Genomic DNA, 72,089 nt, shown 5'->3' with positions numbered 1-72,089 from the left:
AATCAATAGAGAACTTATTCTCACGGTGAGGTGGCAAACTAGTGAGATCCTCGGGAAAGACATATGTGTATTCACAAACTGCCCTCGGCAACTCTACTCGGACCACATCACTCTCAACTCCCAAGAATGTAGCAAGACGAAGACTAAGCTCACCCAACCATATGGATCACGCACTAGCAATAAATCTTTACCAATTCGATCCCCCAAGAAATAAAAACAGTCACTACTAGATGTACATACAGTAACCTTCTGATGGTAACAGTCTATAACAGCCCAATAAGATAACAACCAATCTATGCCTAATATAACATCAAAACTCAACATATTAATCAATGTAAATGTAAAATGAAGTCGGCACCCGACAACCTCTTTCTCACAACCCCGACACCCCTGGTCCAACACAGCGTCTCCACCAATCGGTGACTCTACCCTGAGTGGAGATGCTAATTGAGCCACTTCTAATCCCAATGCCGATGCAAATGCAGATGAAATAAAAGAATGAGATACACCCATATTAATCAACACATTGGCAATAGAATTACACAATAAGAAGTTTCTCTCACTACCGAAGGCGCTGGCACTAAATCTAGCATGGTAATAGCATACACACGCCCTATAGGTCTCTACTTTACCTGTTCACCCCTCGGAGCATAAGTTTGATGCACGGATTAAGCCAAAGAGGCCCCCTAATTGGCCTTGGGGGCCTGTACTGATTGGGTAGGCTGATGGCTCTATGTCTGCCTCGAACCAGACGCACCAGGTGTGGCACCCAACTGAGGGCAAAACCTCCTCACATGCCTTGACTATGAGACCCCTAACTTTTGTAAACCCTATTACGTACTTAAATTTTGAGTTATTATAATAAAGCCGTTAGTTCTTTGTTTATTCACAAATTTAACCCTAGAATCGAAGAAGCATCGCGAATAAACTCATACAAAACCAAATCGACCCCGATAGCTTAGAAATCATTTTTACATGCTAATATTAATTATTTAACTATGAGGCCCATGACCTTTATAATTTTATTTAGACCCTTACTTTTGACCTATTTCAATATAGCCCCTCGATCCCTTATTTATTTTCAATTTTCGCTATAGAGCCGAAACGCGCGCCAACCAAAAACTCGCAAATCTTGATTGAACCTGGGAACTCACGGATCATTCCAAAGCCCTAATAATAATTAAATTAATTCGATAACTATATTTGTCGATCAAAAAACCCTAGGTTTTTTATTCTCATTATGACTCGCCGTTTAATTCGAAATAAAGAAACTTTAACCGAATTTGAAGTTCCAAATCCTAATTAAATCAAATACTACACTTAAATAAATGTTCCAATACATGAATTAAACCCAAAGCCCTCACATTTTCATTAAATCGCAAATTGACCCCAAACTAGTACTAATATATATATATATATACACTTCTACCTTTAAACCTATATTGTACACTATATTTTCCAATTTCCAACAATTGTACACAAGAAAAAAATAAACTAATTCCCTCAAATCAGTCCACATGGCCAGCCACCCTAGGGAATAGAAAATTATACAACTTTTTCAAACCATATCTATGAAATCAAGGAAAAGCGTTGGCAAGTACCCCCAAAGCATGGAACCATGACTCCACCCTAAGTCCATTTCTAACCAAATCTTTACTAGATCATGATTAATTGTATAATTAAGGCCCCTAATCATTCACCATTCAGATTCCAAGTAAATCTAAAATATCTAATCCAATTCCAACCAATAGGCACTTTAGACCTTTTGCACCAAGTTTCCTACAAAAGAAACCTCACCCTTAGCATTTTACATACAAGAACACATATACAAACACTTCATTCGGTTGAGAGGAAGAGAGGGGAAGATGGTGAGCTTGATGGAAGAAAGGAAACAAATAGAAGGTCTTGTTAACCAACCAAGCCTCAAGTAAGCCACAACACAACTGTCTCTTTTATTTTCCTTTTTCAAATACATGTTATTAGACATTTAAAATCATATTTTCAGATGTGTTGTAATGGTTTTCATGTGTTCAAAGTTCATGAATTGGGCTTTAATCCTTCTTCCATTTGTATTTCTGCTTAATAGATGCAAAACTACCTTTTTCTTCCCATATCTCACATTATTTCTAAAGGCATATCATCACTCTAAAAATTTGAGCTATTGACACATTATTTAGTATGTTTTAATCACAAAAGAAGTGGAAAATTTCCTTTAGTTGGTCTATTTTCTCACCAATCTTCTTATTTTGAGTATTGTGCATGAAAAACCTGTTTTATAGCCAGCTTTCGAAAATTCTAAAAAAATGTAGAAAAATCTCATAGACTTTAGTTTTATGTCAAAATCTTCCTTAAACAATTATCTTTCAATTAAAATTGGTTTCATCAAAAAAAAGAGTGAGCGGTTTGGGAGAAAATTTAATTTTTGTAATGGTTGACGAATTTGGACAGTGCTAGAATGTTTCTTAACTAACTAAAAATATAGAAAATCTATTCCATTTCCGAAACATGTTCTGAAAACTAGATTAAATTCTTTACGAACCATAGGAAGGTCAGGTTCGGGAAAAATCTGAAGTGGTCCTTTTGATTTTAATCTTTAAATAGTACTGAATCTGGAAATTTAGTTTTGCATGGGTGTTTTATGCTCTTGTGTTCATGAATATGCTTATTAGTACATGATCATATCTTGGTATGATATTGCATGTGTTATGGTTATGTTCTTTATCTTCTTCAATTGATAATGTTCATGCTTATGTGGATATTACTATTTTGTTAAGTTGTTCTAACTTTATTTTAAGACATCTAACTTAATGGAAAACTTAAGTGGGGTGGTATTGAGTTTTCGATCACTTGGATGATGAAGAGATGATAATGTGTTATGCATGGATTGATGGGATGTGCTCTCTAATTAAAGGTTAAGTCTTGCGCAAGCGGTTATCGCATAACCTTAGAATGGAACGAACGTATTCAGACTCTTTGCAATGGTTTGATTGGTGAGATAAGGTTAGGTCCAGATGGGACATTCAGGAGTATAAACTATTTTGGAAGGATAAGGTGGGATTCAGGATGACAAAGTCTTTTTCTTTTCATCATCCCTTTTGAGGCCTTGCAATTGGTGCTATGCAGTATATAACCATTGGTTGGCATCCGAGATAAGTTCTGCAACAAAGCAACAAAATGGGGAGTTCTGAATAGTCTGATGTCCAATTCTTCCGGTTAGGAGAATGAAATCTCTTTGCGGGATATCTAGATTACTAACATCTAATCTTGTAACCCTTTATTATCAAATGATTATCATGCTTTATTACTTGTCTATTATAATTGTAATGGTGTATTGGATTGGAAAAAAGGGACAGGGTGTGTGTGTGTTTACTGGACATTCAAAACTCATGGCATTTCATGCCAGGTATTGAAGACTATTAGACTGGTCAAAGACAAAGCTGAAGCATTTGAGGACGTACGACTACCCTAGGAGGATTAGAAACTAGTTTGTAAATGTGTTTTGAGATTGTAAGTGATAGATCCCATGTTTTATTTAAAACATGATTTTGTAATTATTATATATCTATACATATATTTTATATTTCCTATTCCATATTTTCTCATCGACTCATGTAGACCTTATGTTAATATCTTGTTAAGATCTGTCAAAATGGTAGTTATGCTATCTAAGGAGATTGGACTTTGAAGGGAGGCTATATTGACTACTCCGACCTTCTTGGGATCTTGCTTGGTTATTAACCAAAGGACTCATTAGTGACGTTTCTTATTTTGTAATCTTAGATAAACCTTGTATTTATTTGTTAATATATTATCTGATATTCCTGATTTTTGGGGCATCACAACTTGGTATCAGAGCTTAGGTTCAACCCTTACCCACGCATTTCGACCTACGATTAACAACTATCTTACCCCGATTATGTTATATTATTACAACATTACCTACTCTATTAATTAAAAGACATCAAATAGAAATTTTCTTGACTTACCTTATGGTGTTTCTTCGAATTCCGGGCATAGCAACATCAATTCATGAGGACTTATTTCAGGATCGGGAGGTGGTTTTAACTCTGGACAAGGCCTCACATCGCGTAGAAGGGGTACTATTAGTTCTATGCTTCTTCTATCGATCATCATACCCTCATCCTGTATTCGTAACCTTTATTCGATGTCATCCTTTTCCAAGATTAAGTCATGTCCATCTAGTCCTATTTTATATGCTACTATTTGTAAAATTGACCTCCTTTGAGCCTTGATTATTTTATTTAGCCCAAGGCTTCTTGTAAATAATTTCATTTTCTTTACTCGGTGACGAATCTTGGATATTCAGTTTGAAACGTGGATGGCCAACCCAGTTTCAAGTTAAATATCTAGTTTAGTCACTACCTCTATAACCTTGATCACATTGAAGTTCGAAACCATAACATAATACCATTCATCCATATTTCAGTTAATCTTGATGTTATCACCATAACCGTTTCGTATTCTTCATCTCCACTTTAATCCAATTTTAAGAATCATGTAATTATTGTTTTGCCTATATATATATATATATATATGAAGTTGTGTTGTGTGAACACCCTAGGATAATTAAACTCTAACTTAAGATTAGTTGATTTCCCATAAGGAATTGCCTCTGGACGCCTCACCCTATTCAAAGAATGGCAAATGATGGACCATACCCTGAGACAAGTAATAACACGAGCTCGCAAGCAACAATAGGAATGTTGTTCCAGGAAATTGAAACCTTAAGAATGGACTAGTAACCGTGGCCAAAATCCTGAACCCTATCAAGAATCAAATTCTGGAGGAGTCTTGCCATATTTGTGGAAATAGTTAACACAACATTGACTTCAAAATGAGAGGATGTAGAATCCAAGAGGATTTGGAGCTTGCAGAAAGGAAACCAACTTCATAAGGGACAAAAAAGGAGCAACTGGAAGAATACAACACCATAATCCAAGATAGAAAGGGGCAGGAATTATACGGAAAGAAGTCAAGGATAACTATTTAAAGGGAAAAGGACCAAAGAACACTAGAAACCAGACCACATTAGCATCTTATGTGAGGCATAAACAAGAATGGATGGATATGATTAATGACTAACTTAGGGAAGATGTAACTAGGAAATGTTTGTATGATTAATTTTCAATTCTCGAGACGTGAAGATACCCTGCTCCGACCTCATCTTAGAAATGGAATTGTTACTTGTACCTTAGTTATTATCGATAGTTACCAATATTACAAGATGACTTACCCATCCAACGAAATACTTTTATTATTTGAAGGGGATAGATTAATTTCCATGATTTAAAAAATCAACAAGACTAATGGCAACTCTAGATAGAATGAATAAGAACTTAAGAGGAGAAAATGATATGAATGATTAAGAATACGTTGGCAGCACTAGAATGGAATTGCCTACAACATTTCGAGGCATGAACAATGGCTGAAATTTTGAGGATGAAATTTCTTTATGGGGGATAGGTTGTCAGACCCCTAACTTTTGTAAACCCTATTGCGTCCCTAAATTTTGAGTTATTATAATAAAGCCCTTAGTTTTTCATTTATTCACAAATTTAACTCTAGAATTGAAGACGCATCGCGAATAAACCCATACAAAATCAAATTGACCCCGATGGCTTAGAAATCATTTTTACATGCTAATATTAATTATTTAATTATGAGGCCCCTGACCTTTGTAATTTTATTTAGAGCCTTTTGAACTATTCCAATATAGACCATCTATCCCTTATTTATTTTCAATTCTAGCTATAGAGCCGAAATGCGCACCAACCGAAAACTTGCAAATCTTGATTGAACTTGGGAACTCAGGGATCATTCCAAAGCCCTAATAATAATTAAATTAATTCCCTAACTATATTTGTCAATCAAAAAACCCTAGGCTTTCGGTTCTCATTACGACTCGCAGTTTAATTCAAAATAAAGAAACTTTAATCGAATTAAAGTTCCAAATCCTAATTAAATTAAATATTACAATTAAATAAATGTTCCAATACATGAATTAAACCCAAAGCCCACATATTTTTATTAAATTGAAAATTGACCCCAAACTAGTACTAATATATATATACACTTGTACCTTTAAACCTATATTATACACTATATTTTCCAATTTCCAACAATTGTACACAAGAAAAAAAAAATTAATTCCCTCAAATCAGACCACATGGCCAACCACCCTAGGGAATAGAAAATTATATAACTTTTTCAAACCATATCTATGAAATCAAGGAAAGGTGTTAGCAAGTACCCCCCAAAACAAGGAACCATGCCTCCACCCTAACTCCACTCCTAACCAAATCTTAACTAGATCATAATTAATTGTATAATTAAGGCCTTTAATCATTCACCATTCCATTAGATTCCAAGTAAATCTAAAATATCCAATCCAATTCCAACCAATGGGCACTTAAGACCTTTTGCACCAATTTTCCTATCAAAGTGTAGACAACCCATTTTTTACCGTCCTCAAGACTTGAACGTCATCGCTTGTGCACTCAACGTTTATGACTGCACACGCTCGTTTTAATGCCCAAAGTCCTCGACAAAATGCCCTGTCTTTGAGCCTTTAAATCCTGTTTATTTTATGCCTTGTTTTGGACCAAAACTTTAAAGCTTCAAACCTCAAGACCTCGAGACCTGCAGGCCTCCTCTGGTGGACTATCAACCACCAATTGTACCCTGCCGGCCACCTTTGTGCCTTGCCGACCAATGGTGTGGCCTGCTGGCCATCAATGTCTTTTTTTAGATATTTTGTTGATAGCTGTTCCAACTGTTGGCACAATTGGCTACATCTCCCTACACGTGTATGGAGGGATATATCTCAGCCAAATGCATGTTTTTCTATATATAGGGGGTCTCCTGCCCCATTTTTGAGGGTTAGAATTTTTGGAGCAAAAATTATCTCTCTCTCTTTCTCTTTCTCTACATTTCTCTCGCTCTCTCTTGCAAATTTGTGCACATTAGCCTACATACACCACACTTTTGCCTACACACACCACACTTTTGCCTACACCTCCTTAACTAAAGTTGTTCATCTTTGAGATGAGGTTCCTTGAGGCCTTCTTAGAGCTCTAGAAGGTGGTTTTGGCTTGAATTTTTGCCTAAAGTTGATCTTTGCTTCAAGAGGTATAATACTTCCCTTTTTAACTTGTTTTGCATACTTGTTTTTCTATCTTTTGCCATGGATTTTGGGTTGTTTTTGGGCTATAAAAAACTCTATTTTTGTGGGCTGAAATTTTTGGTTTGAGGCCATTTAAGGTTAGGGGGTGGTTCACTTTTCTTTATTCCTTGTTTGTAAGGCCTTTCCACCTTTGTTTCCCACTTTCAAGCCATCTTTTTTTGGGCTTTTGAACTCTAAATTTTAGAGTATTTTTAGTGGTGAAAATCATGTTTTGAGGTCTAAATTTGGAGGCATTAGCCTCCCCTCCTTGTGCCTTGTTTGCAAGCCTAGATAGCTCTTTATATTAGCTTATATTTCTAGCCATTTGTAGCTTAATTCCAGCATGTTTTAGACTCTATTTTAGACTTTTTTTTTAACTTTATTTTTGGCTGGTTAAGTCATTTGAGTCTTGTATTGCATGCTTGTAGAGTAAGTGTCCTCACAAGCTTAGTGTTTTAGGCCTTTAGACACCACTTGTTTGAGTTGATTGCATGTTTTTAGTGCTTTTCTCACCTAATTCCAACAAGCATAATCTCTACAACCTCTCTCATCTCTTCACTTTTTGTTTGCTTTGAGGGTTGTTTCAACCTTAGGATTGTTTAAGCTTGAGATTGAGGTCCGTGCTTAATGGTTTAATCCTCTTTCGGGGGTTCATTATCAATGGCAGGACACCTCTCTCTTACCTTAAACTACCCCTTGTTTGACACTTCCTTCACTTTTGGAGGACTCAACTCACCAATGGACTTAATTGGTTAAAGAATGGTTGGTAAATTAAAATGAATAACTAAAACTTGGGACTAAAAGTGAGCAAGATAACAACTTGTTGTGTTCAATCGGATGTTAATTGAACACATGGAACTTGGACCATTTCATACTTGCTAGTGATGAAATGATCTAAGTCTCCAAGGTCAACTTCTTCCCTTGATCATTTATGAAAGGGAGGAGGTATGTGTCATGTTTTTGCATTTATTAAAATTGCTCATCTTGAGTCCCAAGCCATCATGCAATGAAATTGCTTGAGTTAGTGGTTTGTGGCTTAACTTTCATTTATTAAAATAACTCATTGGATTTGCTCACAAAAAGGAGGGGTAGGTTGTGCAAACAAACCCTTGAAATACCCTGTCTATGCCTTATTTATCCTTTATTGCAGCAAGATGAACCTGTGCATCAGTGGCCGGTAGGCCACTTTCCATGGTCGGTAGACCACCATCCATGGCCGACAACCTTCAACCATGGCCAGCTGGTGGCCGGAAACCTTCACCAGTGGCCGACTAGCCACTGATGCAAAATTCAGCAAAGTGTTGGTAATGCAGAGCAGTGTGAGCAGCAGTGCTGGTGTTTAACTATGCAAACAAAGGCATTCGGAAGCAAAACGGTGGTCTTTTCGGGTGAAAACCGAGCATGCACATGAACATCTTTCATTTCCTGGGGCGGAGCAGTTAATTGCTTAGTTTAATTATTAATTGCAATTGTGTTGTAATTCTTTGATTAGTTAAGAAGTTAACTTGTTATTATGTAATTATTTTAGTTAGCTAGATTAGTTAATTAATTCAAATGTTGTAATAATTAGTTAAATTAGTTTAACTATTTATTTGGTCTGTAATAATTAGCTTAGCTTAATTAGCTTAATATCTTAGCTTAGTTAGCTAGTTAGCTTTATTCATTTAGACTCTCCTTCATGAGAGCGTAATGTAATAATGTGTATGTTTTCCAACCCCACGTCTTTCTCCCTCTTATTTACCAGCTTTTGATGGTTAGATTAGGGGCATCATGTTTCAATTAGCATATCGTATGCTTGCATCCATTCATCTTGTATTGCATGTACCAAAGCTCGGTTCATCATTCTAACTGCATCATCGTTTCAATACTTCTTGGAATATGTGCTTAGACCGCATGTTATTTCATTGATTCATATATCATGCTTAGTAGTCGAGCCTAGTAATTGCATTATTGCATTTGCCATCTTGTATAGTTGGGATCATGCATTTTTCTATCTCGTTTGTTTTATCTTAGCTTGGAGTACTAGATGAGTTTTTAGTGCTTTAGCATACTTGCATGAGTGTGAGTGACTGCCATGACTAGCATGCTTGCCATGAGGCTAAGTGCTTACTTGTTAAACTGCTTGAGTGCCTGTGGATGAAGGCTTGTTGCTTGAATTGGAATAATTCGATGAATGTACATTTTAAGCCCACTTTATCAAGTGGCAAATTCACAAACTTTAAGCCCACTTTGCTAAGTGGCAAAATCAAACTCTTTTCAAATAACAAACATAAAATTGAATTGTTCCAATCCTTGCAATTTTAGTCTATACTTGCTTGTGCACATCACATAGTAATGTTGATAAAAATCATATCATGATTAGTAGAGGCCGATCTTTGATCGGGCGAGTGGGGGTGCTCGAATGTGTCCATGGCCTTCCCCCCTCGTGCCTAAGTTCCCGAGCCGAGACAGTCTTGGTGATGATGGACACGTGGCCTTGGTCACAAGTCATGGGTTTCTTAAATTTTTCAAAAATAAAATATTTAGGTGACGACTTTGTATCTGGCAAAAGAGTCCAATTTTCGCAATTTGATTCAAAATCGATTTTCCAAAAGATATGTCGGATTTGGACTCTTTGGTGTTTATCAATTTCACATTGCACTTGTGAGATTAGATTCAGAATTGCGGGAGTCCGAACTGTAGGGCTTATTCCGAGCTTCCAAAAGGGGAGTGAAAAAGTCGAGCTACAGTTTCTGGCGACTCTGCTGGGAAAATTAGAGAACTTGACTTGAAATTTTATGTACACTTATATGTTTCTTTGCATTGCATTTGCATTGGTGTGCCTAAGTCACTGTGTTTGCCATTTACTATTCCTGGATGGTTTGCCAGAGGCTTGCTTAAAAGCTTGTCAAAAGGCTGACTGGTTGGGGGCTCTGTCACGATGGGAACACAACCCTTGGATCTGGACTACCACTGTACCGTTTGATCCTTCTTTCACTTCTTGATGTTAGGTGTGAGAGGTATATTAGACAGTTTTACTGAGGTACCCTTTTTGACCAATTGGCCTAGTTGCATATCGAAAGCCATAGAGACTGTTCCAAACTATGACAGGCAGCTCACCCGAATCCAGGATTGCGTGAAACTGCATTGTTTGAATAGTGAACCCTAGTTCCTGATGAAACTAGGACAGGGTAACCCTACCCCCTCATAGGGGTGTTTTGGTTCTCATTTAACTGGTATATGCTTTACAGTGAAACTGTATAGGAACATGTGTATCAGTTGCAAGTTTGGGTATCATATTTGAGGGCAGAAATTAGTGCTGAGTATAGTTTTGCAGCTTTTGATTACAATTGTATGTTGTTAACATTTGAGCTGAAGTGTTGTGCGGTTTCTAATTATTGCTTTCCTTTTCTATTTTATTTCTTTTTGCAAGGTAGTTTATCACAATTGCTTTAGACAGTTTGGATACCCCCCAAGCACTCTAGACCCGTGTAAGGAGACTTTACAGATCCGGGGATCTTGTTAGGGGATAACCTGCGTTTGTTTCACTCACACGGGTTACTAGACAGAGGAGAGTTAGGCACAATTCACCAGTTCAGTAATCACCTGCATCTAGTCAGGTTCAATCTTCTAGATCTAGGCCAACAAGAGATCACTCACCTATTCAGATGACTCAGTACCCTGCAGTCAGTGTGGGAGACTTGATTCATCATCTCCAACAAACAGTGGAAACCATGCAGCAAGATGCTGCTCGCCAAGCTGAAGTGATAAACAAGCTGCAGCGATAAACAAGCTGCAGCAACAGCAACCATAGCCAGCAGTGGTTTCTGCTTCCTATGCACCTCTTGCGGGTATCCTAGCACCCGGAATCACTGCTAATGTCCAAGAGAATCTGGGCAATCTGGTAGACCCGATCCCACCACAAGTCTCCAAGTCATCAATGTACCAAACTGAGTCTCCGTTTGAATTTGAAGTTGATTATACTGTACTAAAGGTCAACAAGCTGGAGAAACTTCTCAAGCGAGCACAGGGTGTGAACTCAATCCCTGACATCGAAGATGGATATACCAACTCTGCAGTAACTTTCTCGGACCGGTTCAAAATTCCACATATCGACCAGTTCGATGGCTTTGGGGATCCCAAGGTTCATTTGCGATTGTTCTTTAATATCCTGCGGATGGGCCTCACTAGACTTCAAAAGTTGTCCCTTTTTGGTCGGACCTTGTCAGGAATAGCGACTATCTAGTATGCAAAGCTGGACGATTTAGTAAAGCAGAGCTAGGAGGAAATGGCTGAGGCCTTCATCGCACAATACTCATATAACACACAGATTGAGGTCACAACCCGTGACCTTGAGGCAACCCGTCAGGAGCCGAAGGAGGGCTTCTTAGACTTTGTAACGAGGTGGAGGGCCAAGGCTTTGATGATGACTACCAGGCCATCCAAGAAGGATTAAATCAGGATGGTGGTCTGCAATCTGCAAGGAAAATTATTGCAGAAGATGATCGTCTTATCGTTGTTCACATTCACTAAGCTCTACGAGATAGGGGTTAAGATCGAAGATGCAATGAAACAAGGGTTGATAACCAATGAGAAAGAGTAGGCCAAGGGGCCTTTTGCACGCAGTTCCAATGCAACCACTAGTGGAAGCACAACTGCGCGGCCATCTGATGTGAATGTCGTCACCACTATAGCCAAGATTGCCAACCCTTTCGCCAGCACAACTCCATAAACCTCAAACAACCAAGCCAAATCCCAAAGGGTCTTCACCTCACTTTACATGCCTTTATCCCAAGCCATGAAGGTGTTGATAAAAAAGGGGCATCTTAAGCCACTAGAGCCTCGCCCACTACTCGATCCTCTCTCACCTAAACACAACCCTGCTAAATACTGTGCTTTTCACCAACAGCACGGTCACGACACCAACCAATGTTTCAGGCTGCGTCATGAGATTCAAGATCTCATTGACAACAAGGTGATAGCACTACCTCAAAAGCCAAATGTAACCACCAACCCTCTCCCAGCCCACAATCAAGTCCCTTCACCCCGCCACTTAAATCTAATACATACCCTGGCTATCCCCTATGACCCTAGCGTATATATTACCCCTTCTCACCTATCCAAACCAGCCGTGTTCATTCCTAAAAGCACGGACTTGTGCATGATGGACATGCCCACACTTCAACCTAAACCGATAGTGGTGACAATAGCAGAAGGAGGGAGGTTGGCCTTGGAGGAAAATGTCAGTCCATTGCTTGAGAGCTCTACGGACTTATTTGAGGGGGTGTATGATCCATGTTGTTACATTGTGCCGACCAATCAAGCCAAACCAAAAGTGGTATTGCCGACAGCAGCGGAGGTCAATGTGGTTAGAGAGGATAGCCCAAGTCAGGGACTGGATGATGTAGTGGAGCTAGAGGAGGACTTAGACAATCTGCAGTTCTACGATGAGCAAGATCAAGGAGATGTGCATATTGACTAGTTTGATCTGAATGGGTTGATAGACAACTTTGGGTGGCTTAGTGATGAGCCTGACAAAGAGGAAGAAACTAAAACATAGCCAGAGGAACAAGGAGCAAGAATCGCTGAAATGGCCGGAGACAAACTACCGGAGGATACCGGTGTGAAACAATCAGATCAGGAATTGAGCATTGTCAGTACCATGGATACAGAGCAAGAAGCTGCACTGAAGCAACTTGAACAAGAAATGAGTGAAAACAACCGGAAAGCTAGAACAGCTCAACTCCTTGCAGGGAATACTTGTGATAAGAAAATGATCAGAACGGAGCCGGACAACTGTTTGTCGGTTGCCAGAGGTGTATGGTGGGAGGATGATGATCTACTTTTGGCTCACACCAGCGAAGATTAGGGTGAAGACCTGCCAGACAATACCTGGTACACTGAAGAGATTGACCACATGACAAGAAGTGGACGGTACTTCAAGCCACCGCACTTGAACAAAGTTGAAGCCTCCGGGAAAGATAAAAAAGTTGAGAAGAAGAAGGAAAAACAGTTGAAAGAAGAGGCAGTGATTAAACAGTTAAAGAAAATTCAAGTTGATATTTCAATCTGAGGTCTGCTCATGGCTTCTCAAGTGCATCGACAGGTTGTACTATTAGCCATGGACAGGGTCAAATTGTCCATTGACACCACCCTTGAACAACTTGTGGGATTAGTTTTCCCAGGTGGTACCAGTCCAACTCTAACCTTCTCAGACAAGGAATTGCCGCCAGAAGGCTCAGCACACAACAAACCTCTGTACATATTAGTGGAGAGCAGAGAAAAGTGGGTACCAATGGTGTTGGTCGATACTGGGTTAGCAGTCAACATCTGTCCATCTCGTACAGCTTATGCCATCGACCTGAAAGCAACAGATTTTGTGCTTACAACCCAGGTTATTCGGGCGTACAATAATACAAGCAGAGAGGTTATGGATACCATATAGATCAGAGTTCAAGTGGGCCCAGCTTAACAAGATATTGAGTTCCATGTCTTGGATGTGTCAGCCACTTTTAATCTACTGCTAGGGAGACCTTGGTTGCACCAGATGAAAACTGTCTCCTCTACCCTCTACCAAATACTGAAATACCCCTATAGGAAGGGAGTGGCGATCATCTTTGGGAATTCATCCATCCATCCTCCGCCAGAGGTAACTACACTTGTGTTGGAAATTTTTCATGGCGATGAGGATGTTTTCCTTTCAGGGTTTACTCTAGTTGAGGCTCGGGCAACACAGAACATCTTGGCAGCTTATGAGGGCTTGTATGTTAGCGCCCAATCAATCTATTTCATGAACAAGCTACAACATGTGCCAAGAATGGGGCTTCCCCAAACCCTGGTTCAATTTTGAGAAGCAGTGTGTTCCTAGCTTTGAAATTTTCTTTCACTTGCAGAGCAAGATAATGATACAGAGGAAAAGGCTGAGCCAACTGCTGAAGCTAAACGGAGCATAGAAAGTGATTCGGACAACGGCGAGCTTGGAATAGGGGCAGCAATAGCATGTCTCTTTTCAGATCCTCCGGCCGACTCAGAGTACTTGGGGGATAACCTGACTATCTCCATGATTTTGGACCAACCGGGTGTGAACCCTTCTAGCAGCACTTTGGATGCATCTAAAGCACTATCTCTCGTTTGGCAGCTGGAGGAGGGTTACCTATCTAGTAGCTCTAAGTCGGATAGTGAGCTAGAATCTGATTCCATAGAGTCTGTGGAGTCGGAATCAGATTCTGATTCTTCTGAGCCTGAGTCCGGTATTCCTGGGGGTGATAACCCGGATGCCAAGGTCTTGTCCAGGTCATCATTTTCTTTTGCTTTTGAGTCGGTTGTAACCGAAGAGTTGGGTGAGCTGAACTTTATGAATGAGAATGCCGCTGCTAATTCTGAGTATTTCTCTGTGCTTCTTGTTTATTGCATTGATCAAGACTTTCAAAATTTTAATCAAAATGAAGAGGAAAGAATTCCTTTAGTTTTGAAAATTTTGATTAATCGAGAGAATGAGAGGTTTGCAAAACCCCTTGCTGATGAAATCATTGCGATTAATGTAGGTGCTGAGAAGGATCCGCGTCTGGTCCAGATCGAGTCCATATTGTCTTTGGAGGAGCACGAGCGCTTAGTCGTTTTATTAAAAGATTTCAAAGATGTTTTCGCATGGTCCTAAGAAGATATGCCTGGAATCGATCCGGAGATTGTACAGCATCGAATCCCTCTTGCCCCTGAGGCCCAACCCATTAAGCTGAAGTTGCGGAGAATACATCCGGATTGGGCTTTTAAGATTAAGGAAGAAGTTACCAAACAGATTGAGGCAGGGTTCTTGCTTGTGTTTGAATATCTGACTTGGTTAGCCAACATTGTTCCATTCCGGAAGAAGGATGGCAGAATCAGAATCTGTGTTGACTTCAGGGATCTAAATAAGGCTAGTCCTAAGGATGATTTTCCCCTGCCACATATTGATGAATTGGTAGACTTCACCATGGGTCATGCGTTGCTCTCTTTCATGGATGGATTTTCCGGGTATAACCAGATTCTAATGGAGCCTGAAGATAAAGAGAAAACTGCGTTCACTATGCCATGGGGAACTTACTGCTACAAGGTGATGTCGTTTGGGCTGAAGAATGTCGGGGCTCTTTATCAAAGGGCTGCAACCATAATTCTGCATGATATGATCCATAAAAAGGTCGAGGTGTACGTGGACGACATGATTGTCAAGTCCAAAGAAAGAGAGGGCCACTACACCGCCTTGAAGAAATTCTTTCAGAGGATCAGACAATAAAGACTGAGGTTGAATCCGTAGAAATATACTTTCGGCATGACAGCAGGGAAAATGCTGGGCTTCTTGATCACACAAGAGGGCACCGAGGTAGATCCTTCCAAAATCAAGGCCATCCTAGAAATGCCACCACCAAGGACTGAAAAGGAGATGCGAGACTTTCTAGGTAAAGTGCAATTCATAAGACGGTTTATCTCCAGATTAACCTTGACTTGTGAACGACTATTTGGTCTTCTGAAGAAAGGAAAGAAATTCTGATGGGATGATTGATGTCAATTCGCTTTTAAGCAAATTAAGTAGTATCTTTAGAATTTGCCTGTGTTGTCGCCGCCAGAGCAGGGGAAGCCTTTGATTTTATATCTGTCAGTAACAAACACAACAATGGGATGCATGCTTGCTCAGGAATCTGAGGATAAGGTGGAGAAAGCCATTTATTATTTGAGCAAGAAAATGCTGGATTATGAGACCCGCTACACTCCGTTGGAGAAAGCTTGCTTAGCCTTGGTATAGGCTACTAGGAAGTTGAGGCACTATTTGTTAGTTCACTCCGTAATTTTGGTTTCAAGATTAGATCCCATCAAATATCTCTTTGAGAAACTAGCGCTTATGGGTAGGCTAGCCCGTTGGTTGCTTTTCCTATCCGAATTTGATCTCAAGTATGTTACTTGCAAGTCGGTCAAGAGAAGAGCTGTAACGGAGTTTTTGACAGATCACCCAGTAGAAGGGGATTGTAGCTCGGCTTTTTCACGCCCCCTTTCGGAAGCTCAAAAAGAAAGCCCTACAGTTCAAACTCCCGCGGTTCAGAATCTAATCTCACAAGTGCAATGTGAAACTGATAAACACCAAAGAGTCCAAATCCGGCAAATCGTTTTGGAAAACTGATTTTGAATCAAAAATGTCAAAATTAGACTGCTTTGCCAGATACAAAGTTGCAACCTAAATATTTTATTTTGGGAAAATTTAGGAAACTCATGACTCGTGCCAAAGGCCACGTGTCTGTCATCACTAAAGTTGTTTCGGCTCGGGAACTTAGGTACGAGAGAGGAAGGTCATGAATTGAGTACCCCTGCTCGCCCGATCAAAGATCGGCCTCTACTAATCATGATATGATATTTTATAAACATTATATGCTCTTATTTTGATTATTAAGCTAGCTTTACTATGTGATGTGCACAATTAACTATTCAACTCATGTTTGTTTGTGAAAATGGTTTGAATTTGCCACCTCAAGTAAGCTTAAAGTTTGCGGATTTGCCACCAAACATAGTGGGCTTAAAACATGATTTTCCACTTAAGAAAGTGGGCTTAAAACATACATTCATTGAATTGTTCCAATTCAAACAACAAACCTTCATCCACAAGCATTCATGCAGTTTATAAAATAAGTATTTAGCCTCATGGCAAGCATGCTAGACATGGTGATCACTCATACTCATGCAAGTATGCTAAAGCATAAAAACTCACATAGTACTCCAAGCCAAGAAGATATGAGTTAGAAAAATATGCATGCTTCCTAACTATACAAGATGTCTAATGCAACACATGCAATACACGATTAATAGGCTCGGCTACTAATATGGCATATGAAGCAATTTAAACAACATGCGATTAAACACATGTTCAAATAAGGTATTGAAATGGCAATGCAGTTTGAATGATGCGTTGAGCCCCGGTGCATGCAATACGAATGAATTGATGGAAGCATAAGGTATGCTAATTGAAATATGTCCCTAATCTAACCATCAAAAGCGGATAAATAAAAGAGAGAAAGATGTGGGATTAGAAGACATACACACAGGCACGCACACTTATGATAACATTACGCCCTCGCGAAGAAGGGTCCAAATGAATAAAAGCTAACTAGCTAGCTAAATTAAGCTAATTAAGCTAATTATTACAAAACTTGAATTAATTAACTAAACTAATTTAACTAATTATTAAAACACAAATTAATTAGCTACAACTAACTAATTAAATAATTACAACACAAACTAATTGAATTACAACATAGGCTAATTAAATTAAGCTAATTAACAAGATAACTTGTCTCGGGAAGCGAGGAAGGCCCATGCATGCATGGTTTCGACCCAAAGAACATCCTCTATCTGCCCCCAAATGCCTCTATTTGCACAACCCTTGCACTCTTTCCTTCTCCAGATCAACTCTGTCATGCTTCACAAGCACATTGCTCAAAATTAATTGGTGGCCGGCAGGCCAGAAGTGGTGGCCAATCGACCACCATTGAGGGGTTGCCGTCCAACACTGGTGGCCGGCAGGCCACTGATGATACACCATTTTTTGCTGCAACAGAGAGCACACATGGCAAAGAAAGGGTATTCTCACAAGTTGTTTGTACTATGTATCACCCTTTATCATCAACACAAGCTCAAAGGAGTGATACATTTGGCCCTCAAACCATCAATCAAGCAATTTCCATGCATGATGGCTAAGGGACCAATTTGTACAAGTTCAATGAGTGCAAAAACAAGACTCAAATACCATCACCCTATCATCATGATCAAGGGCAACAAAGACCTAGGAAAGTGGCACATTTCATCACTTTTGAGTTTGAAATGTCCCATTTTCCTTGTGTTCAAATTAACGTTCGATTTGAACACGTACAATGCAACACAAAGAATGCTTATCTTTCCACTTTTACATTGTCAATTTTGTTTACACATTTTAGTTACCAAATCATTCTTTAATCAATTTGTCCATTGTTGAGTGTCATCTAAGATAAAAGAAGTGTCAACCAAGAGATAATGTAAGGCAAGAGAGAGATCATGTCGTTGATAATTGTAGACACCCCATTTTTGACCGTCCTCAAGACTTGGACGTCACCGTTTGAACACTCGGTGATCATCCTTGTTCGTGTTCGTCTTGAGTTCCCGGAGGCCTCGGCTGCGCGCCTTGCCTCAGAATCTCTCGACTCGACTGCTTTGTGTCTGGTTTTGCACCAAGAGCTTGTGGATGTGTTCCTGAGGGAAGGGGGTAGCCTGTCGACCAAGTCTCCTGCCCACCGGCCACCTTGATTTTCAATCGACCAAATGTGATGGCCGGCCGGCTAATTTTACTGCCGTTCGACCACTTTGATGGCCGGCCGGCCAAGTGTGGTTTTCAACAGATATCTTTGTAGACAGCTAGCAGCTATCATTCCAGGCCATATCCCAGCCCATGCCTGGACGTGGGAGTTCTGAGGAGCTGCAGATTGATATATTTCTATATCAATCAAGCTCTCTCACAAGGAAGGGAAGAGAGATACAACTTGAAAGAAGAAAAACATTTCCACTCTCTCTAAAATTCTCAACTCTCTCCCTATCTCTCTCTTCGAAACCCTTCAAACCTTAAGGTTCTTGCCCCCCTTTACACTACCACTCATAGCCTACAACCTCCATACTCCATTCCAGCAACTTGAGGCTGATTTCCAGAGGCTAGAAGCTCATTTCCTTGGACCAAAAGCTGCTGTGTTGTTGTTCTACAACGGTAAGCTCCTATGTTCCCCTTTTTTGCACTATTTTGCTCTATATTTTAGCTCCTTTTGCTTATATTTTTGGGCTCCGACCCGAACTAGAAATAGTCATATTTTGAGCTCATCTTCATGTTTGATCAAGGGTTTTTCTCTGTTTGAAGCCACCTGCTACCCCTTTCCCTTTATCTCTCTTTTAGGGCTATTTCTTGCATGATATGTTAGCCCTATTTGTAAGCATTTTTGGGCTTCGGGCTAAACTATAAAGTGACTTATTTTGAGCCCCTCTTAAACTTTGTTAAAGGGCTCTTCACTGTTTGAGGCCAGATTCTGTCCCTTGTCTCTATTCTCTCTTTTAGGGCCATCTTTGCATGATAGTTTAGCCCTATTTGTGTTTGTTTTTGAGATTTGTTATAAACTGGAAAAAGTTTTGTTTTGAGGCCCTCTTGATTTTTTATTAAGGGCCTTGTTTTATTTGAGACCACATGCTTCCTTGTATGCTTGATTGTCCCTTGTTTTGAGCCTTACACCTAAGCCCCAATTGCATGCTTTGTTTGGCCTTCTAGCCACTGAAATCCAGTGGATTTTCAGTGGCTGGAACACTGTTTTGAGAGCCAATATTAGAGGGGGGTGACCCCCTCTCTCCTTCTCTTGTTTGGTGGCCTTTTTGGCCTTCCAAAGAGACCCATCTTGCATGCTTCGAAGTCACTTTCCGGGGTCAATTTGGTGAGTTTTAGGACTACCATATTTGATTTTCATAGTTGCAAAGAAAATGCAGTGATATGTGATCAATGTATGAGCAGATACAGAAAGTGCGAAGCAGAAAGCACAAGTGTTGAACAGATGTAAAGTAGAAAACGTAAAGTGCTAAGAGGAAACTGAGATGCATACCTCCCAGGCTCACCAGTGGTCGGCACATGACCGACACCCTCCTCCTGTGGCCGGCCAGTGGCCGGTGGCCTCCCTTGGAGTCCTGATGCTGTTTTGTGTCCTTGGTTTCCAAGAAGTGTAAGGATGGCTCACTATTGGGTTCAGATTGTCTCTACGGAAGCTCAAAACTGTGTTTTCAGTGCACGATGTTCGTCACTTGTCAACATGAATGAGGTGTATCCTTTAAACATATTGTAACTCTTCCGAGAGGTAAATCGGAAGTTGCTACTAAATTTGTTTTTGTCGAATTATGCTTTTGTACCTTGCATAGAATATGCATTTCACTTTGTTGCATTGAATATGCATTTCACATACGTTGTTGCATAAGATATGCATTTCACGAATATTGCATGCGTGTCTAGCGTCCGTTATAGATCGCACATAGAATATGCTTTCATTTTTGTTTCACGTAGAAAATATGCTTTTGTGTCTCGCATGGAACATGCCTTCAATTAACATTGTATCTCGGTTGTTTGTCTTGCATAGAACATGCATTCTTACCGTATCGCACTTGTTAATGTTCTTTCTTATACAGGCAAACGATATTGTATGTACGGTTCATTCAGAGAAGTTCCAGTTGAAGTCTTTGTGCATCTATTGCACTCATTTACTTTGTGCATCTATCGCACTCATTCACTTTGTGCATCTATCGCACACCCCTCTCTTTTACCTCGGGACGTACGAAGTATGCGCCCGAGTGGTTTTTTCTTAGGACGGGTGAAACGTGGCCCTGGGCGGGTTTTACCTCGGGACGTACAAAGTACGTGCCCGAGTGGTTGCTTCTCAGGATGCGTGAAACGTAGCCCTGGGCGGGTTTTACCTTGGGACGTACAAAGTACGTGCCTGAGTGGTTGATTCTCAGGATGCGTGAAACGTGGCCCTGGGCCGGTTTTACCTCGGAGCGTATGAAGTATGCGCCCGAGTGGTTGTTTCTTAGGACACGTGAAACGCGGCCCTGGGTGGGTTTTACCTCGGGACGTACGAAGTACGCGCTCGAGTGTTTGTTTCTCAAGACGTGTGAAATGCAGCCCTGGGTAGGTTTTATCTCAGGACGTGCAAAGCACGCGCCTAATCAATTTTTTTCTCAAGACGTGGAAAGCGCAGACCAAAGCAGTTTTTTATCTTGAGACGCATGAAACGCGGACCCAAGCGATCTTCCTTGTTTCTTGGGACATGGGAAACACGACCTCGAGCGGTTTTCTCATTTTCTCAGGGTACGTGAAACGCAACCTTGAGCAGTGTCTTCTTTCCTCACCTTTTTCTAACAACGTTAGAGTGTGCTTTTTATCTCTTGTATGAAAACCTATGTTGGTTTTAAGCTTGAAGCTGCTCATTCATATGTTGTTATCTTACTTATTGTATTCATTCTTGCTTATCGCATTTGTTGTTGCTACATGCATCATCTCGTATGATCATGAGTTTTCAACATGGTCGGCAAGCATGTAAGTCCAATCTTTAAATTGCTTTGCATGCATATCATTTGCATCGACCCAAAACTATGCTGGTTTGATTCCTTGCAAAAGGATACGTAGGTAGCCTGCGAGCGCAACCATTTATTTTCTGTCTTGCTTGTTTGTCCAACTCTTTCGGTCTTGTCAAAATGGATCATCTTCGGGCTTTGACATTCATTTACGTCATTTCATGACTTTTGAGTTCTGTCAAAGAGGGGCAACTGTAGACACCCAATTTTTTATCGTCCTCAAGACTTGAATGTCATCGCTTGTGCACTCGATGTTTATGACTGCATATGCTCGTTTTAATGCCCGAAGTCATCAGCGGAATGCCCTGTCTTTGAGCCTTTAAATCCTGTTCATTCTATGCCTTCTTTTGGACCAAAACTTTAATGCTTCAAACCTTAAGACCTCGAGACCTACCGGCCACCCTTGTGCCTTACCGGCCAATGGTGTGGCCTGCCGGCCATCAATGTCTTTTTTTAGATATTTTATTAACAGTTGTTCTAGCTGTTGGCAAAATTGGCTGCATCTCCCTACACGTGTATGGAGGGATATATCTCAGCCACGTGCATGTTTTTCTATATATAGGGGTCTGCTCCCCCATTTTTTAGGGTTGGAATTTTTGGAGCAAAAATTATCTCTTTCTCTCTCTCTACATTTCTCTCCCTCTCTCTTGCAAATTTGTGCACATTAGCCTAGATACACCACACTTTTGCCTACACCTCCTTAACCAAAGTTGTTCATCTTTGAGCTGAGGTTCCTTGAGGCCTTCTTGGAGCTTTAGATGGTGGTTTTGGCTTGAATTGTTGCCTAAAGTTGATCTTTGCTTCAAGAGGTATAATACTTCCCTTTGTAACTTGTTTTAGGCCATTTAAGGTTAGGGAGTGGTTCACCTTTCTTTATTCCTTGTTTGTAAGGCCTTTCCACCTTTGTTTCCCACTTTCAAATCATCTTTTTTTGGGCTTTTGAACACTGAATTTTAGAGTATTTTTAGTGATGAAAATCACATTTTGAGGTTTAAATTTGGAGGGATTAGCCTGCCCTCCTTGTGCCTTGTTTGCAAGCCTAGATAGCTCTTTGTGTTAGCTTATATTTCTAGCTATTTATAGCTTAATTCTAGCATGTTTTAGGCTTTATTTTAGGCTATTTTAACTCTGTTTTTGGCTGGTTAAGCCATTTGAGTCTTGTATTGCATGCTTGTAGAATAAGTGTCCTCACAAGCTTGGTTTTTAGGCCTTTAGACACCATTTGTTTTAGTTGATTGCATGCTTTTAGTGCTTTTCTCACCTAATTCTAGCAAGCATAATCTCTGCAACCTCCCTTATTTCTTCACTTTTTGTTTGCTTTGAGAGTTGTTTCAACCTTAGGATTGTTTAAGCTTGAGATTGAGGTCCGTGCTTAATGGTTTAATCCTCTTTTGGGGGTTCATTATCAACGGCATGACACCTCTCTCTTGCCTTAAACTACCCCTTGTTTGACACTTCCTTCTCTTTTAGAGGACTCAACTCACCAATGGACTTAATTGGTTAAAGAATGGTTACTAAATTAAAATCAGTAACTAAAACTTGAGACTAAAAGTGAGTAAGATAACAACTTGTTGTGTTCAATCGGGCGTTAATTGAACACATGGAACTTGGACCATTTCATACTTGCTAGTGATGAAACGATCTAAGTCTCCAAGGTCAACTTTTTCCCTTGATCATTCATGAAACGGAGGAGGTATGTGTCTTGTTTTTGCATTTATTGAAATTGGACATCTTGAGTCCCAAGCCATCATGCAATGAAATTGCTTGAGTTGGTGGTTTATGGCTTAAGTTTCATCACTCATTGGATTTGCTCATGAAAATGAGGGGTAGGTTGTGCAAACAAACCCTTGAAATACCCTGTATATGCCTTGTTTGTTCTTTGTTGCAGCAAGATGAACTTGTGCATCAGTGGCCGACAGGCCACTTTCTATGGCTAGTAGACCACGATCCATGGTTGGCAACCTTCAACCATGGCTGACTGGTGGCCGGCAATCTTTACCAGTGGCCAGCCAGCCACTAATGCAAAATTTAGCAGAGTGTTGGTAATGTAGAGTAGAATGAGCAGCAGTGCTGGTGTTCAACTGTGCAAACAGAGACATTCGGAAGCAAAACGGTGGTCTTTTCAAGTGGAAACCGATCATGCGTATGCACATCTTTCATTTCCCGGGGCGGAGTTGTTAATTGCTTAGTTTAATTATTAATTGCAATTATGTTGTAATTCTTTAATTAGTTAAGAAATTAACTAGTTATTATGTAATTATTTTAGTTATCTAGATTAGTTAATTATTTCAAATGTTGAAATAATTAGTTAAATTAGTTTAACTATTTATTCGGTTTGTAATAGTTAGCTTAGCTTAATTAGCTTAATTGCTTAGCTTAGTTAGCTAGTTAGCTTTATTCATTCGGACTCTCTTTCGTGAAAGCGTAATATAATAATGTGTATATTTTTCAACCCCACGTCTTTCTCTCTTTTATTTACCAACTTTTGATGGTTAGATTAGGGGCATCACGTTTCAATTAGCATATCGCATGTTTGCATCCATCCATCTTATATTGCATGTATTGAGGCTCGATTCATCATTCTAATTACATCATCGTTTCAATACTTCTTTGAATATATGCTTAGACCGCATGCTATTTCATTGATTCATATATCATGCTTAGTAGTCGAGCCTAGTAATTGCATTATTGCATTTGTTGCATTAGCCATCTTGTACAGTTAGGATCATGCATTTTTCTAACTCTTTTGTTTTATATTGGCTTGGAGTACTAGGTGAGTTTTTTGTGCTTTAGCATACTTGCATGAATGTGAGTGACTGTCATGACTAGCATGCTTGCCATGAGGCTAAGTGCTTACTTGTTAAACTACTTGAGTGCCTGTGGATGAAAACTTGTTGCTTGAATTGGAATGATTCGATAAATGTACATTTTAAGCCCACTTTATCAAGTGGCAAATTCACAAACTTTAAGCCCACTTTGCTAAGTGGCAAAATCAAACTATTTTCAAAAAACAAACATGAAATTGAATTGTTCCAATTCTTGCAATCTATACTTGCTTGTGCGCATTACAAAATAATGCTAGTTGTCACGACACCATTCTGCCCCTAGTAGAATGGTGCCGTGATGGCCAGTAATCCGAGATTACCAAAAGCCAGTCTTACAAAGATTCACACAACAGAGTATACATATGGGGCCTACATGTGCGGAAGCAATAAATTTAAATCTAAGTGGTCCATAAAAGCTGTGCATAAATCAAATGAAATGGCATACATCTTAACATGGTTTTACAACTTGAATACAACATAAAGTAAAGTACAAATATTATATCTTGATCAAAAGGCTTCTCAAGCCGAAATATATATAAGTCATGAACCACAAAGCTAAGAAGCATAATCTTCAAAATGCTAGCAAAACATGAATCCAAAAACATCTTCCAAACAAAGCTTAGGAGACATCGCCTTCTTGCTCATCACCTACATATATATAAAGGGGATGGTGAGCTTGGATACTCAGTGAATGATATAAGTAATAAAGGTTTGAATGAATGATATCCAAGATCTTTATCAAAACAGTACATATCATAGCTTATACAAAATCAATGGATGAACCAAGTTCATCTATCAAAGTCTTTCAAAGCTTCAAGGGATGCTTACTAGCATCAACATAATACAAGGGATGACATTCCTGACAAAACAAGGGAATAATCAACTCGGAATTGATTAGACAAACCCACCCGTACAAGACCGTCAGTGGCAAGGGAGATATCTCAAACAAGGGTACTAGTTGCATTATAGTCCCCTAGCACTAAGGACTTTCCAAGAATGTTATCAAAACAAAGATAATACTTGATATGGAAGCTAATGGATAATCATTCATACTTGATCAAATACTTTTCCAAAGCGAAGCAAAGCTTTATCAAAACATTATAACATAGTTTTATTAAAAATATCACTCACAATAGTTCTTCAGATATAGGGATTAAGGCAAGAATCTAAGACCTACAATCATATAGCAAAGTCTACTAAATGTATTTCTAGAAGACAATAAGGAATGCTCAAAGATATTTGTGCAAAGTATTCTTAAAACAAGCTTTACATGAATGAAAATGATCCCAACATTTCTTTCCAAAACCAAGTCAAGACAAAGCAAAACATGTGTTGGGAGTCAAAACACTGTTTTTCTTCTAGGGAAAACATGCTGGGTACCAACCAGGTCTTGGAATGGATGCACAGAGATGATCTAAGCCAAAATGTCCTAGCGGGGTGAACTCAGGAAGTCTTGGCCGAGGTTCGACACCTCTTGGCCTAGGTGTGCGGCTGCCTGCCGAGATGTTACAAGGTGCCAGCAAGGGTGTACCAAGGTCGGCCTAGCTGTGCATGCAAGATAGGCTAAGGTGCAAGTGATCATGCAAGGTAGGCCAAGGTGAGATACGGTGCTTGGCCTAGGTGTGAGGTCTAGGCAAGAGTGGGTCTCAATGACCACACTTAGGCAAATGAAGTCTGGAAATCTGGGTTTCCTCTTGAAGAACATAAAGAACATGAACATGAAGAACATGAATGCTAAAATCATAACTTCTTATTCAAAATCTGAGATTTCATGTTATGAGTTCAAAAACATGGACCTGGGTACCCATACTTGAAGATTCCATGAAAACAAACACAAAAACATGGAACTTGTTACAAACTTTTGGATCAAAACAAGGCTTTTCTTCAAGAACACAAGAACATCATTTTCTCTGTCTAAAACAAAACTTTAAATCAATGCATGGCTCATGAATCATGCCAGATCATGCAATGTGATCAGATCAACATAAAGAACAATAAGAGTGGATCAAGAATCTAACCTCAAAACGCAGATCAAATGGTTCAAACTCTAAGGATCAAGCTTGGAAATCTAGTTCTCTCTCTAAGAACTCCTTCTTCTTCTTCCTAGAGCTTCTCTCACTTCTAAGGCAAAGATATTGCAAAATGATATGGGTTCCTCACTGCTAGCTGGCTAATACCCACTACTGGGACACATGGCATCATCTGATTAGCTCTCCTCAAAAAAAGGTGCAAGAGTGAAAAGACAAGAGTATGACAAAGTGTGTACAACAAGTAAAATGACATGGGGCACTCTGACAAGGCAATGATCCCAGATCAAGACATAGGCTTCGATCAAGAAGGTTTCTATGATCTCGGCCAGGAAGGACAACACTTGACCTAGCTATGCCACACCTTGGCCTAGATGTGTCACACCTCGGTCTAGGTCATACCAATCCAGGAATAAGATCGCTAGGTGCAAGGATCAAGGATCTCGAATGCCTAGATGATAACATCTTGGCCTAGATGATACACATCTCGGCCAATATGCCAGGGCGAAGGTGGAGGTCAACCAAAGTGGTTCCAAGATGGTCCTAGGTGTTGACACACAACGGCCTAGGTGTAAGAGGTTCAAAGGTGTGACCTAGGCTTGAGATAGCAAAGGTAGGCAGCCTAGGTTCAACACAGAAGCAAGGAACAAAGCATGCAAGCAACACTTAGGCAAAACACATAAGCACAAAACAAGGCATGGACCTTCACTTAGGCAAAACAAGTCAAAGTCTACAAATGCAAGCTTCACAAGACAAAATCATGCGAATGCTCATGAATGTGACTAAAACAAGATGAGGGTTATTACACTAGTATAATAACTGGAACAAGAGCATATAATGTTGATAAAAATCATATCATGATTAGTAGAGGCCGATCTTTGATCAGGCGAGCGGGGGTGCTCGAATGTCTTCATGACCTTCCCCCCTCATACCTCAGTTCCCGAGCTGAGACAATCTTGGTGATGACGGACTCATGGCCTTTGGCACAAGTCATGGGTTTCCTAAATTTTTCAAAAATAAAATATTTAGGTGGCGACTCTATATCTGGCAAAGTAGTCCATTTTTGGCAATTTGATTCAAAATCGATTTTCCCAAAGATTTGTCGGATTTGGACTCTTTGGTGTTTATCAATTTCACATTGCACTTGTGAGTTAGATTCAGAACCGTGGGAGTCCGAACTGTAGGGTTTATTCCGAGCTTCCGAAAGGGGGGGCATGACAAAGTTGAGCTACACAAAGAAACCTCACCCTTAGCATTTTACATACAAGAACACACATACAAACACTTCATTTGGCTGAGAGGAAGAGAGAGGAAGAGGGTGAGCTTGGTGGAAGAAAGGAAAGAAAGAGAATATCTTGTTAACCAACCAAGCCTCAAGTAAGCCACAACACAACTCTCTCTTTTATTTTCCTTTTTCAAATACATGTTATTAGAGGTTTAAAATCACATTTTTAGATGTGTTGTAATGGTGTTCATGTGTTCAAAGTTGATGAATTGGGCTTTAATCCTTCTTCCATTCGTATTTCCGCTTAATAGATACAAACCTTCCTTTTTTTCTGATATCTCACATTATCTCTAAAGGCATACCATCACTCTAAAAATATGAGTTATTGATACATTATTTAGTACGTTTTAATCACAAAAGAAGTGAAAAATTTCCTTTAGTTGGCCTCTTTTCTCACCAATCTTCTTATTTTGAGTATTGTGAATGAAAAACCTATTTTACAACCAGCTTTCAAAAATTCTAGAAAAATGTAAAAAAATCTCATAGACTTTAATTTTATGTCAAAATCTTCCTTAAAGAGTTATCTTTCAATTAAAATTAGTTTCAGCAAAAAAAGAGTGAGCGGTTTGGGAGAGAATCCGATTTTCGTAACGGTCGGCGAATCTAGACAGCGCTGGAGTGTTTCTTAAATAACTAAAAATCTAGAAAATCTATTACATTTCCGAAACATGTTCTGAAAACAAGATTAAATTCTCTACGAACCACAAAAAGTCCAGGTTTAGGAAAAATTTGAAATTGTCCTTTTGATTTTAATCTTTAAATGGTAATGAATCTGGAAATTTAGTTTTGCATGGGTTTTTTATGCTCTTGTGTTCATGAATATGCTTATTAGTATATGATCATGTCTCGGTATGATATTGCATGTGTTATGGTTATGTTGTTTATCTTCTTCAATTGATAATGTTCATGCTTATATGGATATTACTATTTTGTTAAGTTGTTCTAACTTTATTTTAAGACATCTAACTCATCGGGAAACTTAAGTGGGGTGGTATTGGGTTTTTGATCACTTGGATAAGGAAGAGATGATAATGTGTTGTGTATGGATGGATGGGATGTGCTCCATAAATAAAGGTTAAGTCTTGCACAAGTGGTTATCGCGTAATCCTTAGAATGGAACAGACGTATTCAGACTCTTTGCGATGGTTTGATTAGTGAGATAAGGTATGGTCCAAATGGGACATTCAAGAGGATAAAACCTTTTTTGGAAGGATAAGATGGGATTTGGGGTGATAAAACCTTTTTCTTTTCGCCGTCCCTTTTGAGGCATTGCAGTTGGTGCTACGCGGTATATAACCATTGGTAGGCATCCGAGATAAGTTCTATAACAAAGCCGCAAAATAGGGAGTTCCGAATAGTCTGGTGTCCAATTCTTACGGTTGGGAGGATGGAATCTCTTTGGGGGATTTCTAGATTACTAACATCTAACCTTGTAATCCTTTATTATTGAATGATTATCATGCTTCATTACTTGCTTGTTGTAATTGTGATGGTGTATTGAATTGGGAAAAAGTGACTGGGTGTGTGTGTGTTTACTAGGCATTCAAAACTTATGGTGTTTCATGCGAGGTATTGAAGATTATTAGACCGGTTGAAGACAAAGCTAAAGCATTTGAGGATGTACAGCTATCCTAGGAGGATTAGAAACTAGTTTGTAAATGTGTTTTGAGATTGTAAGTGGTAGATCCTATGTTGTATTTAAGACATGATTTTGTAATTATTATATATCTATACATATCTTTTATATTACCGATTCCTTATTTTCTCGTCAACTCATGTAGACCTTGTGTTAATATCTTGTTAAGATCTGTCAACTGGGTAGCTTTGCTATCTAAGGTAGTTGGACTTTGAAGAGGCTCTATATTGAGTCCTCCGACCTTTTTGTGATCTTGTTTGGTTATTAACTAAAGGACTCATTAGTGACGTTTCCTATTTTGTAATCTTAGATAAACCTTGTATTTGTTTGTTAATATCTTATCTGATGTTCTCGATTTTTGGGGCGTCACACTGACTGCCCACACTGATAATAGGTTGGCGACTGCCTTTCCCTTGACTCTGGCTCTGAGAATGAGCCAAAGACGGTGCAGACTGTTGCCCTCATCCTCTTTGCGGGCAAGCTGGAGACTTGTGACCCAACTGGCCACACTTAGAACAAGTGAAACCTTCCTGATTATTTCTCCCTGAACCCAAACTAAGCATAGGAAAGGTGGATCTCGACTGTGCTCCTTGGGACTGTTGTGGGTTAGAACCCATCTGCCTCTTACTATCTCGATTCTCTCCTTAAACCTCCTAGCTCTTTTGCCTGGAGCCTTCTTCATCTCCTCCTCAATCTGAATCACGGTCTTTAAGTGAGCCGCCTCCTCCACAAGACAATTGTAATCCCTAATCATAGACACGACCATCTTGAAAAGGAGTCTGGTCATCAACCTCTTCTCAAACTCCAAGCAACAGCATTCCTCTGTCGTTACCAACTCCGGTGCAAACCTCGACAAATTAGTGAAGGTAACCTCAAACTCGGCCACCGGTGTGTTAACTTGCTTGAGCTTCAAGAACTATTCCACCAACATCTCCTTTACAATGGGAGGCAAAAACTTGTCCTACAAGGCGTTGACAAAGGCCTCTCAAGTTACCCCGATATGCCCCTGCACAAATTTCCACCACTAACCCGCATCTCCCTTCAGCTGGAAAGATACCAAGGTCACTCTCAACCCATCGTCCTCCATGTCAAGCATCTTGAACGTTTTCACCATCTGCTCGAGCTATTCATCCGCTTTTAAAGACTCTTTAGGATCCCCTAAAAACTCATCCAAATTCGATCGAAAGAACTCCCTCTTTAAGAAATATGGCCCTGTCTTCGCTACTTAGGCCTGGACTTGATTCTCAACTCTGAGAATGTCTATGGATTCCCACAAGGCTCCAGCCATTTCACGGGCCAAAGTGTCCATGACTTGCTGACCAACTGGTTCGGCCACATTCGCCTGACCAACTCCTTCCTCCTGTGCCAAAATTTCATCCGATAATGGCACCTCATACCGTCTAGGCCTGCTATGCTTACCACTACCACGTCCACGTCCTAACATCCTAATGAAGGTAACATAAGAGATTAGCATATTTACATATGTACCGTAACTAACTCACTCGCGTCCTAATGCAATGGACAACAAATAATTCACTCCAAATAAATACATAATCACATAAATTCATGCGAATTTCTTTTCTAGATAATGGTCATCCCACAACGTTGCCAGAGTTATAGCTAGAAATAACGGTGATCAAATGCCCTTCTAACAAGACTTCTAGAAACTCGTTGACTCAATCAATATTTTAGAAATTAAATTTCATACCCACTTCGTCACATAAACATATTATCACATAGCATATCAAATATACAAACATCTCTATCAAGCAAGATAAAACCATTGTGGTAAGAACCACTTCCCACGTATCCAAAGTATTCAAACTCGGTACGCTCTAATACCAAGTTGTGACGTCCCGATATAATAATCATAATAGAATCTGAGACAGTTAGTAAGCAACCATACATTTCTAAATAAAATACCCTTTCATTCATTTAATTTCATTATATAAAAGGTAACACATGCAATTATACGTTCATAAGCCCTAACCCTGAACCTATAGCATGTGTCACAACTAAAGACATGAAGTAAAAGAATAAATAGATAGGTTAATGCCCTATTGGCTATAACTTTCCAAGATGATGCGTGGTTACATCAAAAGTGAGTTTGAAACCCAATACAAATAAAGCCATTGGATTTTATAAAAAAAATTACAGTATCTAATAAAAAGAAGCCCTCAGCTCCAAGTTTTCTTCCAAGCTACTGCCTTGGAGGAGGCATATCATTAGCACCTAGAAATGGTTTTCCTACATAGGGTGAGCCAAAGCCCAGTAGAAATAATCCAACACAATATCTGAATCTTAACAAAGATATAAGGGGATATACATACGCAATGTTCGTGCCAAAACATTTTATATCATTTTCCCAAAACCGTGCAATGCCAGGTTTATCACAACTATTAAATCATTTCCTTTACAATAGAAAACAGGGCAGTGAATCATAATCTACGAGAATGTCAAAACAAATGCAATCTTTCACGAAAATTCCATCCGTAGAAAAGCATAGACCGGCGCCCATGTAAACGTAGGCTATATAAGCACTACTATTGCCATTTCACAGAAATTTCGTTCGATGGATCGACACCCATGTAAATGCGCGGTTTTTAGGACTTTTATCATGGACACACAAGTCAACTTATTTCAACGAGACAACACTTACTTCCCAGATTCACCCATTTTCTCAAAACAATGCACATTTTCAACGTAGTAAATATGCAACAATGTTCAATGCTAAAAGATGAGAAATTAGTTTTAATTCTCCTAATTCTCATGCAATTTCTATAACAATCATAGCTATTCTCCACTGATAGCCCAAAACAGGCATCTCTAAACTGATAAATGATTTCCGTAAAGATAAACTTTTCAAATTTCAAGATGTGAGTGGTAATAAATACCCAATTCCACCATTCTCATCAATATCAACCCAATTTTGCATTTCTAACATCAATTCCAATTATTTATACGAAATCAACATTTGAGATAGGTAGAGAAAAAAAACCTCATTTTCTTCCAAAATCAATTCCAAATATCAAAACCAACCATTTTATCACATCTCCGCCTCATTTCCAATCCCACAACCATTTTCAAGAAACCATTTGAAAACCTCTTTTTTGATTTTTAAACCAAAACCCTAGGTTTGTTAAAAAATCCACAAATCAGATTATTATTTTAGAAATAGCAAATAACTAAGTTACAAAATCATAAAAGAGTGCAAAGAATTCTTACCTCAAGTTTAGAAGACGAGAGAGAGAATGGAGAAACTTAAATAACACCGAAACCCAACTTTGTTCTGATTAGAACGAAACTCTAGATGAGCTCTACTTTTTTAACAATAGGACTAGGGTTGAGAAATCAATGGATGATGGTGTATTTGTAGAGATAATGTGAGTTTTAGAGAGAGAGACTCTAGATCTAAGGTTTTTAGAATGTTTAGAGAGAAAGATATGAAAATGTGATCTAAATAGTGACTTTTATGGACTGATATACTCACAGACTGCTCGAGTGACCCGACACAATTAGTGTGTCCACTCAAGCGTACAAAATGACCGTTCGAGTGAAGAATACAAACTCCTAGAAGTTTTACAAACAGAAGACCATCGCTCGAGCTCAAGAATGACCGCTCGAGCCAACACTGCTCGAGCGCAAGAAGTACTACTCGAGCGTAGAATGCCAACTCCTAGTATCTTTGCAGGCCTGCAAAAGTACTGAGAGTTCCCAAAGACCGCTCGAGCACAAAAAGTGTCACTTGAGCAAAGAAGCCAAACTCTGGGTAGAAACCATTTTGAAAAATTAACTCCCGACCTGTTCCAAACGCAACCAAGACACTCCAATGACCAAACTCAATGAGGAATAATGAGAAATAAGACATGAGCAATCGTATAAAACAATAAACTCAAATGGGTCGGGTTTAAACCCGAATCGCTATACTGAACTTGTGGGAAATATGTTTCACCGCTCGAGTAGTGGATGTTGCACTCAAGCAGTTGGCCTATATGTTTGCACCGCCTTTTAGTCATACTGCTTGAGCAATGAAGTGTGTGCTTAAGCGGTCTTCGTGGCTCTGTTTATTATAAAGTGTGTTGTTTGCTATTATTAAGGTTTAACCCGTCCATATTATTAGAGATGAGTAAAATAGAAAGTGTTCTATATTAGAGAGTGTTTTTATATGAGTTTCCTTGATGTACAGAAGGTGATCGATTGATCAACGAACTACATAGTGTCAACTATCAAAGGTTTTTTTCATTCACCTATTCACATAAAGAGAGGTGTTCTTCAGTGGATTTTGGAAAATTTGGGACTGAAGTTTTGGTGAATTCCGAAGTGGCTTATCGTCGTTAATTCAACATTGGCGTTGTTGATTCAACGTTGAGTAAAGCAATCCAAGGTGAAGGTGGTGGAAGAGGTACATCGGGCTTGGTTCAATTCGGGTATGGATTCGCTAGGTAATTTAGGATACTCATGTGTAATTTCTTTTTGTCTTCTTAGTAGATTGTTTTGTGGCTTTGACCCGTATTTTTTTTTATCACAATTGGAGGTACTCCAATTATGATTTTATCCACATTAAATCGTTATGTCTATTTGTTATTGATTGTTCAATTGAGATTGATATTCACTGTTTAAAATTGAAACATAATCACGAATCAATATCTTGAGGGTTTTTAGATTTTTCAATAAGTATAATTTAACCTATATATATATATATATTTAAAAATTGGAGACCTGATTTTATTTATTTATTTATTGTGTAAATTACCCATACACTTCTTGAAACTTTGCTTAAAATACGAATTATCTTCTGTGATTAGAAAAATTACAAATATCTCATTGTCAATTTTTTTTATTTAATAGAATTAACTAAAAAATAAAATTCCTAACTATTCTCCTACACAATAACAAAAATATCTGAATTATTAATAGGGGTGAGCGTCGTGTCGTGTTAGGTCGTGGTCGTGGTCGTGTTCGTGTTCGTGTCATTTCATCTTGAGTTCGTGTTAGAATTACCTCAACACTAACTCAACCCATTTATTATTTCGTGTTATCATTTTGTTTCATTTTCAGTCGGTATCCAGTTCATGTCATGTTAACGTGTCATGTCAAAAAATTTCACTATTAACTAAAAATATCAAATGCATGAAAAAAAATTAAAAATTTATTCACAAGTTAAATTTCATGAAACTAATCTCTATTAAATGAAATTATTTATAAAAATATTTTATTTCAACTTAATTTGATTTTGTTAATTTATAAATATTATATTTTTTTATTATATTTTTTTACTAGATTAGCTTAAATAATAGGCAAAACAATAAATTAAGTTTAATTAAAAGCAAAAATAAAACCTATATTAAACTTAAAATTGTATTTTACGAACTTTTTAATAAATTAGATATACTTACAGAAGAGATTAAAAAATGTCATGATACTCTTTTGTGGAAATAATATTAAAATATGTAACTAATTCTTCATTATATGGATTATCCGTGTCAATTTTGTGTTATATAGACTTGAAACTAACCCGACTTGTTTACTATTTGTGTTATCGGGTTATATCATATACGTGTTCATGTTAAGAAATGATCAACCCGAACTCTCTAACTTTCGTGTACGGTTTGAGTTGTATTATCATGTCGTGTCACAAATTCCACCATTAGTTATTAATTGACTTGATGACTTATTGATAAAAATTATCATTTGTATGAAATTATAAATTTCAAGAAACAGGATGCAATTTTTAGAATTAAGAGATAGTTTGTGTTAGGAAATGATCAACAATATCCAAGGTGTATTTTTTAAACATAATGAAACCTATTTTTTAAACATAATGAAAAAAAAGGTTTCTATTAAAAAAACTTAAGCATGCTGCTTTTGCTTTTGTTTATTAATATTTAAATTTTAATTAATCCTATTTATTATTAAAAAAATTAACAAATAATTTTATATATTTATATATATAATTGTTCTTTGATAGCTCAGATTATTTGGTATTTTTACCCAAGTCTACTCAAATTTATTTGAATTTTATATAGTTCCCCAACGAATTAAAAATTATGTTACCAAATCTTTAAAAAAATTTCAAACTTGGCTTAAATTGTTTGGGTTGAACTCGTCCAAATTTACAACTCTAGCAAGTGGGTTGAAAGTTACATAATTGAAGTTGTGACAAATTAAAAATTGATAAATAAATTGTGATAAAATTATTAAACTTAAATTGTAAATTGTAAATTTTAATATTTTTTTGTTTTCATAATTTACATACAAAAATCTAACTATTTATCAGTTTGTTTGGTTCTGATTTTCAGAAAATTTTACTTTTTTATTTTTCGTATTTTAATGTTTTCAATGAATTTTTCTAATATTTTAAGATTTTTTTAAAAAAAAAATTTATGCACACCTAACATAAATACACTAAAAAAGTATAACATTTGTGAAAAAAAAAATCTTTAAAAATACACTAAATACCAAAAAATACAAAAATAGAAATAAAAATTCAGTACATTTTTCGTATTTTGTGTATTTATTAATTTTTTACAATATTTTATTATTTAGATACATCTAAGTAAGATACATCTAAAAAAAGTAAAAAAAATTACTTAAAATTAAAAACTATTCATTAAAAACAAAAAAAATAAAAAATAAAAAACTTAATTTTCAAAAAATTAAATTCAAAATGCTGAAACCAAACATATTGTATATTATTTTATATAAAAATATTCTATTAATTTTTTTTACATCGTTTCCACTAATTTGAAACAATGTATTTACATTTATTTATTTTAAGGGGCGGAGGCAAATTTGAATTTTAAGCGGAGGAAATTCAAAACCATAAACGGGACCCGTGGATTGTTTTTTCAGTTTGTTCAAACTCTAATTTTTTTTTTTTTAATTATTTCAAAATTTTACTTTTTTAAAGTGTTGCATCGACTTTCCTTTAGCACCTCTTTTGACCATTTTTAAATTTTTTAAGTCACATCATTATTCTATATTTTTTTATATTTTTTTTAAAAAAAATTAAAAATTAATTTTTAATTTATTTCTAAAAATACTGTTCCTACAAAGCAACCAGAAGCTGATCTTCCTCTTCTCCTCTGTTTTCAATTTCTCTCTTTGTTTATTTTTAAAATCAAGAAAAGGCTAAGCCTCTGTTTGGCAAGTTAGTTTTCAGGCTTTTTTGGCTATTTTAGCCACAAAAAACAAAATAGGCTATTTTAGCCATAACAAACAAAACATCACATCCAACCCATAATCATTACATTCTTCTCTCACAAAAAAAGTCAAAAAAGCCAAAAAGCCAAAAAGCCCTTCCCAAACCAAGCTTTTTAGCCCAGGCTAAAATAGCCAAAAAAGCCAAAAAGCCAAAAAGCCAACCCACTTCCCAAACCAAGCCTAAAAGTGATAATTGACTATAAACTAGAAAAGATATGAATGAGATAATTTATTTTAATATTTTAATAGACTGTCATTTAAAATGTGGGTTAACTCTAATTCAAATTCACCCTATGAATATAGAATAAAGGTTGAGAATTTTAAAGAGGGTTTTAATGATGTGGTAAGGAGTAGGGTGCACATGTAATGTGTCTATATATATAGATATATTTTTTTTTATCACATTATTATAACTCTCTTTAAAATTTTAGAGTTAAAACTCTATCATTGTTGTAAATATAAGGAAAATTTCATGCAAAAAAAAAAAAAAAAAAAATTTACCGACTCATAGAGATACAAATACATCTATAATAAAATACAAGTGAAAGATTATCATGATGATATATTAGTAATGAGTTATGCTAGAGATTCTAAATGAATTACTAAATATTTTACCAAACCTCTTATATGGGTGTGAGACCCATACAAATCACATGTGTATGATCTCACACCCATATAAAAGATTTGATAGAATATTTGATAATTCATTTGAGAGCTATAACATTTTCCATTAGGGGTTGTTTGGGATGACCTAAATAAGTGTACTTTTATCTTTTTACGAAAAGATGTACAAAAAAGTAGAGAATGATGTGATGAAAAAAAAGATAAAAAGAAAAAAAATGTGTACTTATTTAGAATAGCCAACCTTGACCTTAGTAATTCTTTTCCTCTTCACCAGACCTATGGAGTTCCCCCATAAATGCACTACTAGTAGTATCATCTAAACACTTAAACAACACTTGAACAAGACCACCTGAAAGCCAAATTGCAAATCTGCGACAACATGGGAGCAGAAGTTTTTGGAGCTCTTAGAGATGGGTTGAAGTTGAACTCTGTCCAACAAATTAAAACCAACATATTGGAATCTATATTGGTAGCATCTTTCACAATTGTCATAGTTCTCCTCATACTTCCATGTGAATACATAGATGACAGTCCAGTTCCAACTGTCATATTCAAGGGACTACCCTCCACCTTCCACGCATTCGTAATGTGCTTGATCTTCTCCTTTACTGGCTCGTTGAGCGCGGTGTTAATCCATGACACCTCATTTCCTGCCAAGCTCTGTGAGTACTCTTCCATGGCTTTCATGGCATCTGCTCTGTCTTTGTTGCTTTTTGACATGTTTCAGCAACCATGGATCTCCCAGGTGCTAATGGTCTTGACTTAAGAAAATGTTTGGTTTTGTAAACTTAGATAATGTTGTTGATTTTTTATTTTATTTTATTTTATTTTTTACTGTCTTTGCTTTAATCCTTCAAGGTTTGTTTTCCATACTTGAAAGTGGATTCAGCCTAGCTGTAATATGTTTGATGGGTTAGTACAGGCTTAGTTCTCTTGCCTTTAGTTAGTTTTTTTTTTTTTTGAAAAAAAGGGGATATGAGGTGTCATCACGCCCCTCCTAACTCCGGATAACCGGTTGCCAGTTAGGAATTAACCCTCACTATGTAGGGGACCCACGACTAGGGCACTGTGTGGAGCTCACCTACGCACTGTAGGCCGCCGAGGGATCGAACCAGAGTATAGGGGGTCTCCGAAGAGTACACTTCCATACTCCTCCCAGGATTCGACCCTGGGTCCCCCTCTGTACTTCCATATAGTTTGGTGTTGGCTACTTGGTTGTCTTGTTTGGGACAATTTTTTTTTTTACTTTTTTATTTTTTATTTTGATATGTAGATAGGTTATTCTACGTATTTGGCAAAAAATGTTGTTCCTTAGGATCCACAATTTAGGGAACCACCACACCTTCAATGGGGTCAAAGCTTAAGGCTCTCGCGTGTTCTAAAGGCTAAGAAATGTGCTCTACTCCTACTAAGAAGTTACGGGGATTAGAATTTAGGCTTTGAGATTAATATTGTGTTTGGTTAAGAGATTTGAGAAGGAATTTGAAAAGAAAAATGAAAAATGTAAGTAAAATGTAAAAAAATATACTTACATTTCACATAATTTCACATACCTTTTTCTTTTTACTTTTTAAATTTTTTATTAAATTCCCCAACCAAAGACAGCATAAACCAATCTCATTTGAGACTTTGGTTCAGTATATGATTAGCTTGGAAGCATTTGTAAACTTTAGTAGCGATATGTTCTTTTTAAGTAATGATGACCTTGATCTTTTGTCTTTATTAATGTAATCTGATTATTGTAGTTGTTGGATTCACATCAATAATATATATATATATATATATTTAATTTATGCTCAAAAATAAATAAATCTTGAATGAGCTTCTGATTTTATTGAAAAGGATTATGCAAATTCAGGGCCTTAATGCCTCATCTCCCATAATTCAAATAATCTAATCTCTTCCTTTGTATTATTGTAAAGTCTTTTTTTGCATAAACATTTTTTTATTGATATGTTTGATTTGAATTAAAGTCAACGGAATGGAAAGAATGACTATTCATTTATATATAGTGTTGAATAATAATCACATTTGCAATGTATTTTGCATAATTTTTTTAGTAATCGAATAACTAACCGAACACTACCTAACTGAGTAATATATTGTCTCTGTAAAATCTGATTTGGTTGAATTTTCTAAATATATTTCTGAAAATTTCTCAATAATTAATTTGATAAAAAAAAAAACTCATTATTTTTTAGATGAAATAATTTTTAACAATTTAAAAATATATTTTAGTATTTATTTTTGTCAATCTAATTTTTAATTTTTTTAAAGTTTAGTAATTGGGGCATTTTTTCATAAATTCATTTTCATCTACTTGTGTTCTAATTAATCTACATAATTTTGTTATATTTCAATAAGTTTTACGAGTAACATAGTCATCAAAATATCTGTAATAATATTCACATTTACAGTGTGAATATTCACGCCGTTAATGTGAATGTTTACATTATTAATGTGAATTTTAACATGTCAATAGTGTGAACATTCACACGTCTATGTGAATATTCACATTGTAAAATATGAATATTTATATCACCAAATTATTAACCGTTCAAAAAATATTTGTAAAGGTATAAATATTTATAAAATACTTTAAATATGAGAATTAGCATTTAGTAGATTAAATTTTCAAATAATAGGATTTATTAAAATACAAAAATATTTTATGAACTAATTGAAATACAAACACTTTGAAAAAGGATTTTCTAGTAAATCTTCCATTGAAATTTTAATTGATGATGAAAGAAAGAATTTGTTGCAAAATGGAGGATGGCGTGGATTGATTATTGAAAGACGATTTGAAGTTTCAAGGTTATTTTGTGTTAGCTGTCTTCAAATTATGTTTAGATGATGAATTTTAAAAATAAAAAAAAAATGGAGATGAAATGTGCCTTAATAAATTTATAATCCAAATACATTCTAATTCAATTATCAAATACCATAACCAGAACAAGAACCAAGAGAAGAGATGTAAGCATTTTGCAGCCATTTGGTGAGGCTTAAATTTCCCCCCCTGCTTGATTATGTTAATGGGTCTAGCCTGTCTCATGTTGAGATCAAGATTGAACCGTTCAATCTGGCCCATGAGTTTATTTTTGTGTCTCATTTTGATGATTCAAACGGTTCAATGAGTAGAACTTCTCGAGTATTATATCTCTGTAAAATATCACGTTGATTAGATATCGATAGCTATTTAATTGGATCAGATTTTTGTCAATCGTTTATTTTTTTCACCGTCAATTTTTTTTAATATAAATCTGATCTGATCAAATAGCTATCGATATCCAATCAACATGATTGTTTACATGGATATAGTACTCGATAAGTTTTATACATTGAAAACAATTTGAATTATCAAAATGAAACCCAAAAATGAGCTCATGGGCCAAACTAAACGGTACAATCTTGATCTCAAACATCAAATAAGTCGGACCTATGTTAATATGATTGAAATACAAATCAAACATTTATCTCACGTGCTTTATGTTGGTTTGGTTCTAAATCGTCACGGCGGAATACGTTGTGATAATGGTCATGATTTACGGGTATTGAAAGTATCGAGTGATACATACAAAAAAAATTATATATATAATATAATTATTTTAAAATAATCTCATTTATTTACAATTTCTCGAACTTTAAACGGTACTAGTACTTGCATATAATTTACATATATCCACTTGTTAAGTTGAGAGATGTTGCTGTTCTAGACCTTGATATTTTTGTTTATGCAACTTCGTTCTATCATATGAATCACGTTAATAAAATTTCTCTTATTTGTTGCTAAAAAAAATTATTAAAAATAAAACAAAAAAGATTGATGTTATTTCATCAGTGCTTTCTGCTAAGCAAAACATTGGCCCTATTTTTTGTTTTTATTTTTTATGATGTTTTCTCTTTTTTGTTTTTTTGTTTTTTTTTTCTTCTCTCTTTTGTTGGTTTTAGTTGGACACTCTTAAAATTAAAACAACATAATTTTAGAGTAGCTGAAAAAAATACAAATAGTTTCCATTGACTTTTAAAAAATGTAAGAACATAAATAAATAAATAATCAATAAATACACATTATATCTTAACTCATATGAATTTATTTAAATTCGCAAAAGTAAAACAAAAAATGTGCCCACTAAAGTCATGAGTTGGTATTTAACGTGTATGTACCACTTACGGTGGCAGATTCATAAAGTCTTTAAAATTGTTGAAAAAAGAAATAAATTAAAAATATAAACAATATTTTGAGATATTTGAAATAATGAAAATTGATAAATAAGTAGAGATGGAGGGAGGGGGGGCAAAAAATTTGAAAAATATCATATATTATATTAGAAATTTTAAAATAATTTAAAATTATAAGAGTTCACACTGCCAAATTTTTTTAGATAATTTCAAAATTATATAGAGTAGCCCTCCAATTTTTTAAACTATTTGGATATTTTTTTTGTTTTTTGAATTATTAGTTAACATATATAATAATCTATTTTAAATTTCATGTATATGTATTTTTTAAATTAGGTCAAGATGAAAGTAAAATTTTAGAAACTTTAGTAAGTCAAAGTGTAAAATATGAAACTTTTACAAATATATAAACTATTAGGCTTGCTGGAAAAGCTTGTTTAAACAAAGCACTAAGATTAAAAAAAGAAAAGAAAACAACTGATCTGAGAGACTTGTTGCGAAAGAGAGAGGAGCGAAGAGATAAGGGAAGAAACGAAGAAGCTTTGTTGTTGGACTGTCTGTCGGTGGTCCGGTGAAGGCTTCATCGGAGCTGTCGGCGTGGACGGTGGAACCGTGGACTCTTACTGGTAAGTTATCTGATATTCCTTCGGCTTCAATCTGATTATATTCTGCTTTTAGACTGAATATTATGATTGATTGTGATTTTAGACTGAATAATGTGATTATTTTGCTTTTAATTTGTTATTGGTTGTTAACTTGTTATTGGTGCGGTGAATATCTGATAATTGTTATTGGTACAATTATTAACTAAATATTGTGATTTTTTTTTTTAATACTATGATTTATTGTAATTGGTAGGTACTGTGTGACTTCTTGATAATTGAATAGGCTTTTAGGTTATGATTTATTGATTTCCTTTAAGAATTTGGATAAAAATCTAAACGTTATTTTGTATTGCCATATATTTTGTGACTTTTAGGAATATGATAGGATTGTGCTAACATATAAGATTCTGAAAGTTATTTTTTAGAGTCTATTTACATTAAAAATATAGTGCAATAATAATAATAATTATTATTCTTAATTGCTTTCAGGTTGTTGAATGATAATTATTGAAAGTTAAGTTAATCACGGCGAACAAAAAAATCGATTCCTTCCTTAAGAAAAGAGGTTCTGAAAATATCGTTCAAAGTTCCACCAATGATGTTGAAACTTCAACTCCTCTAGAACGACGTCCTTCTAAACTTCTAAGAGTCGAATCTAAAGAAGTTGATATATTTTCTTTGGTGAAGGATCTGGGGTTGCGTCAACAAATATGGGATTACCCGGTATCTGAATGTGATGACATCAGATGTGCTTATAGCAAATTCAGACCATATCAACCCAAGGCTCTGAACAATCAACCTTTTGAAATTGACAAGCATGGACGCCATTTTGTAGATTCTTGGAATAAGTTATTTCCGGATTGGATGGAATACTCTCCGACAAAAAATTGTGCGTTTCGCCTTCCATTTTCTTTTTATGAAGCCAACTGGACGCCCTGGATCTAGTGCTTTTACGATCAAGGGATTTTCATCTTGGAAGAAAGTCAATGAAGGGAAGAATTGTCCTCTGTTATCACATATGGGCAAGGATCGTAACTCATCATATAGAGTTGCTGTCAAATGTTGTTGTGATTTAACAAATCTAGCGCAACATATTGAGGCAATTATTGAAAAACAAACTTCCATACAAATTGCTAGAAATCGCTTGCGGTTGAAGACCTTGATAGATGTGATTAAATGGTTAACACTCCAAACCTATGCTTTTAGAGGTCGTGAACGCCACAAATCTAACAACTGAGGGAATGTTATTGAGTTGATAAAGCGCTTAGCTTCTTATAATGAGGATATGGCAGCAGTGGTTTTGGAAAATGCTCCTCAAAATGCTTCCTATCATTCCCATGGGATTCAAAAGTAGATTCTTAGTATTTTCTCTAATAAGATACAAAAATTCATTCGTGAGGAGATTAATGATGGGAATTTTTGCATTCTAGTTGATGAATCTAAAGATGAATCAAAAAGAGAGCAAATGGCGATTGTTTTGAGATTTGTTGATAAATATGGATTTATAAAAGAGCGTTTCTTTGACATAGTTCATGTGTTAGATACCACGTCGGCAACTTTGAAAGAAAAAATTTGTATTCTCCTTTCTCGTCATAACCTTAGTGCGCAAAATATTCGTGGTCAAGGATATGATGGTGCCAGTAACATGTTTGAAGAATGGACTGGGTTACAGGCTCTATTTTGTGCTGAGTGTCCATTCGCATATTATGTTCATTGCTTTTCTCATCGGCTCCAATTGGCTTTAGTAGGAGCATCTAAACAGGTTATATCTATCAATCAATTTTTCTCTTACTTGACTCGAGCAATTAATATAGTTGGCTCATCTTGCAAAAGACATGATCAATTAAGAGCTGCTCAGGCGGCAAATATTGTTGAAAAGCTTGCCATTGATGATGAATTCGAGGCTAGTAAATAAAAAATTCATATTGGAACATTGAAACAGGCTGGACATACTCAATGGGGTTCTCATTTGTGTTCCATTTATAGTTTGATAAACATGTTCAGCGCTGCTTGTGCAGTCCTAAGAAACATAATTAATGATGGAAGCAAATTGAATCAACGAGCTGAAGCAGATAGAATTTATGATTCCATACATCTTTTGAGTCTTCATCTTACATCTTATGAGGGATATCATGGAGATTACTGATGATATTTGCCAAGCTTTGCAAAGTAAATCTTAAGATATATTCAATGCAATGCATTTGGTGTCTACAACGAAGATACTTATTCAAAAATTTAGAGAAGATGGATGGGTTCCATTATTGGCGAAAATTAAATTATTTTTTAATGATCATGGTATACAGATTCCTGATATGAGTTGTCCTCATAAAGGAGCCTGAGGTCGGTCTCGTTCTGAAAGAGATCAGCTCACCATGGAACATCATTTTCAAGTTAATATTTTTATGGTTACAGTTGATTCTCAGTTACAAAAATTAAACAATAAATTTAAGGAAGATGTAATGGAATTGCTTGTTCTTAGCTCAGCTTTGGATCCTAGGGATGGTTATAGATCATATAACGATCCCGTTTTACCCCGACCTATATTGTGTTCCGGATTCGGGTTCCGTGATTGTATATTGTTATCTATGTCTCTTTAATTCTTTGAATTTGAGTTTTGGGACTTGCTGGCCGAGTTTGGAACAGGTTGGTTGTTAGTTAGTCTAGAATGTTGTTGCCCAGAATTTGGCTTCTTCGCTCGAGCGAGCCTTGTATAATCTGTTCTTCGCTCGAGCGTGTGTCTGCGTTGGGTGACAGACCTGAAGCTTTGTATTCTACGCTCGAGCGATGACTCTTGCGCTCGAGCGAGGTGACCTTTTTGTGCCTGGTCGCTCGAGCGAGAACTCATTCACACAAGCGAGCCTGTTCATATCAGATCGTGAATGAGACATTTTAGGTCACATTTGCAGCTCCTTCTCTTCCTCAAACTCTCCAAAAATCCATGTCTCCATACCCTCTCTCTAGAATACACCTTCTCTCTAAGATTTCATCTAGATCTGTTGTGTTCTTGACCCTAGTGTCTTTGAGAATAAGGTAGAAGGCTTTAAGAGCTTTGTTTTGATCCAAGAAGTAATTGGTTTCGTCATCCTTGAAGTTCCACCTTGTTGCTTGGGTTTTGTACACTTAAGGTAGGGAATTTCTGCACTCTAATATGGTTTTTAGCTTAGTTATTTGCTATTGTGTATAGATGATGAGATATGGTTATGGTTGAGACAAATCTAGGATTTGGGTGTGAATGAAAAGAGGGGTATTTGATGAATATGAGGTAAATGAGTATGAGGCTTGAATATAAGATCATGTTGTGCCAAAATAGTTGATTTCGGTGTTTAGGTTGATATTTGGAAAGAGGGAGAGTTTGCCCTATTTTGATTAAATTATTATTTTGTATAAATAATTGGAATTAACATTGAAAATGTAAAATTGGAAGGTTGTGGTTATAAATAGTGATATTGGATATATAATATCTCACCTATGGAAGTTTTGAATAAACCATTTACTTTGAGAGTGAACATCTCTTTAGAAATAATTGTATTGGGCTATTGGTGGAGGATAGCTATGATTGTTGTAGAAATGACATAAGGATTAGACGATTTAATGCTAATCCATTGTTGGTGTCATTGAATATGACTATGTTTATAAATACATTGTATATGTATGTTTATTGGGAGGAGAAAATGAGATGTACTCCATATATGACTATGTTTATAAATACATTGTATATCTATGTTCATCGGGAGGAGAAATGAGATGTACTCCATATGTGATTATGTTTATAAATACATTGCACATGTATATTTGTTTTGGGAGGAGAAAGGAGATGAACTCCATTTAAAGCAAGTTGGCCAGAGTGTCTTGGGTGAAAAACCCGAAATTTTATACATAAATAGGTATCGGTTCCTTCAGATAAAATATCCGTAAAATGACAGGTTTATGTGCGTTTTGCATAACTGGAAAAACTATTGAGTTGTAGTCTCATTTTGGTTGTTGAAAGATAATGAATTTAACTCATGAATTGGGTAGCATATATGAATTGGAAATGAATTGAAGGAAAAATGGAAAGAGGTTAGGTCTTAAGGGCATATCAATATACAGGCTTTGTGGATGTTCTAGTATCGGTATTGTTTTTGTACGTAGTATTTATACCTTTGCTAAACCTCATATATTGTGTTAGATTATCTCTGCTAGGCTGTTGGCTCACCGTATACGGGAATATTATTTTCAGGTGCAGATGAGGTGTTACCTCCAAGGCAATAGCAAGGATGGACTCTCGGGAAGCAAGAGCTTCTTATTTATGCTTTATGTGTGTATGTTTGTTATTTGTAAAGCCAAGGGCTTAAGTTGTAATGAGCGAGGCTCAATGTGTGTAACCAAGAAATGAATTGGAAAGATGTAAGCCTACATGACATTTAACTGGTTGTTAAACAGTGAACTCTGATATATGAAAGTATGTTATTTCTTATATTTAGTCATCATATGAGTTACCTTTATTGTATTATTTTGGGGGCGTTACAGATCATTTAAAAGTGAGGATATTTGCAATCTTGCAAATAAATTTTATCCCATGGATTTCACTGAGCAAGAAAAATTGCATTTGAAGTATCAGTTAGAAAACTATAAGCTTGATATTTCCATACTTTTCGAGTTTCAGAAGTTGTCAACCATTTCTGAATTGTGTTAAATGTTGGCAAAAACAAAAAAAGTCAACAAGTTATCCTCTTATTGATAGATTGATCTGCCTTGTATTGATTTTACATGTTTCAATTGCTACATCGGAACGTGCATTTTCAGCTATGAAACTCGTTAAGTCTAAATTACGCAATAGGATGGAAGATGGTTTTCTGGCTAGTTACTTGATTACGTACATTGAAAAAGACATTGCTCGAAGGTTTGATTTAGACTCTATCATTTATGCTTTTGATATTATGAAAGAGCGTCAAGCTCAATTGAAGATGTCTAATTTTAGTAAATAAATGCATGTAGAAATAGTTACTACTTTTTGTAAATGAATATGGGCAAAAAAATATTCTCAATTATATAATCATCTTTTGGTACTCAACTATGTTGATAAGGAATATTTTATCGTAACATTATTGATTTTTTTCATGTTAGTAGAAATTGGTATTGAACTTTGAATGTTATTGGTTAGAGGTTAAACATACTTTGGTTCCCCAAAAGTCATAATCCTGGATCCATCCTTGAAGGGAGCAATACTTAAGAGGTACGAGGAAAATTGGTTTTGATCATATTTGTATGTAAAATGTCATGTAACTGTTGACATGTCATTTTTCGTTATAAATTGAATGGGCATTTGAGACTTGGGCTAAATTTGGAAAAATTGAGATAGTTCAAGAACCAAATGAAAAGGGCAAATTACACTATTTGTCTATGTGTTTAAGGAAAATGTCACTTTAGAGTTTGGTGAAGGTGGTGAAGCCCTTTATGAGGGTGATAGGGTTGGTGGCGATGATAAATGAGAGATAGATAGAGAGATCCGCGATGACAGTGGTAGCGATGATGGTTGGGTGGTGAAGAAGAGTTAAAAAGGGATAGGTAAGGATAGGGAGGGGTAGGGAACGGTTACTGGAGCTAGAATAATGTGGGGAGAGTACCAGACAGAATGGTGGTGTTAAGGTTTTGGGTTTGGGAGGTTAGGAAAATGTATAAAATGGATATTTTATGTTTAAACAAAATTATACTAATAAAAGAGTGTGGCTTCTCTCATGTTTGGAATCTAATTTGAGAGACCATTTGGGCTTAGTAGGCCCATTGTAAGTCCAATTTCGGTGATCTAAATCGTTTACTTTTTAGAATTCATTAAGAAAAATATTCATGTAAAAAATCAAAATAATTGGATTTCGGTGGTTATATGTTTGAATCACATTTGTCATTAAAAAATTGATAGTTATTCTTAAAAATTATATTTGCCATCTATTCTTTTTAAATAAATGTGATTCAAGCATATTACTACCGAAATTCAATCATCTTAATTTTTTATATAAATATTCTTCTTAACAAGTACCAAAAAGTGAACAGTTTGGATCACCAAAATTGGGCCCATTAAGCTCAGATACTCTCTCAAATTGGATTGTGAAAATGAGAGAAGCCAAACCCATAAAAAGAATTAATTACATTAAGACTTCCTCAGCTATTAGCGAATATCATTTTATCCCATTTATGAACACATATATGTTGACCTCCTTAATTATAAAAATTGTATAAATATACTCATTTTAGAGTTGATCTGGAGGGAATCTATTGAGGGAAAAAAATGATACATTTTTATACTTGAAAATGTCAAAATATATGAATTCATAGATAAAAAAATAATCATTTTGTCTCAAAATGTTAGTCACTTATTCCATTTTTCATTGTCTCAAAATATTAGTTTATTTTCAAAAATTAATGACTAAAATAATATGAATTTCTTATTTTGTCCTTATTTTAAAAGGTCTTGTTAACATGTGTCATAAGGACACATGTTAGGAAAATAATAAATAACTTCAACAACTTCCACTTGTATGGGGAAAGTGAAACAAAAGTGGAAATAAATTTAATAATATTTTTGAGAAATTAATTTTTTTTCCTTACATGGACAAAAGTAACCCTATTTATATGTAATATTATAGTGTTAGAACTCAAAAAAAAAAAAAAAGGTACCTTTTAGTATCCTTTCGAAATAAAATTTCTTGTTTCAAAATATTTAAATTTATATTGCAAAATAAAACTTTCTAGTTCAAAATATTTGTATTTGATCCCCCTTAAGCCCGGAGGTACTTGTGGTTGGGGGGGAGGAGGTGTGCCACGACGAAACAAGGGAATGTCCCTAGGGTTTCCACAAAGGGATGAGATCTAGCCATCTACTAAATGGGTCATGAAGTTGTCTTCCTCACTTGAAGAGCTAGAAAAGAGTTACGAATATTCTTATCCTATATTAAGAGTGATAAAGTCTTCGCGTAGTTCCTTCTCTCATACGCTTTTCCATGATTCGCCTATGATAAAGGAGCCCTCTAGTATCCTTTCGAGTCCTAGGTGTAGGGGTGAAGGCCAAGGAAGCCCTCTTCGTAACGGAATTGGATCAGTCCTACGCTTACTTTCACCCGTCGTTGCTGCTTGAAATTGACCTAAACGCCCCTTGCAGAGTGGAATCAAAAGTAGAATCCTTTTGAAAATTTAGTTTGATAAAAAAAAAAAAAAATACAAAAAAGGATATTTTAAAATTTTTTTCAAATTACTTTTTCTCAAAAAGAAAAAATTATATAAAATAATGAGTGTTTATTATTATTTTTTTTTATCAAACTAATTTTTTAATTTTTTCTAAAAACTAAATTCTAAAAATTCAACCAAATTTATAGTGTTTTTTAACAAATGCAAATGGAAATTTCATCAAAAAATCAAAAAACCTAACACAACCATGAAAAAAAAAATAGTTGTAACGAGTGGGTGAAAAGCAAATTAAAAAAAAAAAAAATAAGATACAAAAAAATAAGAATTGTGATGTCCATAAATAAAATGAAAAGAAAATAAAAAGGACATTTTATTCTCATTAGAAAAACATTTATTGAGTTAAGACAACTTTTAACTTTTTATTCTTTCTATATAAGTGGGCGTGGTTATTCTCATTTAATACTTTCTTAACATATGGCAGTGTTAGAGGCCTCGAATTTGTCTCAATTTTTTTTATTATTATTATTTAAAGAGTGGTTATGTATAGGAATGTGCAAAAAAAATTAGACATCTCGCACCAATTCATTGTACAATATTATATGAAATTAACAAAATTTAACCAACGACCTAATTTATCAGTCAATTTTATCACTAAACCAGTCCAACCTAATTGACTGATCAGTAGGCTGCTGGTTAAAATTTGTTAATTCCATATAATTTTGTACGATGAGTTTGTGCGGGCTGTCTAGTTTTTTGGCACACTCCTACACATAACCACCTTAAACTAAAAAAAATAAAAACCAAACCAACATAGCAAAACAAATAAAATAAAACAAAAAACCAACACAACCCAACAAATAGAAGGGGAAAAAAAAAAAACCCAGCCTATGTGGACTGATTGGGTGATAAAATTGAGTGATCAGTTAGGCTGCTGGTTAAAATTTGTTAATTTCATATAGTTTTGTATGAGTCCCTACTATATTTTTATTTCAAATTAGGAAGATTCTAAAGAAATTAAAATGGCTTTGATTTCAATTTCTTCCGAATCTTCTTGATTTCAAATAAAAATATAGTATGGAATCGTACAAAATTATATAAAATTAACAAATTTTAACCAGCAGCCTAACCGATCAGTCAATTTTATCACCCAACCACTCCAACCCAACTCACTCATCTTATCAAACCCTACAACATGAGTTGATGCGAGATGTTTAATTTTTTAGTAAACCCTACACATAACCACCTTTGCAAAAAGAAAAGAAAAGAGAAAAAAAAAAAAACCAAACTAACACAGCCAAAAAAAAAAAAAAAGGAATTCGAGGCAATTGATGTTTAAAAAAAAAAAAAAGTCAAAGGGTAATTTTAAAAAATTAATATTATTTTTTAAGTATAATAATTGTACTATTTAAAAAATTAAAATCTTTAAAAAAGACTAATATATATTTTGAGACGAATGGAATATTAGAAGGAGTAAGCTGTCGTTTGGGAAGTAAGTTGGGTTTGGGTTGGGACTAAAAAAGTATAGAATGACAAAATAGGTTAAATAAGTCAATAAGACAAAATGTCACATTCAAATAATAATCATTTAATTTTTTTCTCACAAAAAAAAAAAATAAAAAAAATAGAGAAGTCAAAAAAGTTTAAAAGTTTTTCCCAAACAAGACTAATTTAGTTAGGCTAAATTAGCTAAAAACTTAAAAAGTCAAGTTAAATTTTTTTTCCCAAACGAACCCTAAATTTTTTTTTTTTTTTGAGAACATGAGAAACATTATATTAATAAAACAATAATGGTACCTATACAAAACTCCAAAGGGCCATCCTAACCAATCACAAAACAAAAAAACCAACAACAAAAAATAAATCCGTAAAAAAAACAGTTATGATCTAGGAAAAACCACCGATATGCTCAAAGATGTAGTCTGAAAAGCAAGATTTGCTTGAAAGTTCGCCGTCCCCATTGACGTCGTCTTCATCGTTACTGTCCAACTCCGCTGCCGGAGAAGGAAATACACTTACAATGGTATGGGAGAAAGTTAGAGAAATGAGGAAGCCATTGCGGGTAACGAAACATCAAAAATTTATGCCGAAATTAGAGAAAAAATTCTCAAAACTCTTATTTCGAATATAAAAAGTCAAGATCTATACTCTAAAACTGTAGATCTATACTTTAGGAGTGTAGATTTACACTTTAAAAGTATAAAATGGGTCGCCGAAATGTCGTCAAAGCACCGCCGGAGAATCGCCGAAAAAATGATTTAGTTGCCGTTTGACAATTGACATTTTTAGTTAGCTTTTTAGGCTTATTTTGGCAACATAGTTTTTAGTCACTTTTTTTTATTAGTAACAAAAGCTAAAAGTTGGTTTTTTTGGCTTTTTTTTCATTTGGGAAGTTGGTTTTTAGCCAACGGTGAAATTATAATTTTACCCCTCATGGGTCAAAATGTGTTACATAGGTGAAGTTGTAAATATTTTAAATAAATGGGGGTAGTTTAGTCATTTTATTATGATTTCACATCATAAACAAATATTAATCAAAAAAAGTCAAAAGTCACTTTTTACCAACTTTTCAAATCATTTGTCTAAAAAAGCCAAAAGCTTAGTTAAAAGTCAAAAAGTCACTTTTTACCATCTTCCCAAAATAAGCCTTAGATTTTTAACTTTTTTAGTTTGGAATTAAAAGTTCATTTAGTTTTATTTTTTTGACTTTTATGATAGAAAAAGTAAAATAATTATTATTTAGATATAATATTTTGTTTTATTTACTTATATCTATTTAGGGTTGGTTTGGGGTGTTCTAAAAAAGTGTACTTTTTGTCTTTTTACGAAAGAATTTACAAAAAAGTAGAGAGGTGATGTGATAGAAAAAAATAAAAAGATGAATTATATAGGTTATGCCAAACGAGGCCTTAGTCTCTTTTATTTTTTTAATCAAAAAATTAATACCAAACAAAAACCTTAAAAAGAATAATAAAAAATACATAAATTTTAAATCGCCTTGCAAATCTACCCGTCATCAAAATAGAGGTTACCAACTCACCCACTGTGGACGGTGACAACTTTGAATTGAAAGCAATAGCTCAGGGCCCACCAATGAGAGAGGCGCGCAAGGCACGGCTATACATGCGCAATTGACAGAGGAGTGATCACATCATCAATGTCGATTGGTGTTCCCACATCAATAACAATGCGCCTGTGAACCACTCTGTCAGTGGACCAGCCACAGTAGCAGCACATCTGACCACTAAGGGCATTCATAATGGTACGACTAAAAAAATTGTATTAAAATATATTATAACCTCGTTTGAAAAGTGATTATTTTAATTTTTTTTTATTATTTGAATAGATTATTTTAATTTTTGTGTTTGAAAAAATGAGGTGAATTTTTAGTAGAGTTGTTGTATTAAAAAGTGTGTTAAAATGATATTTGAATTTAAAATGATAAATTTATCCCTAAATTATAATTTTTTAAATTGATATAAAAGGATAAAATGGTAATCTAGCTGTTGATGATGACTTTTGAGGGTGTGACAGTATGTCCGGCGCTGAGCTTATTTTTTTTTTTTGGAAAAACTTTGAACAGTTTTGCTTTTTAACTTATTTCTCATTTCAGGCTATAATAGCCTTAACCCACCATTCCCAAACAACGCCTATATGATAAAAAGTAATAAAAGTGGGACTCAAAAATATTTATTAAAATGTGCTAAGAGTTTGTTAATTTTAAAGAGTGAGTGGTGGTGCAATGGATGTGTATATATATATGTGTGTGTATATAATAAATAAAATAAATAATTAATTTAATTTAATCAAAAATTTCAAGTCCAAAATTAAATTTTAAGTCAAAAAAAAAAAATAAAAATTCCCAACAAGTTTAAAAAAAAATAAATAAATTGCCGTTGGCCGGTCAACCGGCCGGTCAAGCTGTAAGACCAAAAAACAAACTAACAGCTCTCTCCTTCGCTGGCTAGAAGCCTCGCTGCAGTTAACAAACAAACTAAGAACTGACACTAATAACTGACACTAACACATCCCTTAACAGCTCCATTGGAGCATCATTTGAGCCATTCAATAGCTAAAATATTAGCAACTGACACTAACACAATTTAGGAATTGTTTGAAATGTTCTAAATAAGTACATTTTTTGACTTTTTATGAAATATGAGTTGGGTTTGAAATGATATGATAAAAAGGTGATGTGACTTAAATATGATAGTGAATTTTTGACTTTTTAACTTTTTTTAAAGATGCCAAACCCAGCCTTAATTAGAATCTCCATATCTTGTGATATGTTAACAGAATAATTAGTGATTGTTTGGAATGTCTTAAATAAATGTATTTTTTAATTTTTTTGATTAAAAAATTAAGAAGAAAAAAGATTGTTTGGGTTAATTTTTTAACTTTTTACGAAAAAATGTGTATTAAAAATTATATAAATTAGTGTGTAGGAAAAGTCAGAGAGAGTAGGCAATACGGTCTGTACCGTTTGGGCAGAGTGATTTGACATAAGAAATGGTTGCCTCCTTTTCGGGCATTGCATTGGATGGTGTTGTTCGGCCCGTGGGGGCCCACCACGAGTCTCATTTTGCTAATCGGAACCATGTAATGTGTAAAACTCGTCGAGTACTATATGCAAGTAAAAAATCACATTAATCGGATATCGATAGCTATCTGATCGGATTAGTTTTTTTTCAACCGTTAACTATAACACCATCCATTTTTTTTTTATACAAAATTGATTTGATCATATAATTAGCAATATCCGACCAATGTGATTTTTTATAGGCATATAGTACTCGACGAGTTCTACACATTTAACGGTTCATATTATCAAAATGGGACCCGTGATGGCCCCCACGAGGCGAACAACACCGTGTTATTTGTACACCCCGCCTGTGTAATTTTTCCAAAAAAATCAGCAAAAGTCTGTAGGATGTCAGACTGAGTTGTAATAATTTTTGTATAAAATTATTTTTTTTTTATTTTTTTGATGAATAGTGATAACTTTTTAATTTTTTAAATAACTTTTTGGCTTGTTAGATTATTTATAGTATGCCAAATCGGCTCTTAATTAATAATTACGTAATAAATAAAAAAGAGATTTAATTTAGATATTTTAATAGAGCGATATATATTGGATATAAAAAATGGATTTAATTTTCTGACGTAAATAGCAATTAGGCGTGTACGCTATACAAAGGGTTCATTTGAGATGTGGGTTGATTTTTTAACTTTTTGATTTTTTAATTATTTTAGCCTGAGTTTAAAATGTTTCATTTCAAATAGACTTTTTAGTTTTTTTTTTTTTTTTACTTTTGCAAGACAAAAAATGAAATGATTATGGGTTGGATGTGATATTTTGTCTTATTGGGCTAAGAAACTTATTTTGTCCTTTTGTGGCTAAAATAACCAAAAAATCAAAAAGCCTGGCATGCTAAATGAAGGGATAGTGATATTATTTTGAAACTGCTCTAACTATTCCGCGCACACTCCTAATTGCTTTTTAGGTCAAAAATAATTTTTGCTAGAATATTCTTTAATCCGTCAGTTTGAGTAGTTCCATATTGACTAATCACAATTTGGACGAATTGACGGATTAAAGAATATTTTAGCAAATTATCAAACATTTGCATAGTATATAATATTAATTTACATTTTAAATTTTTTTTTTTTTTTTATATATGTAGCATAAACTAATTTTATATACTATTTTTCATATGTATAACTATTAATTTATAACAAATTTCACATCTTGAATATCTCTCAAACTCATTTTTACTTTGATATTTCATTAGAGGTTAATATATATATATATATATATATGTAATAATTATAGTAGAGCGAAATGGTTTCGAATGTGGATTGATACGAATCAGTACAAATTTAACAGATTAGACGATATTTTGCACAATACTTTTCAACTTTTGGATTTCAAATGTCATAGCAGCAACAAATTATTGTGGGATTCAGGGACATCATGTGGCTTTGCCCTTAGCCAATCACAAACCATCAGGCTCCATCATGTTCTCCAACTACTTAATATAAAATTACGAGCTTCACTCCTTTTTGCCAATCACAATATATATAGAGCACCACGTAACTTCAACCAATAACTTTTCAATAGTAGCATCTTTTGTCTTCTATGAGGACGTATTTTGTGAATGATAGTACGTGGCTAAGGTGACACCGAAGTGTCAGTCGAGGTGCCACGTGGCTTGGTCATGCACTGAGATAATCTCGGCTAGGCCGAGGTTGTTTGAGGAGATACTAGAATCCGAGATAAGTAGATAAGGGACAAGAGTCCTAGAACAGAAGAGGATCTCAGTCTGGATAAAGATAAGGCTCAATAAGAGTTTTATCTCTATCTAGATAAGGGTTCAGGATGAGCATTGAGCCTGAGTCCACTGAAGTGAGGCTTCTAATGAGATTAGGTCACTGCTAGTTATAAAAGTAAGGCACCCTCGTAGGTCTGAAGTAAGTTCTTTCTGGTGAGTTTAAGCACTATTTGCTATCTTTGAGAGATATTGATTACTAACTTGATTGTCGGAGTGCCCCCGGATGGACAAACCACCATCGGATTCTCATCTTCTTGTGTAGGTTGTTGGGCATAATCTATTTTGCCAGTACTCTCCAGCTAAGTTCCTCATTTGGTTGTGTGGCCAAAAATCAGCACCCATAATTTGGCGCTATCTGTGGGAACTTAAGGAGAATAGATGGCTAGCGATGGATAGAAAGAAAAGGTTGGGGATGACATTAACAATGAGAGTTGCGAACATAGAGATCCTAACATTGGGAAAGAAAACCATAACGAAGAAGCACATGATTCGAATTCTAGGGAGAATGACGTCGGCAAAGAGGGGAATACCCCGAAAAAAGCTAGTCGAGATGAGTACTACAATGAAAGCGACCTCAAAGTATGAAAGGATAGATGCTTGAGGAGGGACGGTGAGATGAAAGGGATGGCGAACAAGTTGGCAGACCTACAGTCAGTTGTTAACTTCATGATACAGAATAACATGATGCAACCACCGTTCCCGTTATAGGACATGCCAGTACTAGCAACAAAGACTAATGCCTAGAAAGAGGGCATAAAACAATCTCAACAGTCTCGTAGCATAGCATGGAAAAAGGACACTTACATTGGCCCTCACGGGATGTTGGGCGGGTAGAGTTAGTAAGAGGTGAGTCGAAGAGGATGCCTCGTACTAAAGAACCTCGGCATGTACAGGAGAAGGGCCTGTGTTTCGATACAGTGAATGAAGAAAAGTCCAAGAGGACACACTACAACGCCAGGAGCAGCGCGTAAAAAAGGCTGAAATCTATTGATAGCCAAACTCTTGGTCGAACGAAGGAAGATCTGAGAGATTTCCTCCAGAGGAAGCGACTCAATGCCGAGGTCACATCCCTCATTAAGCCAAGAACGCCGTTCTCAGTGGAGTTGGCTAGGTTTGAGGCCCCAAAGAGGTTTCATATGCCAAGGTTCCAGATTTATGACGGTAAGTCCGATCCGAACTTTCATGCTGGCTTATATTTAAATTCAATGGCTTTGTATGGCGGGAATAGGCAATTACTGTACAAGGTATTCCCCTCATCCTTTGGGAAATCGCATTGGATTGGTTTCACAAGTTGCCGAAAGGAACTACGAAGAGTTGGGAAGGTCTAGCCGAGATATTTGTAGCCAGGTTTGTTACAAACAAGTTACAACCACTAAGGGTAGGCTCCCTGCTGGCTTCGAACATTAGCGAGTGTGAAAGCCTCAGGGCCTACGCCAAACGGTATTATGAGGTGTTCAACCAAATACCGGCATACAACTAGGAGCTGGCGGTCGTATCTTTCAAAAATAGTCTGAAGGATGAATGCCCGCTTCGAAAATCACTGGCAAAAACTCTACCAAAAAGTATAGAGGAGCTAATAGCACGGATCGAGAAGTATGCCAGGGCAGAAGAGAACACGCCAGGGACGAAGGCACCAAAACAGGAGAAGAGAAATGACTCACCGAACCGAGGCCGAGGTAACACTCGTTTTAATAGGCAGGAAACAGGGTTGAGGGCTGCACAGGCAGTTACCACTGTATTCAGGATCCCGGTCTACAAAGTCTTGGAAAGGATCAGGAAATAACCGTATTATAGAGCACCAGAGAAGATCCCTGGTGAGCATATGGAAAAGAGCCTTGGGAAGCATTATGCTTACCATAATGAAGATGAGCACTTGACTCAAGGATGTAGGGCTCTAAAGACACACTTGGAGGATCTGGTCAGACAGAGTCACTTAAGAGACCTAGTAAATGAAGCTAAAACAAGGGAAGAGCAAGCGAGGCTACCCCAGGCACCGACAGCACCACCTCCACCACAGCCACCACAGCAAGCAGATGGACCTCGGGTGATCAATGTGATTCACTCAAAGGTTAATGAGAATGATGTACGTGGGGAAACTTAGAAGGTAAGGCACCTACAGCATGTTGTAGACACCTCATTTTTGATGGCCCTTCAAGACTTGGATGTTCTTGTAGGTACATTCAATGATGAGTCTGTTTGCTCGTCAAGTGCTCGAAGTCCTCAGCAGAATGCCACAGATTTTCATTCCAAACTGTGCATCCATTTTGTCTCATTTTTGAACCATGTCTTGTTCTTTCACTCCTACAGTCTCTGGTGGCTTGCTGACTATCTATGAAGGCTGCTGGCCAGAGCTTCTGGTCTGCCGGCCATTGATGTGCCTTCCTGGCCATCACTGATGGCCAGCCGGCCACCAGTGTTTTCTACAGATATTTTGTGCCAGCTGTTTGCACAGATGCTTGCATCTGTCCACATGTGGAGAGCAGGATCTCCTTGTACAGATTTCATGTTTTCTATATATTGGGAGTCCCTCTTTCATGTTTTGAGGTTAGAAGATTTCAAACTCAAAAACTCTCTCTCTCTCTCTCTCTCTCTCTCTCTCTACATTTCTTTCTTTCTTGAAATTTTGTGCTTGGTTGCTAGATACACTTTATTTTTGCATATCAATCCTTAACCAAAAGTGATCACCTTTGAGCTGAGGTCCCTTGAGGTCTTGATTGAGCTCTACATCTTGGTTTTAGCTTGAATTGTTGCCTAGAATCACTCTTTTCTTCAAGGGGTATATTATTTGCTTTGTTAGCTTACTTTGCATACCTTTTTTCCTTTCTTTTTTTTTAAACTATTTTTGGGTTGTTTTTGGGCTATAAAAACTTTGTCAAAATGGATGAAATTTGTGGTTTGAAGCCATTTTAAGGTAGAGGGTGGTTCACTCTTCTTTGTACCTTGTTTGTAAGGCTTCTTCAGTTGTGTTTCCCATCTTTAAACTATATTTTTTTGGGCATTTAAACACTGAATTTCAGAGTATTTTCAGTGGCAAAAAACATGTTTTGAAGTCTAAAATTGAAGGGGTTAGCCTCCACTCCTTGTGTTTTGTTTGCTAGCCTAGTTAACTCCACGTATTAGCATGATTTTTTAGCTTTTGTAACTTTGTTCCAGCATGTTTTTACCTCTATTTTAAACTGCTTTAGCTCTGTTTTGGACTGTTTGGGTTAGTTGAGTCTTGTTTTGCATGGTTGTAGTGTAATAGTCCTCACAAGCTTGGTATTTTAGGTTATTAGGCACCTCTTGCTTGAGTTGATCGCATGCTTTGGTATTGTTTTGAACTTCATTTCAACACTAATCACCTCTGCAACCTTCCTCCTTTCTTGGTTTTTCTTTTTGCTTTGAAAGTTGTTTTAAGTCATTTGTTTGCATAAGTGTGGAATTGAGGCTTCATACTTAATGGTTTAATCCCGTTGGGGGTTCATTACCACTGGTATGATACTTCTTTCATACCCAAAGCAACTTGTGTTTTGAGCCTTCTTTCCATTAGAGGACTCTAACTCACCTTTTGGACTCAATTGGATTAAAGAATGGTTGGTAAGTTAAAATGAGTAACTAACAACTTGGGACTAAAATTGAGCAAGATAATGACTTGTGTGTTGCGTGTTCAATCGGACATTAATTGAACACAAAGAAAATTGAGACATTTCATACTCAAAGTGATGAAATATCTCAAGTTTTCTAGGTCTCCATTGCCCTTGATCATGCATGATAGGGTGATGGTTCTCGAGTGTCTTGTTTTGCATTTATTGAGCATGCATATCTTGAGTCACAAGCCATCATGTAGTGAAATTGCTTGAGTTGGTGGTTTGTGGCTTGAGTTCACATTTCCTTGGATTTATCCATGAAAATGAGAAGTGAATTGTGCAGACAATTCCTGGAAATACCCCTTTTTTGCTCTATTTGTCCTCTGATGCAAACCTCAGCAGAATATTGGTAAGGTGGAGCAAATTGGTTCTGGAAATGGTCAACTCTGCTAAACAGAGGCTTTCGGGAGCGAAAAAGAGATCTTTTCGGGTAGAAACTGAGCATATGCATCATCCATTCCCCAAGGCGGAGTAGTGGCAGTGTAGTTGTAGACTTTAATTGCTTATTTCGTTTACACTTGTGTTGTAACTTAATTTGATTAGCTTACTAGTTAATTCATTCAAGTGATGTAATAATTGGTTAATTAGTTTAGCTATTTATTTTATTTGGTTTGTAATAACTAGCTTAAATTAGATTAGTTTAGTTAGCTTAGCCCTAATAAGTTGCTAGTTGATTAGCTTTATTTATTCGGACTCTCCTTCGTGAGAGGAAAATGTAATAACATGTATGTCTTCTAACCCCACGTCTTTCTCCCTTTTACTTAATCGTTTTTGATGGTCAGATTAGGGACATGTCTAAATTTAGCATACCTTATGCTTGCATCCATTCATCTTGTATTGCACGCACCGAAGCTCGGCGCATCATTCAAACTGCATTGTTGTTTCAATACTTCTTTGAATTCATCTTAACCGCATGTTATCAAATTGCTTCATATGCCATGCTTAGTAGCCGAGCCTATTTTAGTAGCATTCTTCGCATGTGTCGCATTAGTAGGAATCATGCATATTTTTCTAACTCATATTTTCTTAGTTTGGAGTACTAGGTGAGTTTTAATGCTTTAGCATACTTGCATGAGTGTGAGTGTTGCCATGACTAGCATGCTTACCATGAGGCTAAATGCTTACTTGTTAAACTGCTTGAATGCCTGTGGATGAAGGCTTGTTGCTTGAATTGGAACAATTCAACGAATGTGCATTTTAAGCCGATTTTGTTGAGTGGCAAATCAGTTTTAAGCCCACTATGTTTGGTGGCAAATTCACAAACTTTAAACTCACTTGAGGCGGCAAATTCAAACCATTTTCGCAAAACAAACATGAATTGAATTGTTCCGAGTCTTGCAATTTTAGTCTATATTTGCTTGTGCGCATCACGTAATAAAGCTAGTCTAATAATTAGAAGAAGAGCACATAATATTTATAAAAAATCATATCACGATTAGTAGAGGCCGATCTTTGATCGGGCGAGCGAGGGTGCTCAATTCATGACCTTCCCCTCTTATACATAAGTTTTTGAGCTGAGGCAACTTTGGTGATGACGAACACGTGGCTTTTGGCACAAGTCATGGGTTTCCTAAATATTTCCAAAATAAAATATTTAGGTGGCGACTCTGTATCTGGCAAAGCAGTCTAATTTTGACATTTTTGATTCTAAAATCGATTTTCTAAAAGATTTGCTAGATTTGGACTGTTTGGTGTTTATCAGTTTCACATTGCACTTGTGAGATTAGATTCAGAACCGCGGGAGTCCGAATTGTAGGGCTTTCTTTTGAGCTTCCGAAAGGGGGCGCAAAAAAGTTGAGCTACAGGACTCCACTGGGGACTTAGAGAACTTGACTCGAACTCATGATATATTATTTTATCTACACTTATGTGTTTCTTTGCATTTGCATTTGCATCGGTGCACCTAAGTCACAGTGTTTGCCATCTGCTATTCCTGAACGGTTTGTCGGAGGCTCGCTTGGAAAAGCTTGGCAAAAGGTTGACCAGCTGTGGGCTCTGGCACGATGGTAGCACAACCCTTGGATCTGGACTATCACTGTACCATTTGATCCTCCTTTCACTTCTCGGTGTTGGGTGTGAGAGGTATATTACATGGTTTTGCTGAGGTACCATTTTTTGACCAATCGGCCTAGTTGCATATCGAAAGCCATAGAGACTGTTCCAAACTAGGACAGGTTGCTTACCCGAATACAAGATTGTATGAAACACTTTGCTTGAGTAATGAACCCTAGCTCCTGATGAAACTAGGACAGGGTAACCCTACCTCATCATAGGGGTGTTTTGGCTCTCACTTAACTATTATGTGCTGTTAGAGTGAAACTCTACAAGAACGCGCATATCAGTTGCAAGTTTGGGTATCAGTTTTGGGGGCAGAAATCAGTGTTGAGTACAGTTCTACAGCTTATGATTGCAACTGTGTGTTGTTAGTATCTGAGTCGACGTGCTGTGCGGTTTCTGATTTTTGTTTTCTTTTGCTTTATTTCTTTTTGCAAGGTAGTTTTTCACAATTGCTTCGGACGATTCTGTTACCCCCCAAGCACTTTGGACACGTGTAAGAAGACTTTATAGATTCGGGGATCTTGTTAGGGGACAACCAGTGTTTGCTTCACTCCCACCGATTACAAGACAGAGGAGGGTTAGGCATAATTTGCCAGTCCAGCGGTCACCTTTTACTTCGCCTGCGACCAGCCAGGCTCTGTTTTCTACTTCTACTCCAGAAAGAGAGTATTTGCCAACTCTGATGGCTCAACATCCCCTAGTTGGCATGGAAGATATGCTTCATCAGCTCCAGTAGAGCATTAAGACTATGCAGCTAGATGCTGCCCGCCAAGCTGAGGCCACAGCTCACCAAGCAGAAGTAATAAATAGGCTTCAGTAACAGCAGCTACAACCGGCAGTAGCTTCTATATCCCATGTACCTCCAGTGGGTATTCTAACACCCGTAATCACTATCAATGTCCTAGAGAATTTGGGCAACCCCGTGGACTTCATTCCGCCACAAACCTCCAAGGCACCAGCATACCAGACTGAGGTGCAATTTGAATTCGAGGTTGACCCCACTGCATTGAAGGTCAATAAGCTAGAAAAGCTCTTTAAGCGGGCACAAGGCGTGAATTCAATCCCTGGCATTGAGGATGGATACACAGACTCCACAGTAACTCTATCGGACAGATTCAAGATGCGGCACATACACCGGTTTGACGGCTTCGGGGGTCCCATGGTCCATTTGCGTTTATTCTCTGATATCCTACAACCAATGGGTCTCACTAGACTTTAGAAGCTATTGTTTTTTGGCCAGACCCTGTCGGGTATAGTGGCCATCTGGTATGCAAAGTTGGAAGACTCTGCGAAATGGAGCTGGGAGGAAATGACTGAGGCCTTCATCACGTAGTACTCCTACAAGACCTAGATTGAGGTCACTACCTGTGATCTTGAAGCAACTCGTTAGGAGCAAAAGGAGGGCTTCTCAGACTTTGTGACCTAATGGAGGGCTAAGGCCTCAATAATGACTATCAGGCCATTTGAGAAGGATCAGATCTGAATGGTGGCCCTCAATCTGCAGGGGAGATTATTACAGAAGATGATAGTCTAGCCATTGTTTACATTCGTTGAGCTCTATGAGATAGAGGTGTAGATTGAAGATGCGATGAAACACGGGTTGATAGACAATGAGAAGGAATAGCCCAAGAGGCCCTTTACACATAGTTCCAATGCAGCCACGACTGGCAGCACCTCTGCACGGCCTTCGGATGTGAGTATGGTCACCACCACATCCAAAACTGCCAACCCTTTCGCCAACACATCCAACATAACTCCACAAAACTCAACCAACCAGGCCCGATCTCAAAGGGTCTTTACCCCGCTTTACATGCCTTTATCTAAAGCCCTTGGGGTCTTGATCAGAAAGGGGCATCTTAAGCCATTAGAACAACGCCCACTACCCAATCCTCTCTCTTCGAAACATAACCTGGCCAAATACTGTGCTTTTCATCAGTAGTACGGTTACGACACTGATCAATGTTACGGGCTGCGTTATGAGATTCAAGATCTCATTGACAATAAGGTGAAAGAACCTCCCCAAAAGCCAAACGTCACTACAAATCCTCTCCCACCACATAATCATGTCCTTTCACCCTGGCATATAAACCTCATCCACACACTGGCCGTCCTTTATGACCCCAGCATATATATCACCCTTTCCCACTTCCCCAAATCGGCGTTGTTCATCCCGAAGAGCACAGACTTGTGCATGATGAACACGTCTACACTCTAACTCGAACCTGTGGTGGTGACAATGGTAGATGAAGAGAGTTTGGCCTTGGTGAAAAATTTCAGTCCATTGCCCGAGGGATCTGAGGACTTATCTGAAGGGGTGTACAACCCGTACTGCTATAATGTGCCAATTAATCAAGCTAAGCCAGAAGTGGTGTTTCCGGCTGGGATGGAGGTCGGTGTAGTTCGAGAGGATGGTCCAATTAGATGATCTGGCCGACCTTGAGGAGGACATGAACAATTTGCAGTTTTTTGATGAGCAAGATCAAGGGGACGTGCATATTGATTGGTTTGATCTGAACAGGTCGATAGACAATTTTGGGTGACTAAGTGATGAACCCAATAGAGATGAGGGAACTGAATGGAAGCTGGAGAAACAGAAAGCGAGAACCGCTGCAATGGCCGAAATGGCCGATGGGAAGGGTAAATTGCCGAAAAACACCGGCGTAGAACAATTGGCTCAGGAACTGGGCATTGTTAGTACTGTACATACAGAGTGTGGAGGAGTGGTTTAGGAATACTCTTCTGATCTTGGGGGACGCTAGTGATCCTCTTCTGGTTACTTGAAAAGGGAATAAACACTCCGGTCGGGGGTGCCGGAATTAGCACTCTGACGGGCAAGTCAGTCTCTAATCTCTAAATTGCTTGTATTCTAAGTAAAGTGTAATAGTTCTCACATACCTCTTTTTGGCTGATGCTCTCCTATTTATATCTTTTCTTTCTTGGGCCTCAGAGTCGGGCCCATCTTCAATCTAGTATTCGGCTCCTCACCCAATCGGCATTCCGACCGAATAGCACAGGAAGCCGAGTACATGGGTAAGAGCCAAACACTATATTTTAAATCCGACTTTCCAGATTTGTTCATTCGGCTTATTTTACAACCCCCTAATATTCGGCCCCCCAAACACCCTAGTAATGACAGCTGGTTGGAGTGTTTGGTTTTGAACTCGAAAAGTCGGGGACAAAATTCGGCGGCTGACCACATTCCAATGCAGATATCTGAGCATACGCTTCTCGGTTATCATTTTAACTTCCCGCCCCTTCGTACACTTTTATTTATTATGATTTAAAATTTGGACGTCCTTTCAAATACATGCACTTTCAAATATTTGTTGCTGGCCTTCTTCTTAAACTTTTTCTGTAACTTTGTTTCACAACCTCCTTCGTCGCTTGTAAGTTTTCTCCTTCTCTGCTCCGAATCCTTTTTCCCAGTTTGTTTTTGGTTTAGAATATACCTTTAAACTGAAGAAAATGGCAAAACATTTGAAAGATCTTCTCTCTTCGGATCAAATTTCTGGCTTCCGACGCCATTTTTCCATTCCTGATGATGTCCCTCTGTCTCTGGTGACAGATGGCGCTGGCGAAACCGCGATCGTTTTCCCTCTCTTGCCAATCGCAGAGGGTGGAGACCGATTCCCCCTTAACCCGCTCCTTAGGGCTATACTTCGCTATTGGGGTCTAATTCCTTCCCAACCCAATGTCAATTTCTTTAGAGTCATAATGGGGATTGTAGCGCTAAACCATTGTCTTAGTATAAACCTTAGTATTCCTGCTATTCGACATTGTTATGCCTTGGCCTAGTCATCCGGTCGGCACGGTCACTATTTCCTTAGGGCCAAGGACACTGACCATCAACTAGTGGCTATGCTTTCCAGCTCTGGGAAGCGAGTCGACGACGTTATGGTCGTCGTCCAAGGCAACTGGGAATTCGGCGAAGGCGAGGAACGCCTCGATCCTATTCCTAGGCGAAGGGGCGAACCAGGTGGCGTATAGCCTGTTGTGTTTAAATTTCTTTTGTTATATTCGTAAAGCTTCACTTTTGAGACCTAATGGTTTCACTTGCGCAGGAAACGATTTAAAGAAAGTTTTGACTTCGGCCGACGACGGCGTTCTTTCGGAGATAAAAGTTGCTTTGAAATACTTCGGCCGTCTAAGCCTTCAGAAACAAGGAAGGGCGGCCCATATTCTGCTTCGATACAAGCCGACATATATGACTTTTTCAGCGGGAGAAAACATCCTGATTCCGAGGGGCGCGGAGTTTCTAACGGCCCTCATTTTGACTAACTTCAAAAACTTGCGCCAAATCGGCTTCGAAGGATCCGACTCAGAACGCGCAGAAGAAGTTGCCGACAAATCAGGCCAGTCCGAAGCCGAAGTAGACGAAGCTTTAAGGCTAGCATTTCAAGAAGCCAGCCTTGATTCAGCCGACCCTCTGTCTTCCTCAGGTCGAGGGGAAGGTTACGATGATGTCTTTAACGGATTGGAGGATCTTCCCGGCGCATTTCCTGAAGATATGGCGAATTTGTCACTCACGCAGCTCGCCAAAAAAGCCAATGCTGAACGAATGGCCGCACGGCGGAAAACGGAGGCCATTCGTTCGGAGGCCAATCGATCCGAAGTGGCGCTCGTTGCTGAGGTTGAGCCGCCCCCGCCGGCTACGGAGGAGACGACTCGGACAGGAGATGCCGAGTTGGAAATGATTGCGTTGGTAGATGACCAGGCTGGACGACGCTCAGAGAAGCGTCCTATCGAGGTTCAGGCCGGGTCTGAAGAAGTGCCTGCCGACAAGCGACCGCGTTTGGAGGAGCCGGATGCAGTTGTGCCCTTTGTGATTCAACCAAAGGTCAGAAATGTGCCGATGTCCTCTGACGCGTCGGCTATAAAAGACCCGGCCATTGCGCTCAGCCTGGCTGCGTCGCTCTCACTGCTGTCTGATAAGGCCATCTTCCGCTCGGAGCCAGACATTTTATCGGTAGCGTTGGCCGCTCAATCGGCCCTTCTGGTAAAGATCTTGATCTTTTCAGTGCATATCTTTTGTTTGAATTTAACCTTCTGCACTTGTTTTGTAGACGGTCGGAAGGATTGCCGAGCTAGGCCGTCGCCAGCACAATGCCAACGAACGAATTGGTCGTCTACAAACTGAAGTCGAAGTGCAAAGGAACCGTGTCGAGTTTGAGGCAATGAGGGTGAAAATGGAAGCTGCCAGGGCCGAGGCCGAGTTGGAGAGGGCCAAAAATGCGGACGAACTCAGATTGGCGGCCGAGAAACAGGCGGACGCGAGCGAGGCTTCGCTCAAGCTCGCCCAACAGTCAATTGCCAAACTTGAGGCGGACCTGGTGGAATCAAAGGCAGTGAAGGAGGCAGCCGACGCTAAAGCTTCGAAGGCGTATCAGGCTAGGGAAGGTGCTGCCCTCATAAATTACGTGCAAGAAGTCCCCAAATTTGAGAATCGAGAATTTAAACACGGCTGGCTCAAAGCCTTTGCTGCTGCTAATGTGACATTGGCTATGCTAATTCCATATGAGCAGGTGGATGTTGAGCCGCTGGAGTCTGACTCCGAAGACTGATTTGGGTGACACTTGTTTTCGTTTTTGGATGTCAAATGTATTTTGCCGCTTTACACTTGGTAGTGCTACAGTCATTTTCATTTCAGATGTTTTTTCTTCTTGTTTTTGCTAAGCATTTGTATGCGAACTCGTAGCGTTTTGTTTATTAGTTTTCATATGTAAAATGGTTACAATTTTGTGCCCAATTTACATAATGAAAATTCCTTTTATACTTTGCTGTTAGTTATGCTAAATTGTGTTATTAATGAATGAGTGTTTTGTGATTTTGGATAAAACGCTCATTTGGATAATTAGGCGGTGTTAACTCCAAAAAGTCGAATGCTTGTAGTTGATCAATCGGCATCAAGCCTGGATTAACAAACCTGTCCTTGCCCCAACCAATACACGAGCTTCATTAGCTGAATAGGTTTATTTCGTGGATTGGCTAAGGCATCGATTGATCAGCTTTGGGCTTGGATTAATAAATCTGCCCTTGCCTTAGCCAATATACGAGCTTTACTAGCCGAATACATCTATGTGGTGGATTGGCTGGGGCATCGATTGATCGGCTTTGGGCCTGGATTAATAAATCTGCCCTTGCCCCAGCCAATGCACGAGCTTCATTAACCGAATAGGTTTATTTCGTGGATTGGTTCGGGCATCGATTGATCGGCTTCAAGGCTGGATACATGGCTAATCAGATTAACAAATCTGCCCTTGCCCTAGCCAATGTACGAGCTTTACTAGCCGAATACATCTATTTGGTGGATTGGCTGGGGCATCGATTGATCGGCTTTGGGCCTGGATTAATAAATTTGCCCTTGCCCCAGCCAATGCACGAGATTCATTAGCTGAATAGATCTATTTCGTGGATTGGTCCAATCGGCGTTGGACCTTTTGGGGTTTGGAATTAATGATGTCATCTCGGGGTCGCTGCACACGCGAAGGATAAATGGGATAAGTTCACGCCAGTAATTTCACTTATTATTATTCAGACTTGATTTAAACTGTCCTGGGACAAGTGCGAATGTCAAACAGGTTGTTTTTTAACAACAGAGGGGAAGGGCGAACACTAACTGAGTTAGACGCTGCAATGAATCGCAGCAGTGAGCCTATGTGCGCGGTAGGGAGGGTGTCCAAAGAACGGAAAGGCGTCAGCCTCCTAGTCGTCGAAGCAGATCACCCTGAAAGAAGAAACAGCAATGGGAAAGCTCCCCGCGACCGCGACCACGACCGAGAAGCGAGCTCGATGCGACGCCACGACCGTTGAGTTTTGCAGTTTTCGTGGGGAATAAATCGATGACGGAGGTGGATTCCATCATTAAAGATCCTGGTGTAGCGGTTGAATTCTCTCGACAGATCTTTCCACCGGAGGTCTAGCAGTCGATGATCAGGCGACAAGATTTTGACGTATTTCGAGAGGGCATCCATGGTGCGGTGAAGGGGCTGTACACCGCTTATGAGGTTGGCATGCGTCTGCGCGCTGCGCGAAGGGAAATAGAGAAGAAGGAGGAACGAATACGTAGTTTGGAGATTCGCGCAGAAAAAGCCGAGCGTGAGCTCAAGGAACTTAGGAAGGCTCAAATAGTGGAGCCTCGCGCAGCAGGTCATTCTAATCTGGTCGTGGACGAACAAGTGACCCAACGGCTGTTAAGTCACGCAATAGCCGATAAGGAGACGGCAAGTATGTTCGTCGTGGAAAATTCAAGGTCCGTGGGATATGAAAAAGGCTTTCATGCGGGCCGGAAGATTGGGATCGACAAAACCAAGAGAAGCTTGCGGAGGAGGTCTGCCGATGCGAGAATCGCGAGTTTAGGCACGGTTGGATTAAGGCACTCCAGGCCGCGGAGGCTCTTCGCGTAAGGGGTGTTGATTCGGCGCTACAGCGGTACCGACGTGATGATTTTCCCTTTTCCGCTTTTGAAGTCGAAAAAAGCGATGATGAGGGAGGAGCTGCGTAGGGGTAGACATTGTAATGCGAAATCTTATGTAATTCTCGATGGATTAAAAAAAATAAACCATTTATTTTTATTGTGATTTGATGCCAATTAAAATATTGTGATTTTATATATTATTATTATTATTTTTTTTTGTCACGCACTTGCATGTCTTGCGTTTCAGTGTAATTGTAAACGGACTTTGTCGGCTCTAGATTCTGGCTCCAAAACATTATTTTAACTGGCCAGTCGTACATTAAGTATTTATTCGGCTTCAGTGGGTACTCTGAATCTGAACGGATAATCGGCCCAAAGACGTAATGCGCCGGTGGGGCTCCGAATTCGGAGACTTAATCGGCCTATAGGTGACATGCACTAGTTGCACCGAATCCAGAGATTTTGTTAGCCCATCTATAGTTGCCGTTTAGATAATTAGGCCATTTTAACTGCAATTAGCCGAGAATTAGTACATGGAGTGTCTGTGGCCAATATCGGTTGGCATCCATCTTTTGGATTTCAGTCTTAATGGGATCGCCTTGGGCGCGAGTGCAAGGATTTAGAAATGAATCGCCTCGGATTCTTCGCACCAATAATCTCACTGCATTCAGACTCGATTTAAAGCGATTTTGTTGCATGTGGATGGATAGGCGTAAATGTTAAATGAAGTTTTCTTTAACAACAGAGGAGAAGCTCGAACTTTGGCTGATCCTGATACTGCAATGAATCATGGTAGAAAACCCACCCGTGCGAGAGGTAGGGTGTTCAAAGAATGGGAAAAACGTCAGCCTCCCAATCGAAGCCGATCATCCCGAAGAGAGAAACAGCAACGGGGAAGTTCTCTGCAACCGCGATCGAGAAATGAGGTTGACATAGCGCCGTGACTGTTGAGTCTTACTGTTTTCGTGGGGAATTCCTCTCTTGTCTTGGATCTTGGCCTTGACATTGTCTACGGTGTCAAAGCTCTCCACCCAGAGGGTGATTCTCTTCGATATGAACATCGCGGATTTAAGCGCAGGTAGATCAAAGCATTCCAAGCTGCGGATGCTCTTTGAGCAGCGGGCGCTAGTGCGGTGCTACCGCTGTACCAACGCGACCACTTCCCCTTTTTCGCCTTTTAAAGCTAAGGTGGGTGAGGACGAAGGCGACGCCGTATGATAACTGTCGAACACGGATTGCGTTTTTGTAACTACTGTTTAATCGAATAAAAAGTTTGATTTTACAAGTTTATGTTTTATTCTGAATTTTTATGCTCTTAATTAAGCATCTTATTTTGCATGCTGGCACGTTTCTCGTTCATGCGGTTGTGCCGGCTCAACTAACACAACTATTTTGATTTTACAAGTTTATGTTTTGTAACTACTGTTTATTTGGCCAATCGTGATATCCACGAAGGACGCTCTGAATTCGGAAGCTTATTCGGCCCAAAGACGTCATGCGCCGATGGGGCTCCAAGTCCGGAGACTTTTTGGCCAATCATGATATCCACGAAGGGCGCTTCGAATTCGGAGGCTTATTTGGCCCAAAGACGTCATGCCCCGATGGGGCTCCGAATCCGGAGACTTTGGCCAATCGTGATATCCACGAAGGGCGCTCCGAATTCGGAGGCTTATTCGGCCCAAAGACGTCATGCGCCGATGGGGCTCCCAATCCAGAGACTTTGGCCAATCGTGATATCCACGAAAGGCACTCCGAATTCGGAGGCTTATTCGGCCCAAAGACGTCATGCGCTGATGGGGCTCCGAATCTGGAGACTTTTTGGCCAATCGTGATATCTATGAAGGGCGCTCCGAATTCGAAAGCTTATCCGGCCCAAAGACGTCATGCACCGATGGGACTCCGAATCCGGAGACTTTTTGGCCAATCGTGATATCCACGAAGGGCGCTCCGAATTCGGAGGCTTATTCGACCCAAAGACGTCATGCGCCGATGGGGCTCCGAATTTGGAGAGCTCCGAATCTGGAGACGTTTTGGCCAATCATGATATCCACGAAGGGCGCTCCGAATTCGGAGGCTTATTCGGCCCAAAGACGTCATGCGCCGATGGGGCTCCGAATTTGGAGAGCTCCGAATCTGGAGACGTTTTGGCCAATCATGATATCCACGAAGGGCGCTCCGAATTCGGAGGCTTATTCGGCCCAAAGACGTCATGCGCCGATGGGGCTCCGAATCCGAAGACTTTTTGGCCAATCGTGATATCCACGAAGGGCGCTCCGAATCCGGAGGCTTTTTCTCTGAACACATTTGAACTACATTTTGAAGTGAGTAAATAGCGATCTTTGTATTATAGAAAAGATGTACATGGCGAACCATTCAGAACGAATATCATGCCCCACAAGTTGGGTCAGTTTTGCGTAAATGCGTGGAATTCCAAGGTCGAGGCAGATTCCTTCCTGACATGTCCTTCAGCCGATATGCCCCTACTCCTGCGATGGAATCAATCTGATAAGGGCCGTCCCAGTTTGGACCCAATTTTCCATCGGCCTATTTTTTGGTCGCTGGGAGGACCTTTTTTAAGAGCAACTCTCCTGGTGTGTAGCGGCGCATCTGAACACGTTGATTATATGACTTGGCAAGCTGCTGCTAGTACCGCGCCATGGATGCAAGGGCATGGTCTCTTCATTCTTCAATCAAAATTAAATCCAAAGCCAGCATCATGTCGTTTCGGCCCATGTCAAAAGCTTTAGTTTTTAGGGTTAGGTGGCCAATCTCCAGGGGTATGATCGCCTGGGTTCCAAAGCACAAAGCAAACGGCGTTTCCCCAGTAGATCGCTTCGGTGTAGTTTGGTGGGCCCACAATACACTTGGCAGCTCTTCGACCCATTTTCCTTTAGCATTCTCTAGCCTCTTCTTGATGCCGTTCAAGATGGATTTATTAGAGGCTTCGGCTTGACCATTGCTTTGCGGGTAAGTCGGCGTAGAAAAGTAGGGTCGGATACCATACTTGCTGCACAGCTTTCGGTAGACGCCACAATCAAACTGGGTGCTGTTGTCTGAGATAAGAGCTCTTGGAATGCCAAATCGCGTTATGATATGTCTCCACACAAAGCGCTTGAGATCAGAATCTCTAATGTGCGTTAATGCTTCCGCTTCGACCCATTTTGTGAAGTAGTCTGTGGCGACGATCAAGTATCGCTTGTTCCCTGGGGCTCTCAGTAACGGTCCTACGATGTCAAGTCCCCACTGGGCAAACGGCCGGGGACTGGTGATAGAGCTCAACTTTTTAGCAGGCAGATGGGTTAACGGGGAGAACTTCTGGCACTGCTCACACTTTTTCACATAACCTTCCGCATCGGATCTCACTGGCGGCTAATAATACCCCTGCATTATAGCTTTATGGGCCAAAGAACGGCCGCCAGAATGGGCGCCACAACTACTTTCATGTATTTCAGGGAGGAGTTCTTCGACTTTGTCAGGGTGCACAAATTCCAAATACGGACCAGAGAGGGATTTTTTATAAAGCCTTCATTGCGGATCTAGATAGTATCGCAGGGCTTTGTTTCGGAGCTTGTGTGCTTCTTTCTTGTCCTCTAGGAGCTGTTCGGAAGACAGGAATGCAGCTATGGGATCCATTCAACTCGGTCCGAACTCTATAACATTGACCTGAACTTCCTCCGAAGGGCTGATGCTCGGCTCCGGGATGAAACCTACTTCGATGGTTCGTTTGATCTCTGAATTAATGGCGGAGGCTAGACAGGCAAGGGCATCCGCATGTGTGTTCTGATCACGTGTTATCTGGTTCAATTCATG

General features: G+C 38.0%; 1 long non-coding RNA gene across 1 annotated transcript; it reads left to right on the top strand.

Annotated features, from left to right (window-relative positions):
• The first annotated feature begins 40,905 nt into the window (after positions 1-40,905).
• On the top strand, positions 40,906-46,145 carry LOC145795396 (uncharacterized). Its single transcript, XR_014336308.1, has 2 exons — positions 40,906-41,712; positions 45,911-46,145. It is a non-coding gene; the product is annotated as an uncharacterized LOC145795396 (long non-coding RNA).
• Positions 46,146-72,089: the final 25,944 nt, after the last annotated feature.

Source organism: Camellia sinensis, chromosome 7 (assembly GCF_055761805.1).
Source record: "Camellia sinensis isolate YWXY chromosome 7, ASM5576180v1, whole genome shotgun sequence".
NCBI lineage: Eukaryota > Viridiplantae > Streptophyta > Magnoliopsida > Ericales > Theaceae > Camellia > Camellia sinensis.
The sequence above is the reverse complement of the archived record's forward strand: the minus strand, read 5'-3'. Positions and strand labels throughout refer to the sequence as shown.